Source organism: Arachis ipaensis, chromosome B9, assembly GCF_059453495.1.
Source record: "Arachis ipaensis isolate K30076 ecotype BB chromosome B9, ASM5945349v1, whole genome shotgun sequence".
In the NCBI taxonomy this organism is placed as follows: domain Eukaryota; kingdom Viridiplantae; phylum Streptophyta; class Magnoliopsida; order Fabales; family Fabaceae; genus Arachis; species Arachis ipaensis.
Genome location: NC_142444.1, coordinates 23,250,001 through 23,306,168, shown reverse-complemented (window position 1 = coordinate 23,306,168; position 56,168 = coordinate 23,250,001). Strand labels below are relative to the sequence as shown.

At 36.3% G+C, this 56,168-nt stretch overlaps 2 protein-coding genes and 1 pseudogene across 4 annotated transcripts; 1 reads left to right on the top strand and 2 right to left on the bottom strand.

The window, feature by feature from the left end:
* Positions 1-19,150: 19,150 nt before the first annotated feature.
* Positions 19,151-20,091, bottom strand: LOC148544023 (protein FAR1-RELATED SEQUENCE 5-like; annotated as a pseudogene).
* A 5,744-nt stretch (positions 20,092-25,835) lies between these two features.
* Positions 25,836-29,804, top strand: LOC107618802 (Calcium-dependent phosphotriesterase superfamily protein). The gene is made up of 2 exons (XM_016320965.3): positions 25,836-26,487; positions 28,998-29,804. The coding sequence occupies exons 1-2, from the start codon at positions 26,046-26,048 to the stop codon at positions 29,537-29,539; spliced, it is 984 nt and encodes a 327-aa protein (XP_016176451.1). The 5' UTR covers positions 25,836-26,045; the 3' UTR covers positions 29,540-29,804.
* A 4,900-nt stretch (positions 29,805-34,704) lies between these two features.
* SWN (SET domain-containing protein) lies at positions 34,705-48,114 on the bottom strand. 3 transcript variants are annotated; one of them, XM_088500622.1, is made up of 18 exons: positions 47,758-48,114; positions 47,199-47,303; positions 45,951-46,222; positions 45,611-45,772; positions 45,210-45,294; positions 44,933-45,088; positions 44,781-44,828; positions 44,351-44,422; positions 43,584-43,950; positions 43,331-43,493; positions 42,414-42,567; positions 41,016-41,236; positions 40,528-40,659; positions 36,563-36,650; positions 36,385-36,432; positions 36,173-36,301; positions 35,711-35,788; positions 34,705-35,564 (listed from the first exon to the last, which is right to left on the bottom strand). In XM_088500622.1, exons 1-18 carry the CDS (start codon positions 47,794-47,796, stop codon positions 35,373-35,375), a joined length of 2,511 nt encoding a protein of 836 aa, XP_088356748.1. In that variant the 5' UTR covers positions 47,797-48,114; the 3' UTR covers positions 34,705-35,372. The 3 variants fall into 3 exon arrangements, 2 of the variants coding, with proteins under 2 accessions (XP_088356748.1, XP_016174968.1); XR_015900190.1 differs by having other exon boundaries at positions 40,528-40,682; positions 43,331-43,950; XM_016319482.3 differs by having other exon boundaries at positions 43,331-43,950.
* Positions 48,115-56,168: the final 8,054 nt, after the last annotated feature.

Here is a 56,168-nt window from a genome sequence, read left to right as displayed (position 1 = left end):
TACTTAGTAGGATCAAAAGTGATTGTGTATACTGACCATGCTGCTCTTAAATATCTACTCACAAAGCAGGATTCAAAACCCAGGCTCATCAGATGGGTATTGCTTCTGCAAGAGTTTGATATAGAAATAAGAGACAGAAAAGGGACAGAGAACCAAGTGGCTGATCATCTGTCCCGGATAGAGCCAGTGGAAGGGACGTCCCTCCCCTTTCTTGAGATCTCTGAGACGTTTCCTGATGAGCATTTATTTGCCATTCAGGAAGCACCATGGTTTACCGATATTGCAAACTATAAAGCTGCAAGGTTCATACCCAAGGAGTACAACAGGATACAAAAGAAGAAATTAATTACTGATGCAAAGTATTACTTGTGGGATGAACCCTATCTCTTTAAGAGATGTGCAGACGGAATAATCCGTAGGTGTGTGCCTAGAGAAGAGGCACAGAGGATCCTATGGCATTGCCATGGATCTCAATATGGAGGCCATTTCGGAGGTGAGCGAACAGCAACCAAGGTCCTCCAATGTGGCTTCTATTGGCCCACACTCTATAAAGATTCCCGAGAGTTTGTACGTAACTGTGACAGTTGCCAAAGAGCTGGTAATCTGCCTCATGGTTACGCCATGCCTCAACAAGAAATCTTGGAAATTGAGTTGTTTGACGTATGGGAAATTGACTTCATGGAACCTTTCCCACCATCATACTCAAACACTTATATTCTGGTGGCAGTTGACTATGTATCAAAATGGGTTGAGGCCATTGCCACACCCACCAATGATACTAAGACAGTGCTGAAGTTCCTCCAGAAACATATCTTTAGCAGATTTGGTGTCCCTAGAGTACTAATCAGTGATGGGGGCACTCACTTCTGCAATAAACAGCTTTACTCTGCCATGGTTCGGTATGGAATTCGCCACAAGGTGGCTACTCCATATCATCCACAAACTAATGGGCAAGCTGAAGTCTCTAACAGAGAATTAAAGAGAATCCTAGAACGGACAGTAAATACCCGTAGAAAGGATTGGGCACGGAGCTTGGATGATGCTCTGTGGGCTTACAGAACAGCATTCAAGACCCCTATAGGGACCTCTCCATACCAACTGGTGTATGGTAAGGCATGTCACCTGCCCGTGGAACTGGAACATAAGGCCTACTGGGCAACCAGATTCCTAAACTTTGATGCCAAATTAGCAGGAGAAAAAAGATTGCTCCAACTAAATGAGCTAGAGGAGTTCAGATTCACAGCTTTCGAAAATGCCAAGCTTTATAAAGAGAAATAAAAAAAGTGGCATGACAGAAAGCTGTCATCTAGAATCTTTGAACCAGGACAGAAGGTTCTGCTGTTCAACTCTAGACTCAGGCTATTCCCCGGGAAATTGAAATCCCGGTGGAGGGGACCATACGTGATTACAAGCGTATCACCATATGGTTATGTAGAGCTTCAAGATATTGACTCTGACAAGAAGTTCATTGTTAATGGACAGAGAATCAAGCACTATCTTGAAGGCAATGTTGAGCAAGAGTGCTCAAGGTTGAAGCTAGATTAAAAGCTCACCAAGGTCCAGCTAAGGACATTAAAGAAGCGCTTGTTGGGAGGCAACCCAATTTTTATTTATTTTCATGGTTTTTCAAGTTTTATTAGGTTCATGATCATGTGGAGTCACAAAATAAATATTAAAAATTGAAAACGGAATCAAAAACAGCAGAAGAAAAATCACACCCTGGAGGAAGCACCTGTCTGGCGTTCAACGCCAGAACAGAGCATGGTTCTGGCGCTGAACGCCCAAAATGGGCAACATCCTGGCGCTGAACGCCCAGAACAAGCATGGTTCTGGCGTCCAACGCCAGAAATGGCTAGTAAATGGGCGTTGAACGCCCAAAATGGGCACCAACCTGGCGCTGAACGCCCAGAGTTGTGTGCAAGGGCATTTTGCATGCCTAAATTGGTGCAGGGATGTAAATGCCTTGACACCTCAAGATCTGTGGACCTCACAGGATCATTTCAAGATCTGTGGACCCCCAGGATCCCCACCTTCCCTCCTCATAATCCTAGTTTTTTTTCCCACATCTTCTTCTTCATCTATTCCTTCTTCTTTTGCTCGAGGGCGAGCAACATTCTAAGTTTGGTGTGGTAAAACAATTATGTGAAGGATCTATAGCTCAGTGGTAGAACATGTGGCTGCAAATCAAGAGATCCCTGAGATACCTCAGGGGATGCATTTCCCTCCACATAATTATTGGAAGCAACTGAGGATAGAAATACCAAAAATCACTAGGAATCAAGCCACAAAGGCAAGGAAGAGACATAAAAGAGCTCAAGAACATCATTGGTGCCTCAAGAAGGAAATGCCATCATCACTAAGGTGGACTCGTTCCTTGTTCTTACTTTCTCTGTTTTTCATTTTTCTATGTTAAGTGCTTATCTATGTTTGTGTCTTCATTACATGATCATTAGTAGTAATTAGTGTCTATTTTGATTTTATCCCCAATTAAGTTATAGTCTATTTTTCTCATCATCAGCAAACATGAATAAAATAGTAGATCTTTTGAATAAGAGGCAATAAAATTTCGAGTTTTTAATAAGAAAAATTCTAATTAGTAACATGTGGTGGCAATGCTTTCTGTCTTCTGAATGAATGCTTGAACAGTGCATATGTCTTTTGAATTTGTTGTTTAAGACTGTTAAATATGTTGGCTCTTGAAAGAATGATGAACATGAGACATGTTATTGATAATCTGAAAAATCATAAAAATAATTCTTGAAGCAAGAAAAAGCAGCAAAGAACAAAGCTTGCAGAAAAAAAATATATATATATAATAAAATAGGCGAAAAAAAAATATAGAAAGAAAAAGAAAAAGCAAGCAGAAAAAGCCAAAAGCTCTTAAAACCAAGAGGCAAGAGCAAAAAGCCAATAACCCTTAAAACCAAAAGGCAAGGGCAAATAAAAAGGATCCCAAGGCTTTGAGCATCAGTGGATAGGAGGACTTAAAGGAATAAAATCCTGGTCTAAGCGGCTAAACCAAGTTGTCCCTAACCATGTGCTTGTGGCGTGTAGGTGTCAAGTGAGAACTTGAGACTGAGCGGTTAAAGTCAAGGTCCAAAGCAAAAAGAAGAGTGTGCTTAAGAACCCTGGACACCTCTAATTGGGGGGCTTTAGCAAAGCTGAGCCACAATCTGAAAAGTTTCACCCAATTATGTGTCTGTGGCATTTATGTATCCGGTGGTAATATTGGAAAACAAAGTGCTTAGGGCCACGGCCAAGACTCATAAAATAGCTGTGTTCAAGAATCATCACACTGAAATAGGAGAATCAATAACACTATCAGAATTCTAAGTTCCTATAGATGCCAATCACTCTGAGCTTCAATGGATAAAGTGAGATGCCAAAACAGTTCAGAAGCAAAAAGCTACTAGTCCCGCTCATCTAATTAGAATCTGAACTTCACTCAAAAACTCTGAGATATTATTGCTTCTCAACTTATTAGTCTTCTATTTTAATTGTCTAGTTGCTTGAGGACAAGCAACAGTTTAAGTTTGCTGTTGTGATGAGCGGATATTTTATACGCTTTTTGGGGTTAATTTCATATAGTTTTGAGTATGTTCTAGTTAGTTTTTAGTCTATTTTCATTAGTTTTTAGGAAAAATTCATATTTCTGGACTTTACTATGAGTTGTATGTTTTTCTGTAATTTTAGGTATTTTTCTGGCTGAAATTGAAGGAGCTGAGCAAAAATCTGATTCAGGCTGAAAAAGGACTGCTGATGCTGTTGGATTCTGACCTCCCGGCACTCAAAGTGGATTTTCTGGAGCTACAGAACTCGAAATGGTATGCTTCCAATTGCGTTGGAAAGTAGACATCCAGGGCTTTCCAGCAATATATAATAGTCTATACTTTGCACAAGGATAGATGACATAAACTGGCGTTCAACGCCAGTTCTCTGCCCAATTCTGGCGTCCAGCGCCAGAAAAGGATCAAAAGCTGGAGTTGAACGCCCAAACTGGCACAAAAACTGGCGTTCAACTCCACAAATGGCCTCTGCACGTGAATTTCTTAAATCTCAGCCCCAGCACACACCAAGTGGGCCCCAGAAGTGGATCTCTGCATCATCCATCATAGTTTACTCATTTTTTGTAAACCTAGGCTACTAGTTTAGTATTTAAACAACTTTTAGAGACTTATTTTGTACCTGATGACATTTTAGATTTGAACTTTGTACTCTTTGACGGCATGAGTCTCTAAACTCCATTGTTGGGGGTGAGGAGCTCTGCTGTGTCTCGATGAATTAATGCAAGTATTTCTGTTTTCTATTCAAACACGCTTGTTCCTATCTAAGATGTTCATTCGCGCTTAACTGTGATGAAGGTGATGATCCGTGACACTCATCACCATTCTCAACCCATGAACGTGTGCCTGAAAACCACCTCCGTTCTATATCAGATTGAATGAGTATCTCTTAGATCTCTTAATCAGAATCTTCGTGGTATAAGCTAGAATTGATGGCGGCATTCATGAGAATCCGGAAAGTCTAAACCTTGTCTGTGGTATTCCGAGTAGGATTCAAGGATTGAATGACTGTGACGAGCTTCAAACTCCTGAAGGCTGGGCGTTAGTGACAAACGCAAAGGAATCAAGGGATTCTATTCCAACCGGATTGAGAACCAACCGGTGATTAGCCGTGCTGTGACAGAGCGTGTGAGCGTAGTTTTCACTGGAAGGATGGAAGGTAGCCATTGACAACGGTGATCCACCAACACACAGCTTGCCATAGGAGGACGTGCGTGCGTGAACAAGAAGACAGAGGAAAGCAGAGATTTAGAAGACAAAGTATCTCCAAAACTCCAACATATTCTCCATTACTGCACAACAAGTAACCTTTAATCCATGCTCTCTTGTTTAATTGCAATTCAACTGATAAACATAATTGACTTCCTGACTAAGATTTACAAGATAACCATAGATTGCTTCAAACCAACAATCTCCGTGGGATTCGACCCTTACTCACGTGAGGTATTACTTGGACGACCCAGTGCACTTGCTGGTCAGTGGTACGAGTTGTGAAAAGTGTGATTCACAATTTGTGCACCACTCCTTCCAGTCCTGGTCAGGGTTGTCCGTCTTGGCATGCATCGAGGTCAGCAAGAAAGATGCCTACCGCATCTTAGGACCTTATGCGGAGGGCCAAGCTGGTGTTGTCGCATTCTACCACGATATTTTGGTCCCCTTGTATTGTTCTGATGGTGCTGTTGTTGGCCTGGAAGTTCATGATTAGGAACTTGGTGAAGATGACGGCAGATAGATCGTTGATCTTCTTTCTTCCAAGGATGATCTTGTAGGCAGTGGAATCTTTGAAGACCATGAATCGGAGGGTATGATTTTCCTCTGGCTTCTGACTCCGATGGTTAGCGGTAACACTATGGAACCGTCCGATTTGAGGAAATTGTCCCCGATTTCGGTTACCCCGTTGCGGTAGCCTTGTAGGTTTTCATTTCGGAGACCTAACTTATTGAAAGCTCCTCTGAAGAGGATGTTGGAATCAGCTCCGGTGTTGACCAATATTCTTTTCACTAGTCTGGCCCCGACCCTTGCCGAGATAACGAAGGGGGCGTCTTCCATCGAGGTGCCGTGTTGGCAGTCCTCGAGGGAGAACGTGATTGCTGCCGAAAAGGAAGAGTTTGGTGCTTGATTCTTTATGGCTAGGACTTCATGATTTTTTTTTTAGTGCTGATTTTGACTTTTTTGACACGTCTTTTTCTGTGATTACATTTACTATTATGGTGGGGTCAGTCTCTGGAATTTCTCGGGTTGGCTGTCGTATTGTCCTGGGGTTGTGTCCTTCACGTTCTGGTGATCTTTCTCTATCAGCTTTCTCGGGATCCCGGATGATTTTGGCGAACTCGGAGAGTTTGTCGTCTCAGATGGCTTGTTTGAGAGCGTCCTTTAGATCGAAGCAATCTTGGGTCTTATGTCCGTATCTTCGGTGGTAGTCACAGTATAGCCTCTTGTTTCCGCATGTCCGTTCCTTCAGTTGTCACGCCTTCGAGAGGATGCCTCGTTCTGCTATATGGTGATAGATTTTCCTAATTGAGGCTGGCAGAGGTATGTAGTTTGTGAATTTTTCCACCCTAGGTGGCCAGTTCGGGGCAGTGGATTTGAAGTGTTCTTTTGGGGTATCTTTTGGTGGTGGGTTCTAGAGGTACCGTGTTGCCATGCTGCCATTTATTGGCGACCATGACTTGGCTGACCACTTCGTCGTTTATGTATTCTCTTACGACATTTTGAATTTTGTACATGGTCCAAACTGTCTTGGTGGTGAGGTGCTTGCTGAAGTCTTCGTTTATGAGGCCATTGGTAAGATAAAGACTGGCTACTGAGTCTGTGAGTCCATCGACCGTTAGGCACTCATCGTTGAACCTGTCGAGGTATTTCCTCGTGGATTCGTCTTGTCTTTGAGTGATTTCGAGTAGACTGATTGGATGTTTTGCTTTGGTGATCCTAGTGGTGAACTGTGCCAGAAACTTCCTGGACATATCGTCGAAACTGGCTATGGAGCTGTTGGGGAGGGTGTTAAACCATTTGATTGCGGGGCCGGCTAGGATCACCGGAAAGGCCCTACATCGAGCTGCAACGGCGGCTCCCTCTAAGTTCATCTTAGCTTTAAAGGCCATGCGTATTTCTTATCAGTGGGCTTGTCGAAGCCCTTTGGGAGTTTGGATTTCAGGATTTTTTCCGTGAATGGGGTGGCTCCCATTATCACATGCTCGCTTCGTGTTTGCTTAGCATCCTCACGGTGTGTTCGTCTTTGTTGTGTCGGCATTTCGGATCCCTGCAAACGCTGCGGTTGCATCGCTTTCTGTGTCATTGTTTGGGTGATTTGTCGTTCCTGGTCTCACGATGCGATCGAATCTTGGAGGTTGCTTGACTTGTGTGTTCCAGGTGGTATCACTCTTTGGACGTGACTCGGCCTTCGAGATTTTGTACTCTGAGACAAAGCTCTTGGCTAATCTGGATGGCTTTCTCTCCTAGATCGTTGAGTGCTCGAGCTTTATCAGGCTGTCAATCGTCCTCCTTTGGTTGTCACTGGTCAGGGGTTGGATGCTGGTGGACGGTGTTGGTTATCCTTCCGTGAGTGGGTGGAATACTATCTCGAAGTTCGGGTGTTAGGCTTTGAGGGTTTGAGTCGTGGTGGTGGCTGGAGGATTACTCCTCGAGATTTTTCGTCATGCCTCCACGATTTGGCAGGTCCGCACAGACGGCGCCAAATGTACTAAATGTCTCTGGTACGGGTAATAGAATGGATCGGGGACTTACAAATCGAGGTGATTGCCAGGTTGTCTGACAGGAGCAGTATGGGTAGTACTTGCAAAGACACTCTGACGCCCAAGTCAGAATGGATCTAAGAAGTATAGGTGAGTGGAATGAGTAGCGTATCTGAGGAGCCTCTGGCTCCCCTTTGTATAACTTGAGGTAGTTATCTTATCTTATCTTATCGATTAAGATAAGAGGAATATTTGATTTTGGGATTTAGCTGTGGTGGTAAAAGTATAAAGTAGTCTTTAAAGAATACTTTAAAATGATTCCAAATGTGTGGTTATAGTGCAATCGTACAAGTTAGTTTATGAAATTATATTCTCACCCAAAATTTATAATAATTACAAAGAGGTCTGAATTATTAATGAAAGATGTTTTATTTGGATTCAATTAGGGAAGGGTTAGGTTTCTGAGCTTTTTGCAACTTGAGCCTTTAATGGACATCCGTATAAAGAACTAACATTTTTAGCTCTATATATAAAACTAATATTGGACACTAGTAAAAAAAATTGTTACATTAATAGTTTATGAATCAAAATTCACAAAACAGTGTAAACAAGAAAAAAAACTCACAAGCAAAGTGTCTACTATAATAATAATAATAATAATAATAATAATAATAATAATAATAATAATAATAATAATAATAATAACTTATAATTCTTTATTATATACATTATTTCAACAAAGCATTAATTTCAGCCAAAACATATAACAATTATTGAAGGGACATGTTTTAGGATTCGTTATGTTTATTTGTATTATAGATAAATTTAAATGTAATTTTAAAAAGATTAATATATTATTTTTTTTAATTTTGAAAGGATTAAAATTAGATTGTGAATAATATATGTGTAGTTTATTTGTCCTCAATTACAATATTAATCTAACGGTGATATTATACAATAAAGGCATTTCGGTAACTAAGTTTAATTAAATTGGTCTAATAACTTAGCTGCGTTTGGTTTTGAAAACAGGATAAGACAAGACATTGAGAATAAGACACAAAAGATAGAGACACAAAAATTAGTGTTCATGTATTTTATTTGGTGATAAACTAGAACAAATTATAAAAATTTAAATTATTCTCATTTTCTTATTAAAAAAGATTTGGAAAGAAAAATATAATAATAGAAAATATAATTATGAAAAATTAACAAGAATAATAAAAAAAATAAAAAATAAGTTGTCTCTTGTTAGTGTCTATGTGTCCTCTTGTCAGGATGGACATAAAATACACTAATTTAGTGTCTTTAGACACAATGTCTCTATCCATATCTCATTTGCCAAATACGATTTTGTGTCTTTGTGTCCCTATTTCAGTGTCATGTTCCTGTAGACAAACAAAACCTTAAAATTTGATTAAAAAAAATTAGTTGAAGAAGAAAAAAGAGAAAAACAAGAGGCATAAGAAGAAAAAGAAACTTGATTAGAGTTTATTACAAAAATAATTTGTTCACCTGGTATTTCTTATAAAGTCAAAAATAGGTTTAATTAAAAATTTAAATACTAGACTATATTTACTTAATTAATAGAATTGTATGAATAATAATTAGATCAATTAAATAATAATATTATTCATGATATATGTAGTTACTAAAATTTGTGTGCTCATCTACTTGTAACTTATCAATATATATAAACTACACTGTTTGTAAATAATGGTTTCAAATTTGATATTTACTTTTGTTAATAATTTTGTCAAAATATTTCAATTAATTATATATTTTCTTGTGCTAATAAAATAAAGCAAAGCAAATACCAATTTTCTTTTTTTTTTTTGTAAACATAAAAATAATTTAATTTTAACTCACTGTCAGTATAAAAACAGTTTTACACATACATTCAGATATATAACGTCATATCAACAAAAATAACTTAATTTTACTTTGACTACATGAATGGTCTTTTAAAACAAACAACAAATATGATTAGACTACTGTATAAAATATTTTGCATTATCAATACATCAAAAATAAACTCTATAAAAAGATAAAGGCATAAATAATTATTTTTTACTTAAATTCATGTTTATCACAGACAATTCCAGATTTTATTTTCTTTTACTAATTTTAAGGTTTTGAAATTTAAATCCATCTACTCTATTACCATCATTAAAAGTAGTCCCCACGCTTTTGTACACCTAAAAATTACTTGCCGTAATTTTATTTTCACCTCCTATTACACTATAGTAATTTTTGAAAAGCTGTCGATTGTGTTCAAGATTGGGGAAATTATTTAAAAGTTGTCGACTGTGTTTAAGATGAAGGAACAAAAGGATTGACGGCATTTCAATTGCATGCAAGGGGTAAGTTGCATAAACTACTTCTTGCAAGGACTAATTTGTTGTCTTCATTGTTCTTTCTCGCCGTTTTCTAATTCTTTCATTATATAATTAAGTAGAATTAGAAGTGGTACTTACTGTGTCTGCTGTGGTATGAGTGGCAATTGTAATTGAGTTGAAAAAAGTTGTGTAAGATGTTATTAGTGATGAAGTTAAACTTAAATCATTATCATGAACAGTAAATTAACGATTATTATGAACATCCACTGAATTTAGTCAATTTGATTTAAATTATTCGTCATATTAGCGAGCGATACACGGCTTCTAGTGACATATAAATTGGGGGGAATAATGCATCTTCTTTAGAAATGACAGGTTCAATCAAAACTTGAAGAATGCGTGAATATGAGCGAGATAACTATGGTATTTCTTATTCGAATTACTCTCCCACCATGTTAAAAATTGGATAGCAGGAGCTTATAATGCCCAAATGCATTGCTTGACGACACAAATATTTAAGTGTATAATAAGAGTTTAGTGCCTGAAGCCCTTTTTGTTCCTCTAACGTGAGTCCAAATTTTCTGAAAAGAAACGATTTTTCTTTATTGTAATCAATGATTTAAAATTATAATATGAAAAAATATAAACGAACACAATAAAAATTAAAGATTTCAAATTATAAATTATTTCAACAAAAAATAGTTGATAGTCTATAAAAAAGGATTTAAACAATGTATTAGAATTTTTTGGTTCAAAAAATTTATTTATTTCACCACATTACCCATTTGATTACTTTGTTCAAGGGTTCATAACTGTATTTGTCATTAACAATTACATCTTAACTTTTTATCCCATTAAGTATAATAAATTATAATAACTTTATGTAGATGTCAAATAGAAGGATTCGATGCTAAGATATTAGTTAATCTTTGAGTGTTGTGGGTGATTAGTGACACCATCATGTCTCACTCACATAGGTCAAGGAGGGTGTTGGTAGGTTAGGAGAAGAGAAGATATTGAAAGATGACTCATTCACGTAGGTCAAGTAGGGTGTTGGCAGGTTAGGAGAATAGAAGATGTGAAGGTCATACTGAGATTCTTCCATTCTTACCAAGGATGCAAGATGGTTTAACAGTTAGATTTCCTGCTACAGATTAGAGAGGAGATTAAGGTAGCTATTAGGGTTCATCTTTTCCCATAACGCTACCTTATGACATGGCTTAAAAAATTTCACTCATTACCTCTATTCACTCACCTCCCAAGACTACCTTTCACTACCCGTTTCAGTAGGATTATACCTTACCATTCACACCATTCAAAAAGTGCTTCTGTTGCTTTACTATTTACTACCCAAGACTTGGTTCTCTCCTATCATGGATGCTGATAAGCCAGTGAAGGCTGTGGGAGAACACCAAGATGGATCACCTCCTCCTGCAGTACATCGCTTCTTGCTACTCATTCTCATTTATTTTACACTGTAATGTTGTAGTCATATGATATTAATGTGTGAATCTGTGTTGTTTTCTCAGGATAGTGATGTTTGTGCTGCGTTGAAGGTCCTGAATGAAACCATGGAGGGTCTTACCAAGAATCTGTTCAAGGTTCTTCAGGTAAATCTGTTTGACAAGCCTTGAGTTACATAACCATATTTTGCTTCCGATGTTGGTAGAACTAACTTACCGTAATGATAATATGTTCCTCATAAAAGACTTGGGCACCGAGCAGGTCGGAGCTACTGCCGATGACCTAAAAAGAGCCCTCAGTTTGGTTGACCAATCGCTGAAAATATTCAGATAGAAGGATCGACAACCGAGCAACTCTCACAATTTCGCTTCTGATGTCATCGTTGTTGATGATGATGCTGTTGTCGGTGGCAAGAACATTGCCATTCTGGTTGTAAGACATGAGAAGGAGGTCTATATCCCCGAAAAACTAGCTAACCAATCTGTGGGTGACACCATACTCCCTATGGAACCCTTGCTGCACTCCAGGCTCCTTGGCAACTGGAACGAGGACACCATTATCTTGGGCTATATTATTCATCAAGATCAGACTCGCATGTTCAACACTCCAGCACCGAGGTTCCTCTTCAGGTGCCATAGCATCTGCCCTGGTACAATCCACCTACATCGCTATGCAAATGAGGGGTAAAGTGATGGTAATTATGTTTACCGCATTCTCCATGAACATGTTTTAAACTCATCCCTCGTTCTTAATGTAGAGGTTCCTTTTATTTTCAACTTATCAAGGGTGGGCTTGATGAGAATGCTGGATGTCATGCACCTTCCTTGCTTGGAACACCAAAACCTTCGAAGATTGCAAAGATTGCTCAACGCTCTCTACAAGATATGAAGGGGAGTGGTAAGATGCGCAAGCCAACACGAGAACCACCACTAAAGTTGAGTTGCGCTGCTGTGGGGGTTACATTTTCGCTGATAAGAAGCATTGATTATGGACTATTAGGTGTTTATCTTCCTCCATTATCTGAACCTTAACAGCCCATTCCATGTGTTAACAGTTCATCCGTTCGAACTTCAAGATTACGAGGGCAATTCGGTATAGCCTTGAGGAGGCTCAGGCAACAGCCTATTTATTTGGTGCTTCATTGAGTTCAAATGAGATTCTGATGCCAGGGCATCTTGACTAGTTTCACAAGCCATTTTGAGTAGGTTTTAGGTTAGTTTCATGCATTTTCTTAAGCAATAAGCAAGTATTCAGATGAGTTATGCATTCATGTCTTATTCAATCAAACATTGTGAATTCTAAACATTTTCATGAGAATAGTGCAAGGATTAATGGATGCAATGAATGAGGCATTATCTTGTGATTAGAGTAAGGCTTTGATGCAAATTGTTTGGTTAATTTCAAGCAAGAAGAAGCAGGAGAAGAGCCACGTTAGTGGCCAAGTTAGTGCCACTAACATGGCTAGTAACATGGGCAATTCAAGAGGAGAGGACCGTTAGTGGCAACGTTAATGCCACTAACATAATCGAAGAGTGTGCTCGTTGGTGTCACTAACGTCTTCGAGCCAAGAAATTACACATGACGTTACTCACACTAACGGCCTAACTAACGTGATCACTACCTCAACTAAACTCTTCCAACAAGTTGAGAAAAGCCCAATGAGTTTGTTAACTGCTTCAACTAAGGCCAAGGGCCCACATCCAGATACTTGAAGACTAAATTGAGGATCAGAGAAGTAGTATATATAGGAGTAGTTTTGAACTAAGAGGGGGATTGGAACCTGGAAGGGATCCAGGATTGTAAACACTCATCATTTACTCTTCTCTGTAATTAGTTAGTTTTTAATGCACTTTACATCTTCTTTTCCATTTCCAAAGCTATGATCAACTAAACCCACTTCATTGGGTTAGGGAGCTCTATTGTAATTCAATGGATCAATTGTAGTTCTTATTGTTCCTCTTCTACTTATTCTCTTTGATTTGCTTGAAAGCTTTCGATCTTCATCCAATTGTGCAATTGTCTCGGAAGAGAAACTATTCATACTTGGAATCCCTCAGAACCTTGGAAGAGGAATGAGAGGTTCATGCTAGAAATGCTTTCTCATGTTGGACTAGGTTGGGGGTTGGACAAATATAGTGACATATAATCCTCCCGATGCTTTGATCTAGAAAAACATGTAGTATAATCAGTGATCGTACTTTATCTCTTCCCATGAGCAATTAGATCAAGGAATTGGGCAGATTGAATTGCCAAGAAATTGGGATTCAATCACCTAAGATTGCCAAGAGATCAATGAGTTGCATGGATTGAGGAAGAGATGAGAATGAACTTGATCCAGAGAATCCAACATCTCCTGAACCCAATGAGCTTCCCTATTCTTATCTTCCCATTCTCTATATTCTGTTTACTTTAATGTCATCACCCCCATTCCCATTTAATTTCCTGCAATTTACTTTCTACATTTTACATTCAGCTACTTACCTTTCCGTCATTCACATTTCTTACTATTTACTTTTCTCACCATTTAAATTTCTGTAATATCAACTCAAATCTGTTTGGTTCAACTAGACCATTCCTTTGATTAAAGTTGCTCAACCAATTAATCCCTGTGGGATTCGATCTCACTCTACTGTGAGTTTTTACTTGACGACAAATTCAGTATACTTGCCGAAGGGAGTTTGTAGAGATGAAAATTTCCGCGCATCAGATTCTTTTCAACAGAGGATCTCATACTATGGACCGTGAAGCATTCTCCTGCCTTTTGCCAGGGAATGATCCATCAGACTTTGTCATGGAACTCATGTCTTATAAAACTGCTTGGACACAAGCTCTACTTCATGAATGCACCATTTGGTCCCTCCCAATCATTTTCTTGGTCAATGATTATTCAGTTCAAAACCCAACTAACATTCACATTTTGGACACAAATGATTAAACTTTGTTTTACTCCATCCTTATAGAATTTCATACTAGACCCGGAAATCGACATAGAGCATGTTATCACATATTATGCTGATGATTACTTCCCCAAACCAACTGCTCTAAAATATGTAAGTACACCTCATATGGATTTCATTGATTTTTATGTTTGCATCATGCTGATACGTTTTCACATGATTGTCATGTCTATTTTTCAAATTTATGTTAAAAAATGAAAGATGTGCTGAAACCCTCAAAAGAAAGCCACTACTATCTTATGACAATGGACATCCCAAACGGAACGATATGGCTGTTTGACAGTTTTCCAACACTTAAAACCCATATAGGGAGGGTTCATGTTGCTTCGGATGTGGTTAGTATGACCCCATATATTCTTGCATTGTTAATATGTTGGTTGGATTGTTAATATGTTGACTTATATTCTTGCATGCATGCAAATTTGTTGTGAATGTCATTTTTAATTTTTTTGTGCTGTGGAGTTACTTAGGTAATTAAATTAAATGAGCTAAATGCGATTTAGTTTGGCCTTTTTTTTATGTGATAGTTTTCTTCTAAATATTATGGGCATATTTGGAACGCTTAATGCATTATTTTTGGAAACAAGAATTGGTGTTGCTGTTGGCGAACATTCTGTTTTTGGACCATCCTTCTTGCAACACTTATGTCTTCGAGCCACTGTTTCTTTCATTTTCTGTATTATGGCTCCACTAATTAATTGGATTGTTAATATATTGAATTATATTCTTACATGCATGCAAATTTGTTGTGAATGTCTTGTTTTATTTTTTTTATGCTGTGGAGTTATTTAGGTAATTAAATGAGCTGAATGCGATTTAGTTTGGCCTTTTTTCGGATGCGATAGTTTTCTTCTGAATATTATTGGCATGTTTGGATTGCTTAATGCATTATTTTTGGGAACAAGAATTTGTGTTGCTGTTGGTGAACATTCTGTGTTTTGGGACGATCCTTCTTATAGCACTTATGTCTTCGGGCCACTGTTTCTTTTATTTTCTATATTATCATGTTTTCAATTATTTGGGCTATAGCTAGCTTTACTTGACTCATGTAAATAACATTTTTTCCCTCTTGGCATTACCAAGTGTCTCTATTCTGCCATTATGAGCACATCAACATTTTTCATAGTCCTCTTCTATGCTTTATATGTAGGCAAGGGCACTAGATAAGGTCATGAAGGTCTTGTATCCTAACCTGAATGTTTTAGGCGGTAGACCACCTCTAGTTGAATGACACCCAAACTTTGTCCTTGGGGTTCCAAATATGAACAATTGGTAAGCTATTCTGAGAGTTGCTGACTTTTTGTTAATATTATCTTCATTGAATCATGATCGGCTCTATAATATGATTATCCATGCAACTATTATGACAAACTGTGGATGCTTCTTTGGCTCCAAATGGAGCAGTTGTTTACTCTAAACCCTATTGGACAATGAAAGGTTTTCTTTCCCTTAATTTTTTTGTCTTCGCATTATCTAAGCCTACTAGAGATGGCATAAGTAAATCTAACATTATCTTAATTTGTCACTCACTTTTTCAGAACAATATTGACTGTATAGCTGACAAGATAAGGATGGACACTGCACTTGCATTGGCTACGGAGCACTTCAATGAAATGCGAGATGAATTTTTTCAGTGGTCCTTAGTTGATTGGAATTTTTGAAAGACTGCAAGAGAAATCTTACCATCAGCACCTATGCTTGTTATATGCATGCCCTAGGAACCTACTTATGTCTTAGTATTATGAATGTTTAATATTTTGGTTACTGTCATATAATTAGTAGAAGAATTAATGTTATTAGTGCACTATATGCTAGCATCGTCCATGAACAATATTAGCGCCAAATTAGATGTCCATTTTTTTGTTACCCGAATATAGTTTCAACATCCATGATGGCCATCTAAATTAGCTGAACTATGTCAATGGATCATTAGCATGCAAGTGCACATGTAGTTTTTTTAATTTCTTCCATGTTAGCTATGCATGTCATTGTTGTTGTGAGAACTATTATCAACAACTACTGATGCTAAATATTAATATCTACATGTTATGCTAGTTTATGAGCACATTATGAGACATGCATGATATAATGGATCTAGTCTTATGGCTTATCTAATTATTCAATTCACACAACTGGTTCAAATTATATATTCAAGAATGCTAGAATAGTGGTTTATTATGTTGTCTTTTTCTCTCTATGTAGGGTGTGTGTGGGCATGAGCACTTCATAGAAACTAATGAATGCCTTGAAAATCTTTTAATTATATGAGTTGGACAAATTAGCTAATTAGAGTATGGGGTCTTGTTTGTGTGTTTTGTCTATGTTGCAATTTGTTTGCATACGTGTTTGTTTTTTGTTATCATATTCTGGTGAGTGGTGTTGTTCATTCATTTTGTGGTCTTTAATTCGGATAAATTAATGTACAACATTAATGACAAAAAGCTGCATAAGTAGATGGATGGATAAAACAGTAAACAAAAAAGAATCAACTTAGGGAGTTTATTTTTGTAAGCTGTTTGTGTGTATGTAAGGAGCATAAAGTTGTATTTTAGCTTTTCCTTTTAAAAAATGTTGAATTCTATTGATGTGAAAATTTCATAGTTGGAAGTTGATCGTAAGTTTAATATAATCTTAATTATCATTCGTTAATAATTTGATTAATTTCCCTCATCAGAAAAAAGAACAATCTTAAAAAGAGTTTTTTCCTTTTTCTTTTCTCCAAGAAATTGTGTAAGTTCTTTTTCTTTTTTGACAGCAGAAATTGTGTAAGTTCCAAGGCCTAGCAAAAGAAAATTCTACATAATCGTTGGGTATCCTTTATAATGAAATCTCAAACAAATAGGCCCACTTGACTACTTTATAGTTAAACTAAAAAAAAAAACTTCATTTGACCCAAACTCATTAACAAAAAAGTTCAACGTATATCATTAAAATGTCCAAAAAAATATTGGAAACCTTCTTTGTTATCAGAGCCAGGTTTCAATCCTGTTAAAATGACACACACAAATTACCATCAACATTAACAAAGTGAAGTTGTATAGTTCATTTTTCATAGAATAAACCCAAATAAATATTAAGATAGGTATCAAGTATATCAGCACATTAGCACATTACCAACAAAGTAAGCATGGACAATAACATCATAATGGGAATATCAAATACGTAATATTACACTTCTCTAGAGCTAGTCTCAGAATTCTCTTGTGGTGATCTAGGTACCATGGACAGTGATGCGTGAGCATCTTATACCCTTTTTCCTAGCATTTTCTAGTTGTTTTTAGTTATATTTGATTAGGTTTTACTACGTTTTAGTAAAAAATTCATCTTTGGATACTACTTTGAGTTTTTGTGTTATTTTTATGATTTTAGGTAAATTTTGGGCGAATTTGGCAGAGTCTTGTGCAAAGACGAAGAAAGGATAGCAGATGCTGTCAATTCTGACCTCGTTGCATTCCAACGAGCATAACTTGAGCTACACAGATCCAATTGAAACGATCTCAATGGCGTTAGAAAGCTAACTTTCAGAGCTTTCTAATGATATATGATAGTTTATACTTCTTTTCCAGAATCACTGCCAAATCTAACGCTAAACGTCCAAACCTGGCGTTTAGCGCCCAAAGAGGAGCAAGCCCAGCGTTGAACGCCCAAAACTGGCGTTCAACGCCAGCCAGGGAGTAAGGACCAACACACTCTGCCTCCCTATGGGCGTTCAATTCCCAGATTGGCGCTGAATGCCAGGCAGAACCGAAGCAATCACCAAAGTGGGTCCCAAAGTGGATTTTAGCACTCCTTGACTTATCTTATCTTATTCTTGTAACTTTTAAATTTCAATTAACATCTTTTAGGTTTAGATTTTATTATTTAAAGAGGAGATCACTTAGGTTTATAGGCATTCAGATCCAAGCAGATCTTCTTTACATTTATTTTGTTTTCTCTGTAAAGTATGAGTAACTAAACCTCTTGGTTAAAGGTTAGGAGCTCTGCTTATTTCTATGGATTAATATTATTACTCTTCTATTTTAATTAATGTTTGATTCCATTCTAAGGTGTTATTTTCATTCTTAATTTTATGAATCTGGGGTGGAACAACAGTATGACCCCTTATTCTACATGAGCACTTGTGATTTTCGACAGAGCTATCTCGCTTGGGCTACAGCTTGAAAACACTCCTCCCAAACTGAGGGTTACCTGCGGCTGATTGGGATATATGACATGAAATCTTGTTAGCTTTGGGTAATTAAGATTTCTGTGGTGCTAAACTAAATTTCTGAACTTTACCCTCTTATATGAAAGAATTGACTTTGTCTGTGGCATTTTAGTAAGATTTGGGGAGATTAACTCGCTAAGACATTAGGCTTTAATCACTCATGGTTTGCCATAGAATGAATCATTCATTGTTAAAATAGTTAGTAAGAAGTATTAATCCGGAAAGATAAACATCTCTGAGACCTTAACTGTTTTCTCATTATTGTTTTACACCAGTTCCTTACTGCTTTCTTTATTATTTTGCTTTATGCGAATTCAACAACAACAACTCTTTTTCTATTTACCTAACTAAGTCTTATAAGACAACTACTGCTTGCTCAATTCAACAATCCTCGTGGAATCGATCCTCACTCACCTGAGATATTACTTGGACGACCCGGTGCACTTGCTGGTAAAGTTGTGCGAGTTCTAATTTCGCGCACCAGACAGCCGTTTGACAGGGGGCTGCTTGTTTACTATAGTCCTCTGGCAGCAATCCTGTAAATGCACACCAAAATTGGGAAAACAAAAAACTCAACTTCAGTCCAATAATATGATGTTTTTCTCAATTCAAGACATCATACCAAGGTCAGGGAAAGACTTTCTAAGCAATTCAATGAATAAGCTAAAGAGAAGTTACAAAAGTACGGAAGTGACAGAGAATTCAGCCTTCTTTTGAACTGTCTGCTCTATCTAATACTGAACTAGATGCCGCAAAATCCCCAACTCTATCTGTACTCTTACACATATAACTAATAACCACACCCCAACCCACATTTTTTTTAACTAACACCACAACAAATACTAATTATCCAAAGCACGCAATGAAATTCAGAAAACAATGAAACAATAATACAACATAACTTAATACCTCTTCACACTCATTTAGAAGCTCAGACCATCGTATTCCATCTGTTGCGAAGCCTCAACTTCTTGTGATTCGTCCATGTTGTACGATGATCCCATGGCATGTAATTCATCTGTGGTGTCGTCACCATTCTGTCGACACATCTACGAGCATTATGGCCAGCTTTGTCACACTTTCTGCATCGTTGGACACGCCGATACCTCCCACGAGTAGTCACAACATGACGACCACACCCTTTATGCCTGGCTCTCGGAGGACCATGTATGGACGCATCATCGCCCCCGCCTTCGGCAGTGGTGGCCAACCTTTTCTGGATCTTTTCTCTTAACGCTTCTTGTTCATTAGCTATTTTGGTCTTCACCTCGAAGTAATCATCAAAGTAACTACAAGAAAGCTTGACTAGTTCTCTATAGTCATCGAGCATTGCCGTATGCATACTCATATAGGCTGCATCAGGAATCTCTCCACTAAAAACATGGTTATTTATCGGCGGTTGTTTTGCCTTCTTTGTCCAATGACCTAGTATAAGACTATCTGGAATAACAACTATGTTAAGTCTAACAAGCACACCAACTATGTGCATACAGGGGATTCCAAAGGATTTTATGCGCAAGCAAGAATATCTAAATTCATCATCCATCTCTCCCTAAGAAACGTTCCATGATCTACCTTGGCAATACATGGCCACCTCAAACAATGTACACGTGCTTGTCTTCTTCGAAGAAACTACTATGACATTGCTAGCTAGTAATAACACCTCCCGAAAATAAGACATAGACCTCTTGTGTATACTATTGCTACAAACCGCTCTAACTCCTCCAATCTTGTTTTCACAACCGGATCTCCATAAGCAGATTTGTAATCAGCAACCACTACTCTCCTACGCATGAATTCTAAATATTGTTGGAAATGCTCAATAAATTCCCTAAACTTGTAGCCGTTGTATATAAACTTCCCTATCTGCATATTCAGTGCCTCACACCTTGATGTTATCTTAAGCCCAGCAAAGAACTTACCCCTAATGTGGACATTCGACCACATATGTTTCTTCTCATACATATCATTGACCCATGAATTTTATTGCAATCCAAATTCTTCAAATGCATCATTCCAAAAATCTTCAAAGTCATCGACCTCCAAATCCCCCATTAAACAAAGACGAAACTTGGTCAAAAACTGTGGAATACCTACTCGATTGATCGTATTGCGTAGCAAGTGCTAGCTGCACAACCTATGATGCGCTTCTGGAAATACAACTTTATTTGCACTCTTCGTGGCTTGATCACCTGAAGAACTGAAGATTGATGGTTTAGAGGTTATAGTAAACTCTCGTTGCAAGTATAGTTACTAAATCAAGCAATCAACCTTTCTTACAAAAGTTTTGGTTGTCACAAGTAACAAACCCTTTTAAAATTGATAACCGAGTATTTAAACCTCGGGTTGTCTTCTCAAGGAATTACAGGGAAGTATGTTCTTATTATTGGTTATGAGTCTTGTAAATTGGGAGTTTTGAAAGTAATGAACCAGTATGTTAAATGATAAGAAAAATAAAATAATAATAATAAAATAAACTCTTGGCAAGGTATAAGAACTGGAAGTCCTATCTTAGTTATCTTTATCAATTGTAATGAGAATTGAATTTTTTTCTCCCACTTTGTTAACCTCTAACTATGAAGGTAAGTTAAGTGGATGAATTAATTTTTGATTCCTCAGGTCCTAGTCTTTCCTTGGGAAAGGCTAGAGTTATTGGAACTCGAATTAATTTTTGAAGAATTCTAATTTTCAATCAACAATGAGTTTGATAACTCATGAATTACCAATTACTTAACCAAGACCAAAAAGAAAAAAGTAAATTTACTCGAATAAAAATGTCTTCAGATTGGAAGCAACAGTAACATAAATAAAAGAAAGCAATCATAAACTGAAATACCTCAAATAACATTAATTAAGAGAATCATATATAACATGGAAGAGTTCATAAATTAATTTGAGAAAATAATTAAAAGGAACATTGAACCTGTGATGAAGAAGAAATAATCCTAAATCCTAAAACTAAATCCTAAGAGAGAGGAGAGAACCTCTCTCTCTAAAAACTACATCTAATCCTAAAATTATGAATATGAAAGCTTGTCCTCATGAATGGATGGATTCCCCCACTTTATAGCCTCTATCTGTATTTTCTGGGCCGCAAACTGGGTCGGAAACAGCCTAGAAATCGCTGGAGAAAAAAGCTGTCACGCTGATTTTCGTCACTGCGACGCGTCCGCATGAAGCACGCGTTCACGTCGCCTAGCGTTAGGGAAACTATGGCATATTATATATTAAATTGAAGCCCCGGACGTTGGCTTTTCAACGCAACTAGAACCGCATCGTTTGGACCTCTATGGCTAAAGTTATAGCCGTTTGAGTGCGAATAGGTCAGGCTGGACAACTTAACAATTTCTCCAACTTCTTGTATTCCTTCCACTTTTGCATGCTTCATTTCCATCCTCTGAGCCATTCCTGCCCTGTAATCTCTGAAATCACTTAACACACATATCAAGGCATCTAATGGTAATAAGAGAGGATTTAAACATAGGGAACTTAAGGCCAAAGAAGCATGTTTTCAATCAAAGCACATAATTAGGAAGGCAAATGTAAAACCATGCGAATAGTATGAATAAGTGGGTAAAGAGTTGATAAAAACCACTCAATTTAGCACAAGATAAACCATGAAATAGTGGTTTATCATCACCATCGGTAATAACGGACTTAGGAGCCTTTCCTTTCATGGCCTCTAGAAATGCCCGAAACAACCACATATAGCTTTCCTCCCCTTCCTTCGAGAGAACTGCGCATCCAAACACAACAGTACGCATATGGTGATCCACTCCAGAGAATACCACAAGAGGACATTTGTACTTATTCCTCCTATGCGTCACATCAAACCCCATAAGATCTCTGAAAACACTGAAACCATACTGACTTGTGCCATCACACCAAAATATATTATGCAGCCTCCCCTATTCATCCAACGAATAATTCCAAAACATACAGGGGTCACGACTCTTCAACATTTGTAAATACTTTAGTGCATTATCTGTGTCGCTGGCTCCAGCTCTTCTTTGCTTCTCAATTGCATTATAGATGTCTTTCACCTCAAAACCAACCATCATAAATCCACCACTTTGGTTTGTGAAAGCCTAAAATATTGTCGGAACTCGAAGGCCAGAGCTTCTCATTGTATTAATCTAGTGTAAATCCCCCATTTTTATTGTCCGGTGAGACTGCATCATTCCCCTAAACCTTGCCTCTAACATGTCATGGTTATGTTCATCGGAGAAGAACTCCATGTACCATCGCCTGTTCCTCAAGTCAACATGGACTTTTATTAGTGCATTACACCCGCATTGCGTTACTGGTCTAGGATCCATCTTCTATCAGTTTTATAACATGCTTTACATCTTTTTCACCTTATCGCGAGCACACAAAAATTTGCCATATAATGTCTCCCTCAGATCCTGCCTTCTTGCAGTGCCCTACCTCCATCAAGAACGATGACATCTCTTTGATCGTTGACTGACTAGTACCAATCGGAACGGATTCCGTCTCTGCAACAAAGGTCTCATTTGTTATCGGGTCCTCTTCCACCTGAAACAATCCATTACTATAATAATACATAATTGATGCCAAGAGGTTGTCCTAAAAAATACTCTTTCTTCAATTTCCATCAAATTTACAATAATATGCTTACTTCTGGAATGACATTCTCCTGAAAATTAGATGAAACCTCCTCGGTCCCCTCTGTTGTTATTCGCCAAATCCCAAACCGCTAAGAACTATCTTCTTGGTTGTTCGATATTATCAAATTGGAAATGAAAAAACCCAAGGATAAGAAAACAAAGACAAGACAATATAAATTGATCTAAACAATCTTATGCCTTATCAATCCTATTTTTTTTTATAGAAGGAATGGAGAAGGCGTTGGAGCCATCATCACAAATCACAAGTGGTTATGTTACTTAACACTATCTACCAAACAAATATCACTTATCAACTATGAATAAAATAGGTATAAAGCTTTATTTTAATACAAATTCACAATTACAAATAAAATAATATATTACTATGGTTGGATATCATTAGTTCATTACTCAATAATGTGCTGCATTTAAATTAAGAGTTTTAGATATGTCTCATAATGAATTATTTACATGTTACTAGGCAAGTTTAATTTGTCCAGGGACATACAAAGTCAAAATCCTATTTTTTCATTCATTCTTTCTTTTCCTTTGATTTTCCTTCATTGCAAGTAAGGAGCATTGTTTGGATTCGAAATTCACTTATCAAAACTACTTAAGAAACTCATGATTTTGTCAAATGCCAAAAGCATACTCAGAAGCTTTAGCTAAAATACGGTAAACAAAAAGCCAATACAAATTTCAAACATTTGAAAGAAAATTTAAGAAAGTGAGACTTAAATTTCATTTCTCATCATAATCCATCATAACTTTTCTAACTATTATTTAAATTATTTCTACTTATAGCTAATTACTCTACTAATGATGCTACGACCAAATTATACATGTTTCATACCTAAACTTCAATAATTAAACTCAAACTTATAAAAGTTTATTTGTAGAATCATAAATTTGATCGATTTTCAATCTAAACTTGTATAGTTGAGAGTTTTTATAACTTCTGTATGAGATTACCTCAATTAAAAAAATTTTTGTGGGCACCAATGAAGGCAAGAAGTTTGTGCCATGAAGACTTCTTATGAACTAAATGTGTTGCCTCAACACTTTGTCCCGAGAGCCCAAGTGTAACGGTATAGTGCCTTGCATGCCTCCTACTTGAACCCCCATGTCTCCTTCACTATTTGAACACACTAACAAAGAAATAAAATTACAAACAGTTGTTGATCAAAATGCAAAAAGAAAAAAGCTGCCAACTTTGAGGGTATTCAACATCATAAAAAAAAAGAACGAAAACCGAATTTATAAAAATTAGCGAAAAATAAAAGATGTGTATTGATAAAATATGAGGATACTAATTGCTTGTGTTGGAGAGTAGCATGAACAATTTCTTTACCTCATCATCATTAAAAACTTGAAACATCCTTGAAATTTTTATATTTAAAACTTTGGCAAACAAAAATATAAAATTAAGTTAGGACAAAATTTTTTAAAAGGATATTTAACCAATTCTCTTTATGCAAATATTTCATATATTCTTAGAAAAATTTTCACTTATAACAGAAAGTACAATCCCTTTCTTCTTCCCCTTTTCATCATTAACTTACTTGCAATTTTTTCTTGTCAGCCCTCAACTCCTATTCTCCAATTTCATAAAATAAATCGAAAGATTCATAGGAGTTTATGAATTATTGTTCATGACCCAGAAATAATTATTTAACTCCTATTCTACACAATAGGCCTTTGTGGTGCTTCGGAGATGGTTGGACCTAGAGAGGGTGCTGGAGCAGATAGTGGGGTAGGTGCTGGAGTAGGATGTGGCCTCCTAATTGGTTGTTTAGGTCTTGGAGGCCTGAATGTTGATGGAGGTGTAACACGGCTTGACATGTTAGAGTATGTTTGGCAATTACGTTAGGAGGGGGAAAGCACGTTACAGTTTCTTGAAAATTTCAATTTTTGGTTTGACTAATTTTTCTCTCTATAAACACAGAAGTGATTTTGGTCACAAAACCACGTTTATAAGAAGCAACAATTTCTAACTTCTGCATTACACTAACGGACTTTTAGCCATTAGCATTTAATATTTATTTATTTTTTTTTACCAATTTTATCATTTATACATATTATTGTATTATTTATATAATTCTTATTATTTCTTTCTATACGAGCTCTTTTTTTATTATTTATTATTTATATTTTTATTAATTTTTTATTTGACATTATATATTTTTATAATGATAATTTTTGTGCATTATATGTATTATTATCTTTTTATAATATATTTTATTGATCTTATTAGATAAAATAAATTGAACAAAAAAATTAACCATAAATAATAATAATAGTAAAAAATTATAGCATACTAAAAAAGAGTACTAAAAATATACTATATAAAAACATATAAAAAAGTATTAAAAAAATTAAACATGTATAAAAAAATATTATAATTTAATATCATGTCTTTTATAGTAATTATTTATCTAAAAGTAATTTTAACTAATATTATCCAAACAATATTTATTTTATCAAAATCAATTTTAGTATAGAATTACCAAACATAAATTATGTTGATACAAACTTACTTTTGTCCAAAATCAATTCTATAAAATCACTTTTATTCAAATTCTAATTTGACAAACCACAATCCAAACACATTCTTAGTTGTCTGCTCTTAATACAATACAAAATAACAAAATCATTAAACTTTTTTATTCCCAACTAAACAGTTTATCTGACACATAGATTCCTGAATAAAAAATTTATTAAACAAAATGAGTCCCTACAAATTAAAACGTTAAAGATTAACAGAATAATTAATTTTAGTTAAAAACTAAATTTTTATTTTAAAATGGAAAAGTTTAGGAGGCCAGTAAAGCAGCAATTTTGTTAAATTCTGACCAGTAACTAGTAAAAAAAGTGAGTCATTAGATAAAATTTCACACCATTAAAACCATTATTAATGACTACTTAATAACTACAAATCACAAAAGTTACTACCTCTAGCATTTCTCTTTTAAAATTCCTTAGGAACGAATTTGGATAAATGCTCTAATTTTTTTGTTTTGACCAAGAAGACCACTTCCAATAGCACCGTCCTTTCACCCAATTGCCACCAAACTCACTCCCTCTTTTCCAAACAACACAACCATCTCAGCAATCTCCCAAAACCATTTTCAATATTTCATCGGAACGAGAACACCCTCTCCTCACATCCACCACCACCAAACTCTTCCTCTGTTTCTCATGGCTCTCTCCTCTCTCTTCTCCCTAAAATCCCTCGCCGTCCTGGTGGTCCTGATGGCCATTCCCTTAGGCATCATCGTATCCCTCGAACGAGCCCAACCGTCAACCCACGTGTACAACTACCACGGCACTGGAGGGTGGCTGAGGGAGTGCGCCAAGTGGGACCCAACTAATCGTCGCTTCATCGTCTCATTCTTCGAAGGCGGTGTAGGCGAGGTTCGGGTGCCGGAAGAGGCGGAGAAGGAGGTTCTGTTGGAGGAGGTGACAACGGTGATGGAAGTGAATTTGGCCGGAAACTCGTCCCTTGGAATCTCGGTCGACACGCAGAGGAACCGGGTTCTCGTTGTTCACGCCGATGTGTTTGGAAACCGGTATAGTGCACTTTCCGCATATGATTTGTCCACGTGGCAGAGGCTCTTTCTTACGCAACTCAGCGGTCCAAGTAAGCTCTTCTTTTCTCTGTTCAACTGCTTCGTGTATTCGACATTCGCACTACCTTCCGTATCGTAATAGCATACGTAGTTCATTTAAAATGTTTCTGTCCTTTCTTTTTATGAAAAAAAAAAAGTATTTATTTAATTATCATATTTAAAATTTAGTTCTCGAAAGAAATATACAGGTGTGATTTTTATTATTGCAAAATTAAACGAGTGGTTTATTTAATAATCCTTGTGGGAAAAAATTATTTTGAATTCAAAAGAAACAAAAATGGTGAAAGTAATTTTAAATAAAGTGAACTACGCTATTAAAAATTTCTTATTTTATTTTATTTTTTACTTCTTTAGAATTGTAACGTTGCATAAAGCTGAACTATTCATTGTTTAATATGCTCTTTTAGCAACATGGGATCTCAATGTGCACTTGTGTTGCTATTATCTTTATGTCTTTATTACAATCTTTTCAATCTCAAAAATATATTTAATTATTTACACGTTTGGCACGCTTCTGTAGCCGGCAAATTATTCTCAAGTAGATGCTTTTTATTCTGTTTTGTTTTTCTCAGTTAAAAATAAGGTGCTTAATAAAAGTATTTGCCTTGACTTATTAAAATATGTTAAAAATTAATATTTAATTTTAAAATTATAAAAGTAAAATTATTAATATTTAAATTTTATCATAAAAAATAAGTTAGACAAAGATTAGACACCAAATTATAAACATCATAGAATTTATCTAAAAATAATATCGAAAAGATTTCTCCTTACAATTATTTTACTAGGAAAATATGCATATTTCAAAAAATATTTCAAAAATAATTCATGAACTACAAAAATTGACCATTATATATTAATAAGTGGTTTATATAAATAATCAAACTTTTTATAAATACAAAAAATTAATTACAAATATATATTTATAAATTTATTTATATTTTGATAATTGTTACATAGATTATTTTTTTATCAATAATAGGCTTACCATAGTAATTATTTTTTAGTCAAAGTACATAAAAGAGTACATAGTATATAAAGTATAATAATTCAACAAATATTTTCAAGGGAATTTTTCATTCTCTTCAACAATAAGAAGAACTTACTTTTTTAAAAAAAAAAGCAAAAATAATTATAATAGTAAGCCTATTATTGATAAAAAAATAATTTAGGTAACAATAATAAATATAAAATGAGTTTAATTTTATTTCTTATAAATAGTAATGAATGTAAATCTAATTTGATTATATTATTTATAAAATTTAATTCTAAATATAAACATGGCACTATTATATATTTTTTTATTAGTGTCTAATTGTTTTGCGTCACATATTCATGTATAAAGTTTGAAAATAAAAAATTGTATAGCCAAGAACTTTAATTTTCGGGGGTTGTGAGTGCAATAATGTGTTTTCTTTAACATACAAGCATTTTCTCTTTGCTATTGCAAATAATTTACCTTTCTTTTGTTATTTTGGTTATAATTAAATGTATGTCATAGTAATAAATATATAATTAATTTGTTACGAGAGTAATTACTTTGGTCTCCTTTGGATTTAAAATTTTAAAACTTGAAAATAAAATATTTTATAATATTTTATTATATGAAAAAATATTGTAGGGAAAGAATTAGAAACCAACAAAGTAGAATTATTATTTTACATCAAATGTTTGTCAATTATTCTCTTAGTCAAAATTGACTAAATCAACAAATGTTAAGATAAAGTATACTTTTCCCATTTAGTTCACTAATTTGAGCTTGCGTTGCTTCTGGCCATGGTTTAATCCTTGGTAGAATGGTAGGTACGAAAATTGAACGAAAAGATTTCGCGAATTTGTATCAGATTTAAGACATGAAGAGTGTATAACGCTGTCTAAATCGTTCGACATTTATGCAAGTGTAATGTAGTAGTCTATTCCGTCGTCATATGGATGGTTGTTACAACTTATATCACCTCAATAAATCCATCATGGAATTTGAAAACATGTGCAAGCAAACATATTGAAAAGGAAAGGTCCTACCTCCGTCTTTCTCATTGCATGCCCTTTTTATATCTTTTGTTGGCTCCTACATAGAGTATATATTTCATATTGTGTTGGCTTCAACCTAGTTTTTTGTGGTAGTATTCCGATTGCAAAATTTTTAGATCAGAAATTCTAGGGAACTAGTTTCTTTTGGCCAACACTGCATATTTATATGATTACACCCACGATTGTCAAGCATTTTTCATAGAGATATTTGGTTTAATTCATTTTCAATGTGTATATTTTATATGAATGACTGATTTATGGTGTACATCTTGCGTGAATGTGGAGTAATACACATGGACTAGTATACTTTGCAAACACATAAGCCTTACTAATACCATCATCATATTCATCATCATATTTTATGCCAACATATCATCTGTACGATGCTAGTGTTGTGCTATTTTGTGGTACAATTATGCCTATATCCATTTTCTTTTTTGTCTTTTTAGCTTTTCATGTAATAATGACAGATTTCCAACATTGGATGTAGGTGACGAGAAATCTTTTGCCGATGATGTTGATGTTGATGCAGAAGGCAATGCATATGTCACTGATGCAAAAGCCGGCAAAATATGGAAGGTTGGGGTGGAAGGGAACCTCATAACGATTATAAGAAACCCTCTCTTCACCCCAAAAGAATGGTACAAGAAATTCGTGGCCCTAAACGGAATTGTTTACCACCCAGATGGGTTCCTGATTGTGATCCACACTTTCAGTGGCAACTTGTTCAAGGTTGATTTGACAAAAGGTGAGGAAGTGAAGGTGATTAAGGTAGCCGGAGGACCCCTATATTTCGGAGACGGTTTAGCGCTGTTGTCTCCTACTAAATTGGTAGTTGCTGGGAATCCTTCTGGAAGATTAGTTGAGAGCAAAGATGGGTGGGAAACTGCTGCTGTTGTGTCGAAATTCTCAGGGCCTATGCATCGCTTGGCAACTTCAGCTACTCTGAAGGATGGGAAGCCATATTTAAACCACATGATTGGAATTGGTTACCCCAAAAAGAAGTTTGCTATTGTAGAAGCAGTTTTTTAAGCGAATGCCTTTTTTTTTTTTTGGTTTTTCTGAATTTAAAAGAGTTAAGGGGGAATTTGTGCTTGCTGATGGGTTTGAATTTGTAGCATATCTTCTCCTTAATATCAACACCTATCCTTTGTATCTCAATTGGCCTGAGTAGGTTGCTATGTTATGGCGAGTGGATCACAAGGCCTTTCTTTTGGGTTTCTTTAGGTCATATTGCGTGGAAGGAATGTGGAACTGAAAATTTAAATTAAAAAATAAATGTGATTTGAGATTATCAATTACTTTAGACATATTAGCATATCAGAGGCCCTATATGCTATGTAATCCTGCTAGAGTCAAAATTAATTAAATTGATCTTGAGAGAAGACACCAAATTAAGTGCAGGTGTGTGGTTCGTTGTAATTCATAAATTTCCAACAGTGTGAGTTCTTAAAGTTGCCCTAATACGACACTAACAAGATGAGCCAAACTATTTGAATATGAAGGCTTCCTTTGTACTACTTCTATCTAGGGGTGTGCAAAAAAACTGGTTTCACTGAACTGAATTGAAACCATAGTTTTTATGAAAACCAGTTTATTAAAAACCAGTTTTTATGGTTCAGTTTAGTTTTAAACCAAATTAAAACTAATTTTATTTAAACTCTAAAATTAGTTTTTACATACTCTTTCTCTCTCTCCTTTCACTTTCTCTCTCCCCTTCCTCTCTCTCTCCACTTTCTCCCCCTCTCTCCCTTCTCTCTCTCTTTCTCCCCCCTCTCTCCCTTCTCTCTCTCTTTCCCCCTCCTTTCTATCTCTCTCCTCTTTGTCTCCCTCCTCTCTCTCTCCTCTCTCCTCTCTTTCTCTCTCTGTCTCTCTCTCTTTCCTCTTTTTTCCTCTCCTCTCTCTCTCCTCTTTGTCTCCCTCTTCTCTCTCTCCTCTCTCTCTCTCTCTCTCTCTCTCTTTCCTCTTTTTTCCTCTCCTCTCTCTCTCCTCTCCTTTCTTTCTCTCTCCCTCCCATCTCTCTTCGTCTCTCTCTCTCTCTCTCTCTCTCTCTCTCTCTTCCTGTCTCTCTTCCTCTCTCTCTCCTCTTTTTCCCCCCTCTCTCCCTTTTCTCTCTCTTTCCCCCCTCTCTCTCTCCTCTTTGTCTCCCTCCTCTCTCTCTCCATTCTCTCTCTCCCTTCTCTCTCTCCTTTCCATCTCTCTCTCTCCCTCTTCCTTCCCGTCTCTCTTCCTCTCTCTCCCTCTCCTCTCTCTCCCTTTCTCTTCCCCTTTCTTTCTCTCTCTCCTCTCCCTCCCCTCTCTCCCCCTCCCATCTCTCTTCGTCTCTCTCTCTCTCTCTCTCCCCTTTCCCTCCTCTCCCACTCTTTCCCAATTCCTTCCTCTCTCTCTCTCGTCCCTTCTCTCTTCTTCTTCTTCTTCTCTCTCTCTCTCTCCCTCCTTTTCCTCGCTCTCCCCTTTTTTCTCTCTCTCTCTCTCCTCTCCCTCCTCTCTCTCCCCCCCTCTTTCTTCCTCTCTCTCTCTCCTTCTCCTCTTTCTTACCCTCCTCTCTCTCTCTTTTTCCTCTCGCTCTCTCTCCATGTCTTTCCTTTTTCTCCCCTCTCCCTTGCTCTCCCTTCCTTCCCCCTTCTCTCTCTCTCTCTCTCTCTCTCCCATTTTGTTTCTCTCTCTCTCTCTCTTCCTCTTTTCTATCTCTCTCCCATTTTGTTTCTCTCTCTCCCTCTTTTTCCTCTCCCATTTTCTTTCTCTCTCTTCTCTCCTTCCTTTCTCTCTTCTTCTTTCTTTCTCTCTCTCTCTCCTTTTTTCCTTTTCTCTCTTTCTCTCTCCTATTTCTCTCTCCCTCTTCCCTTATTTCTCTCTCCTCTTCTCTTTCTTTCTTTGCCCTCCTCTCTCTCTTTCTCCTCTTTCTTTCCTTCCCTTCCTTTCTCTCTTTTCTCTTTCTCTCTCAACCTTCTCTCACTCTCTCTTTCTCCCTTCTCTCTTTCTATTTCTCTCTTCTCTCTCTCTTTCTCCCTTCTCTCTTTCTCTCTCTCTCTCTCTCTCTCTCTCTCTCTCTCTCTTCTCCCCCTCTTCTCTTTCTCCCTCAACTTTCTCTCTCTCTTATTTTGGAGAAAAGAGGGGGAGAGAGAGAAGAGGGATATAGAGTGAGAGAAGGTTGAGAGAGAAAGAGAAAAGAGAGAAAGGAAGGGAAGGAAAGAAAGAGGAGAAAGAGAGAGAGGAGGGCGAAGAAAGAGAGAGAAGAGGAGAGAGAAATAGGAGAGAGAAAGAGAGAAAAGGAAAAAAAGGAGAGAGAGAGAGAGAGAAAGAGGAAGAGAGAAGGGAGGGAGAGAGAGAAAGGAGGGAGAGGAGAAAGAGAAAGAAAATGGGAAAGGGAAAAGAGGGAGAGAGAGAGAGAGAAACAAAATGGGAGAGAGAAAAGAGGAAGAGAGAGAGAGAAACAAAATGGGAGAGAGAGAGAGAGAGAGAGAGAGAGAGAGAGAGAGAAGGGGGAAGGGAGGGAGAGCAAGGGAGAGGGGAGAAAAAGGAAAGACATGGAGAGAGAGCGAGAGAAAAAAGAGAGAGAGAAAGGAGGGTAAGAAAGAGGAGAAGGAGAGAGAGAGAGAGAGAAGAAGAAAGAGGGGGAGAGAGAGAGAGAGAAAAAAGGGGAGAGCGAGGAAAAGGAGAGAGAGAGAGAGAGAGAGAGAGAAGAAGAAGAAGAAGAAGAAGAAAGAAGGGACGAGAGAGAGAGAGAGAGAGAGAGAGAGAAAGACGAAGAGAGATGGGAGGGAGAGAGAGGGGAGGGAGAGGAGAGATAGAGAAAGATAGGGGAATAGAGAGGGAGAGAGAGGAGAGGGAGAAAGAGGAGGAGAGAGAGAGGAAGAGAGACGGGAAGGAAGAGGGAGAGAGAGAGATGGAAAGGAGAGAGAGAAGGGAGATAGAGAGATAGGAAGAGAGACGGAGAGAGATAGAGAGAGAGAGAGAGAGAGAGAATGGAGGGAGACAAAGAGGAGAGAGAGAGGGGGGAAAGAGAGAGAAGGGAGAGAGGGAGAAAAAGAGGAGAGAGAGAGAGGAAGAGAGACGGGAAGGGAGAGGGAGAGAGAGAGGCAAAGAAGAGAGAGAGAGACGAAGAGAGATGGGAGGGAAAGAGAGAGGAGAGAGAGGAGGGAGACAAAGAGGAGAGAGATAGAGAGGAGGGAGAGAAGAGAGAGAGGAGAGGAAAAAAGAGGAAAGAGAGAGAGAGAGAGAGGATGGAGAGAAAGGAGAGAGGAGAGAGACAAAGAGGAGAGAGATAGAGAGGAAGGGGAAAGAGAGAGAGAAAGGAGAGAGGGGGGAGAAAGAGGAGAGAGAAGGGAAAGAGGGGGGAGAAAGTGGAGAGAGAGAGGAATGGGAGAGAAAAAGTGAAAGGAGAGAGAAAAGTATGTAAAAACTAATTTTAGAGTTTAAATAAAACCAGTTTTAATTTGGTTTAAAACTAAACTGAACCATAAAAACTGATTTTTAATAAACTGGTTTTCATAAAAATTATGGTTTCAGTTCAGTTTTTTATTTAAAAAAACTGGTTTATTTAAAACAGTTTCAGTTCAGTTTCAATTCAGTTCAGTGAAACCAATTTTTTTGCACACCCCTACTTATCGGAGCTCCTTGACACCATATATGTTGGAAGCTCTTGTATGCACTCAAGATTGGGTAATAGATGACCCATTTGGACTAATTGAAAATTTTGAAGAGATTGAAAAAGCTGAACAAGGTAATATATATTTTTTTCTTATTGCTTGTTTGTTACTAATTGTTAGTTTTCTATAATTAATGAGATATTTTTTTATGTAGGGAGAAATTCTTCAACAAATATTGGCACGCTTGTTTCTCTTGAAGATGATTAGAATATTGTAATGGGCCAATATTGTGTTAGTCTGTTAGATTTGAATTAGTTTATTTTAACTTCATTTAGGTTAGTATCATATTATATCATATTTTGAATATTGTCATTGAACAAAAAGTAAGACCATGCTTTAGTTTATTAGTATGTGAATATTTTATGATTCTTTCAACTTTTGATTTAGAGAGAGAGAGGGGAGAGAGAAAGTAAAAGGGAGAGAGAGAGAGAAAGCGGAAGGGAGAGAGAGAGAAAGGGGAGAGAGAGAGAGAGGGAGAGAGAGAGGGGGGATAGAGAGAGGAAGGGGGAGAGAGCGAGAGAGAGAGAAAGGAAGGGGAGAGAGAGAGGGAGAGAGAGAGAGAGGGGGGGTAGGAAAGAGAGAGGAGAGAGAGAGGAGAGAGAGAGAGGAGAAGGGAGAGAGAATGGGAAAATGGGGAGAGAGAGAAGGGAGAGAGAGTGGGTGGAGAGAGAGAGAGAGAGGGGGGAAGGGGGAGAGAGAGGGGGGAGGGTAGGAGAGAGAGAGGGGAAGGGAGAGAAAAGGGGAGAGAGAGGAAGGAGAGAGAGAAAGGGAAGAGAGGGAGAGAGAGTGGGAAAGGGGGGAGAGAGAGAGAGAGAGGAAGGGGGAGAAAGAGGAGGAGAGAGAGAGGGGAAGGGGAGAGAGAGGGGGTAGGAGAGAGAGAGGAGAGAGAGAGAAAGAGGAGGGTAGGAGAGAGAGAGGGGAAAGGAGAGAAAAGGGGAGAGAGAGAGAGAGAGAGAGAGAGAGAGGAAAGGAAGAGAGGGAGAGAGAGGGTGTGAAAACTAGTTTTAGGCATAAACCAGTTTAAACTGATTTTTTTAATTAAAACCAGTTTTATTTTTATGAACTGGTTTAAACTGGTGCACTGTATTATAAACTGGTTTAAAACCAGTTTCTTATATGACAAAGCAGTTTGGTTCAGTTTCTAAACCATTTAAAATGGTTTAGTGCAGTTTCAGTTCAGTTTATGAAAAAACTGAACCATGCACACCCCTACTTCTATCCAAGAACAAAACTATTAGCAAAATTCTTATGGTTCATATATATATGACATCATTTCACAGCTCAATAAAAGAATATTCTCAAATAGCATGCGTACATGAATTCCACATGTTAGATTAGTTGACAGTCATATGATATATTTAAACACAAATACATGATGACTGATTTTCCATATGCATGTAGTATTTTTGTATTCGTTTGTATATCAATAAAATCTAAAAGGTGTTTATAACGGTGAAGATATATATAACACAACCCCTCCCGAAACACAAATTAGTACTTTATTTCTACTGTCTTAGCAATCAAACGTCTTAATTCAAGCTTATACAGTTATAGCAACATATACATTTTATTCATAAAAAAAAATGCCAGATCAAGGTATTTTACATGGGAAAATAAATAAACCTCGGATTCAAATTTCTATACTTAGTCCCTACTCAAATAGCTTATTGGCCATATCCTTTATTGTTTAACTGTATCATATATTTCATGCGAATACCTTAGTCATACTAGCATACGCATACCTATTATTATTTTGATTCCTTATGGCAACGTTTCCTCCATGCGCATAGGACGTCACACATGATTGGAGTAAGCCAACAAAATAGTCACTAAGGTTGCCAACCAACTTTAAATCCTCCCCTAAATTAAAAAATCTCAAGAGGTCCTTGATACTGTCAATACTAAGAACCAATTTGATCAGCTTTTCCCGAGCTAAAAAGCTGGAAGCATTTGTAACTATGGTGTGTTTGGTTGGAGGTAAAAAGGGAGTGGAAGTTTTCATAAATGAATCAATGTATAAGAATACAGAGATCAAGCATGAAATTTTCCACTCCAATTTTTACCCCAACCAAACAGACCCTTAGGGATAGATTTAAAGTTGGATGATGCCAACTTCAAGACTAATTTAATGGCTTACTCCACAAGTTTGTCTCAGGGGAGAATATACTGGTAGAAGCTAAAAGTATGTACATTGTGAACCTTACGCCATGCCATATTCAATGTGACTGGTGTTTCTTTGCTCTGCCTTGAGTAACTGCTGATTCGTCTCTCTTGGATGCCTCAGGTTTACGTGCCCATGGTGGTGCTTGATCTGGACCATAGCGGTAATCATAGAACAACTCCTCACTAGCATCAATATGTTCCTTGGCAAATATGCCTACTCGGTGGTCTCCAGCAACCAACATCACCTACGCAGCCAGAACAAGTGGCCAACAATTGGACAATTTAAAGATCAATTTCAAAATACTGATACTTAAAGGTCAAGGTTTCTTTCATTGAAGAAAAAAATGGTTAAGCTTTGGAACTCCCCAAAAACACGAGTTTCTGGCCTCACCTTAGCATAGCAGTTGGGATTTGAGGAGTGGTTCGCAAATTTCAACTTATCTCCTTTGCGATAAGCATCAAGAACATACTGTAAAGAGATAGATATTACACGTAGAGTCATAAGTAATCATAGGAAACCTCGGTAAACTATAGCTTTCCATGAAAGAAGCATAAAGGAAAAGTAGATTGATTATAGCATAGCTAAAAAATATACATCAACTAAGAATTCCTATTGGCTGAGGTCTACTGTGTCACAGACTGTCTCTACTAAAAATTTCAGCCAGAAAATCAGTGGTTTACTATCATAACATGTTACAAAAAAAAAAAAAAAAAATATATATATATATAGTGCAGTTGAAAGGTAAAAGGAATATGATCGATCACTCCTTAAAAATTACAAGGAACCTCAAATCAACAGGAGCCAGAAAAAACCACAAATTTAGATAAAATGTGGGTGACACGAGCCACATGCCTGATCATTTAAGTCGAATAGGAAAGAGGAGTTTGCACGATCATATATTTTCCCACGTTTATCTGCTTCTCGGTGGGAGATCAGTTCCCCTGTGTACTCTCCTAGATAATCATTTTTGTTAACTGGGTTCTGAAATGTTATCACCAATGAGTAACAGGAACAAACTAAAATTAACAGAAAACAAACAAGTCCCATGAATCTCAAGTCTCAACCTTCAAGAAGGCTCCCCATCCTGCAATATCAGACTTTGCCAAGAGAATCTGAGAGGCATAAGCATAAGAACAATACACTTGAGGCAGACATAATTGCATCACCCAATCATGATTTTTATTCATAAAAATAAGAATGGAATGCAGAAAATATTAAACAAACAAGCTCATGGTTGCTAACCCTCTGTTGCTGCCTCAAGAGAAGCCTCATATTTCCACATTGACCATCTCCACGACGAGGGGGCTCCCCTAATGAACCATCCCCACAACTGAATGAAGAATGTAATATTTATAAGTAATCATTGGAAAATGTTCAGAGGGAGGCAAGACATCAGTCCAAACTCCAAACAACATATCCGAGGAAAAGGTTAAGAAAGTTTTAACAGAAGTACCAAAGTAATTGCTGTGGTTTCAATTGACATTAAGGTTATGGTGAAGTTGAAAAAAATCAACTGACAGTCTGTCTTAGTAACACAATTATCTGTCCAGCAATTACCTATTTTTTTGGTTTAAGAACTGCCTTACATTTTCTTGAAGGATAAACGATTTACCAGTTTAATTACTCTAGAAGGCTATATAGTTTTAATCAATTCTCAATTTGATCTCCTACAATTTAAAAGTTTCTAATCAAGTCCCTATATTTATTTATTTTCTTTTTAAAAGAAATTCAACCAAGTTCTTACTACCATAAACTGATACCAAAAAACCATACTACATGGAATAATCAATGAATATTCTTTAAACAACCACCGGCATAGCCCATACCATGACCAGAAACACAATAGAACAATTCCATCATTAATAAAATGAAAAAAAGAGTATTATTAAAGAAGAAATCAAAAATTAAAGACACCCCTTCTTCATGAGAGAGAGAGAGAGAGAGAGATGTGGGTTAAAATAGGTGCATTGTTATGCCACCAGATCATGTGCATATGATGGAGTCAAGAATATTCCATCTGTTTAAGCAGTGATTTAATGTGAAAAGCTTGAGGTTATTGAACTCCTTAGCTCATATATTTATATACACTAAATCATTACAATACCTACTAAAGATAAAACACAATTATTCATAATTGATTCTAATCTAACCTAATTGATACCTAACAGCTAATTGACTGAATTATCTGAATATAATATCAACATCCCCCCTAAAGCTGGAGCATATATATTATATGCACCAAACATGTTAGAAATGTAATTACTACGAGGACCTTTGAGAGACTTTGTGAGAATATCAGCCAATTGTTTTGAATTAACAAATTCAGTGATAATTTCTTTAGATATAACCTTCTGCCTTATGAAATGACAATCCACCTCTATGTGTTTAGTTCTTTCATGAAATACTGGATTGGAGGCAATGTGGAGTGCTGCTTGATTATCACAATATAACTTCATTTGGTTAACTGTCCCGAACTTCAACTCTGAAAGGAACTGCTAGACCCATATTAACTCACAACTCACAAGCCACTAATGCCATGGCGCAATACTCAGCTTCTGCACTTGATCGGGCAACACCACTTTGTTTTTGACTTTTTCAGGATATAAGGTTTCCACTAAGAAAGACACAATACCCAGAAGTAGATCCTAATAGGAGAACCTGCCCAATCGGCATCACAATAGCCAATGACTTGGGTATTTCTTTTGTCTTTGTATAGTAATCCTTGGCCTGGAGCTTTCTTGATATATTTTACAATTCACATTACAACATCCTGATGATCAGTGCAAGAAGATTGCATAAACTGACTCACTACACTAACAGAGTATGAAATATCTGGTCTAGTAATAATGAGATAGTTCAGTTTTCCTACAAGTCTTCGATATCTCTCAGGATCAGAAAAATGTTCCCCTTGGTTAGGTAGTAATTTGATATCAGGATCCATTGGACTGTCAACAGGTTTGCAATTCAACAAACCTGTTTCTTCCAATATATCAAGGGCATATTTCCACGATATAGCAACATCACCTTTAGATTGAGCCAACTCAATACCAAGGGAGTACTTGAGTTTAAATCCTTAGTTTGAAAGTGATGAAACAGCAGTTTTTTCAACTTTGTTATCCCCTCATAATTATTGCTAGTGATGACTATATCATCAACATAAACAACCAGATAGATGCACTGTCCATGTGAGTTGTGTTGATAGAACACTGAGTGGTCAGATTCGCTTCTTTTTCATGCCAAAGCTTTGAACAACAGAGCTGAATTTGCTAAACCAAGCTCGTGGAAATTGTTTTAACCCATAAAGGTAGCGTTTCAACTTGCAAACCAATCTTGACTCCCCATGAGCGATAAATCCAGGTGGCTGCTCTATGTATACTTCCTCGTGAAGGTCTCCGTGAAGAAAAGCATTCTTGATATCTAATTGATACAATGGCCAATGATGGATTGCTTCAATACAAAGAAATGTGTGGACAGAAGCAATCTTTGCTACCGGAGAAAAAGTTTCTTGATAATCTCCATATGTTTGACTGTAACCCTTGGCAACCAAATGAGCCTTGAGACGATCAACTGAACCATCAAGTCCAACCTTAACAACATACACACATAGGGACCCAAACACTGAATTTCCAGGGGGAAGACAAACCAATTCCCATGTAACACTATACTCGAGCATTCATTTCATCAATCATAGCTTGTCTCCATTCTGGATGAGAAAGTGCCTCATTGACACACTTAAGAGTAGGTATAGAAGATAATGTGGAAATAGCAGCATAGTATGGTGGGGACAATCGATGAAAGCTCAAGAAATTATAAATTGGATGAGGATTTCTAGTGGTACAATTACCTTTCCGAAGAGCAATCGGAAGCTCATCAACAGATACAGTTTGATACGAAGTAGGGGGAACCAAAGGAGTAGAACATGTATCACCATCCTCTACCATCTCAGACTATGAATGATTTGGCCAAGGGTGACGGTGATAGACAATTAATGGTTGTTGTGGTGGAGTAGAAGCAATGGTTTGAGAAGAGAGATGAAAAATTAAAGGGGCTGAACAGGGGGCAGACGTGAAATTGGGCTGAGAAGGGTTGAACAGGGGCAGTGAAATGGATGGTTTAAAGAAAATAATGATGGAGAAACTTCTGACTACCACCGGTGCCAAAATCGGAACCAGGAATCACCAACGAGTTGAACGGCATTGATAGTGCTGAAAGCAGAGCTCCGGAAGGTGGCGCGTGGGCTTCACGCTTCGGCGGACTGATTGGACAAAAGCGGCATGTGGAAGCGCATGAGCAGCTCGCCGGAGGTGGGTTTCTGTGAGGTGACTGATCGGAACCTTCTGAGGTTGACTGTTGGCTTGATTTTCCCAGATAAGAGTGGCAAACTGATAGAACACCACACTGGTGGCTGAAAAACCAGAAAAGGGCTGGAAAACAGAAAAGAACCCTATGCTCCGATACCATGTTTAGACAGTGATTTATTGTGAAAAGCTTGAGGTTACTGAACTCCTCAGCTCATATATTATATACACTAATTAATCATTACAATACCTGCTAAAGATAAAACACAATTATTCATAATTGATTCTACTCTAACCTAATCTAACTTAATTGACACCTAACAGCTAATTGACTGAATTATTTGAATATGATATCAACACCATCTATTGCGATATATATATATATTTTTTTAATGGTGGATGGAAATTGGAAATGAGGGGGACGGGTGCTGCCTAGTATACAAGCATACTGCATTAACGCAAGATCCGAGAAATGGATTGGACCCCAGATAATGTGCATATGATGGAGTCAAGAATATTCGAACAATTGCAATATTTTTCTGTAATTTGGAAGGAAATGAGTGGGGTGAGGGGCTGCCCGGTGCACAAACATCATGCGTTAATGCAAGGTCTGAGGGAAGGGCCACACCTAATACTTCTCCAAACCAGAACTAAACATAATGATTGAATTATTGTATGGTGTCTTCTGAAATCAGCCTAGATATACAGATATGACGCAAAGGAGCCTAAAATTTTACACTTTGTCATGAAATACCTAAAAGGGAAAATAAGAGTCAGTGTGGCAGAATTGTTTGCATATAGATGTTACAGATTATCACTTTTTGAATGAACTATGAGAAATCAGACACATTAATTCCTTCCTAGGGAGGCATAAAATCAAGTTCACAGAAGAGATATTTCACACATTACCTAACCCAGCAATTTCGACAGACATCTGGGTCACATTCACGTCCAGCAGCAAAGCATGGGCATTGGCGACTTCTGCACTGACTCTTGGCACAATGGCATCCTCTAAACCGATTTTTGCAGCTCTTTGAACAACTGAAGGTAGAAGAGCTAATTTACTACATTTAAATCATAGCTTGTTAACAATTCCATTTTTCATGTTGTACAGTAGTAGTTCACAAATTAAGTTGAAAATGCATTTTAGGAGCCTTTCCAATCATGGAAAAGAAAAGTTTTGAAGAGAATAGCTTCATGTTTACAGTTATACTTATATATCTCTGTGTACTGTTTATTACTTTATGTGTTCAAAGCCTTGGCTAACCAGGTAACCATATTTAACCACCGTCATCAGATTCCATCAATGGCCAACAAAAACATGAACTACCCTGCAATTTTTTCTCCTATTTTGTTACTGAATAAGTTACTTAATTAAATGAAAAAAATGGACATACCCACAGTATTTTTCACAGCAATTTCCAACATTAGCACAAGGGCATTGCTTTCCACACATTGACTGACATCCACATGGTGTATACTGCTTGCAAGATTGATTTTTCCCATCAGCAATTCTTTTCCATATTGATGGATGGCCAGCAGACTTCCAGGAATATTTGAACTTCCTTGTTTTGCCCCTTTTCCTCAGCAGCCGGGACCTTGACGCAATATCTTGGTCCTAACATTAAAACACGCATTAAAAGCAATCGTGGCATCAAATGGTTGTGTACTGGTGAATGTTAGCACTGGTATCATTAAAATACTAGAATTTAATAATAGGAATTTGTATTGAATAGGGAAATCACTAACAATGTGCTAGTTACCCTAGAAATTGGGGAAAATAGAGGTCTGTACTGGTGAATGTTAGCACTGGTATCATTAAAATACTAGAATTGAATAATAAGAATTTGTATTGAATAGGGAAATCACCAACAATGTGCTAGTTAACCTAGAAATTGGGGAAAATAGAAGTGTAACTGTGTATATACATGGGTAGTGGAACAGTAAGTGCTCCACAATACCTCCAAGAGACAACTCTCAAAATGATCAATCACACCTAATTATTAATTAATCCCTTCTAAATTTTATAGTAACTAACTCCTCCAATTAACTAATGAGTCCTAAAAGCGCACAAAAAAAAAAAAAAAGTAGGGTAGTGAAAAAGGGGTTGGTAGAAGTTGCTAGAGCAAAACTTTCTATAAAAAATTCAAGTTTGTAAAGCTGAACCTTCAGATAATACTTTATTACTTTTAAAAATATGAACTTATCCACACATAAGGAAACAAAACATGAGTAACAAGAATCTTTCTAAGGCTAAATTATAAGAAAGAAGAGTATAATATACATCAGCTCACAAAAGTAACTCAATCCCTTTATATGTAAAAACCTGCGGATGTTATTAGGATGCTAAATATAAAATGCCTTCAAACCTCTGATAATCAAATACTGTAACTATTTATTTCGTTTTTCTTTTTCCTTTGATAAAAATACAGTAATCATTCATATTTCTAAAAGTTCAATGTCAAATGAGATTATTGAGGCCAATGAGTTATAGCTCAAATGGCATAGTCTCCCCATACTCATTTAGAGGTCGCGGGTTCGAGTCTCCCTATCTTTGGTAAAAAAAATGAGATTATTGAGATACGCATATCCTACATCCACACAAATTGGGCTATATAAACATTTTTACACTAGTAAACTAAGTAACAACATTTTGTTACAATACAATAACCAAACCTCATCCCAAAAGGTGAGGTGTACTATATATGGAATGTTGCCTTTTTGATATTCACCATGCCTTAAAAAAGAAAAAGAACGTAAGGTAAAGATGTGGACAATAAACCAGGATTTCTCACCATGCATTGTGCATCAGTTTTTCCCTTGCAATCAGTGGTCGAATTTGAGGTAACGCTTGATATATGGGGCATTGACACTGCACCGGCTTGCATGTAATTAGCTATTTCCATGCAAGTCTTCAAGCCAGAAAGTAAATTTCTTGCTATGAGACAACTACATAGGATGATTTGCACATTAGATTAGCACAAAAAAAATTTAGACCTCCACAAATAGTGGGACATTTATGACTAGATGATGCATTCAGCTTTGGTTTTATTTACTACTGAACCATAACTAGGGAAGTTAACTGCACAAAGAATTCAAACCATGAATTTTAGGAATTCCACATTGCTTTGTTGAGAGAACATATAGATGATATATGTCAAACATATCACAAGTTCAATAGACAACTATGGAAAAGCTTTTGATTTAAGTACAGTACTGGTATTATTGGGAAGCATTAGTCAAATCAATTATACCGTTATTTAGTTAGGGAAGCGATGAAAGTTACTAGATGACAAATACAGTTTCCTTAAGTCTGTTCCCCTACTCCCCTCAGAAGCCCCCATCCCTCTGGTTGATATATATCATAGTTACTTTCCCCCACCCTTACCATTTTCCTTTCTCAAGTGAACTGCACAATAATTGCTTTTTGAGAATATAGTTGAAACATGATTGATTGCTTGTAGAAAAAAAAGGCAAACAATTTAATATACTCCATAAAAATTCACAGGAAAGTTCAACAAAAACTTCTTCAAAGTTGGTTTCTCTTTTTCCCCATAACTACGCATGTTGTCAAGGAAAAAAAATGCAATTGAAACTAACACATAAGTAAATGAAACATTAGACAGAAAGTCGACAGATACTTCAAACTAAATTTCGGACATCCTAGAATTCCAGAACACATTAATATGAGGTGAAATACAGATATCCATACCTGTTTCTGCCAAACATTTCTATTCCCTTCAAGTATAGTTCTTTCTCAAGAGGTTTCCAATCTGAGAAACTACGAATCCCATCAACTTGTTCTTCCATTGGATTCAAAACCTTGAACTCTGTCTCAATTGTAGCATCTTTTGGTCCATCCCCAACACTTTTGTCTTGCTTACCATGGAAAGTGCTAGAAAAAGTTACTGATTTATTTGAAGCATGTTCAATAGATTTGTCCAAATTTGCACTGGTGCCTTTACCTTCATCACATGCATCCAAGCTGTGGCTCTTTCTATGATCAATAATTGTAATATCCTCATCATTGGCAATTCTTTTCTGCTTTTTTGAAGAATTCTGAGAATCATCAGGAGGCAATGTTGAGACACATACTGCTGTGTCTAAATGATTAGTGTTCTTCCGTTTACCCACACTTTCTGAGACAGGAATATTTATATTCAGATCTTCATGACAATCAACTTCAGTCGAAAACGACATAGTAAGCTGATCATCTGATTCCTTGGTATTGGAGGATGCCAATATCGAATTTCCTTCTTCCATAATTGTGGATTTCTTATCCTGAAAAGATCTGATCATGGAATTCTCTGACAAACTTTTTATAACCTTCGACTGCAGGCAAATGAAATGGCAACGAGTCTTAGACAATTCCCTCATCAAACATATATGATACTTTGATTCGTTGCACTCAGAATTGGGTGCTTGGTTTTTTAACTCTAGACACACAGATATAGAGACACTCATTCATCACGTATGAAGCAGAAAGCATGTGTTATTAAGCCTGGATACATCAGATGAATATTTTGACTATGATAATATTGTAATTAAAAAACAGCAACATAGTAATGCCTAAGTGAATGAATAGTTGAAGGCATCACATCTAGAATACTATTGGAGGGAAAACCATTCTTCATTTGACCCTTTTTCATCTCTTTTGAAGTTAAAATCATGTAACAGCACTACTTGCCTATCTGCCTCTAACTATGAAACGTATGTCGAAGATGAAGAATACCTGAAGGTAACACTGTTCACTGCATGGAATTCTATCACCTTCAGGCCCAGACCAAACTGTCAGCTTCTCACACTGTCAAGGAAACCGTCAAATTTACTAAGTAGCGGAAATTGCTGCAAATTTAGTTTTGAAACAGTAAATCCTTAACATGGTCCTTCAAAGATATACTTGACATCAAGTTAATCGTCAAAATATTTTAGGACTTTGTTGATCTGACAATCAAATAGATATCAATTCAGTCCTTAATAATATTTTTTTTTTTCTTTTTTTCATCTTTTTTTTTAGATTTTGAGATGATCCTTAAGTTATCGTTATTCTGTTCAATGAAGCGTCAAACTGATGTAACAATACTACTTTGATGTCTTGTATATATTTTAAGGATCAGATTGAGCATCTACTCTCTAAATGAACATATGAACAGATTCCTCACAGGGTATATTAAAGGCTGAGAACAACCGTGCAATTGACAGTCAAAAACCTGCTCTAGGGAAGGAGAAAAGAACACATTCACAAGATGTTAATTATCACATCAGATACTTCAATCAAGCTTAAAATGTTTTAAAATAACAATTTTGTATGTACCAGGCACCGGCGGCAGAAGAGGTTATCAAAAGAATCTAATGCAGCATTCAGGGTTTTCTCTCGATGAATGCCAACAGAAGATTCAAGCTCTCCTGTATCTTCTGAATGCTGGACAACATTTCTTAGGTTATCTTCCTTCATGATTTTGTACCGTTCCTGCATATGTTTCACAAAAGCCATTTCCCCAAGAATTAAAATGGCTTCTCGTGTATACCTCATTTACAATTCAATTTTAACAATCAAGCATAATAGCCTTGCTCATAAATTACTCTGTTACCTGAATTTCTAAACTGGTGCCCCCAACAAACTGGCTCACAATAGCCAATACATCTTCATTTATGCCATGTTCCTCAAATGCCATCCTAGTAAATTCAAAAGTCAACATACGAAAACTTTAAGAATACTTTCAAGAAAGGAGTACTTTGAAAATTTGATAAAGATGGAAAATTATGGGTGATGAATTCAAATATGGCACTACAAATCCTGCACAATCACAATACTTTGAGTTCCAACAAAGCATTGATGCTACTTTTAATTACATATGTTACTAAGGATTCATATAGGCAAGCTAAAATTTTTACTGTCAAGATCAATCATCAATTGCTTCTTTCCATGAATCTTTCTTCGAAAACTGATGGAATTTTTACAAACAACTCCATCATATCCATTTTAACCTACCATAGAAGTCGGTCTTCAGCCTCAGAAAATTCATGTTTTTCTTCCTCTGGTTCTGTTAACTCTTCCTCACTGTCACTACATATCAGTGCTTCACTTCCATGTTGGTCATAGTAGATACGCCTTCTTCCTACAACTGATTGATCTTCAGCCATTTTCTGATTTCTGTTACATGTGAAAGATTTGGAAATACAGAAGATATGTTAAACAGATGGAACAATCAATCAATTTTGAAATTTAAGTTTGTATGTCTAAATGGAATACAATTCATGAAACCCATAGTTTCCCCTAATGGCAAAAATTTCATATATGTAAAACCTAACTAGAACTTAAAACTTCAAACCTGCCCAAAAATATCCAAGATGTATATGGTGGTAATCCTTCAACATATGGGATCTTAATAGTTGTGGCAGGTAATATGTCTTGATTGCCATGGTCTTTATCTCCTGAACCATGAGAGAAAGCATTGAATTTACACAAAGGATGGTCGATTCTGGAAGAAAGCAAGGGACTTGCATTTGTTTCATCCCTCTCTGAAGATTCTCTACTTGATATTGCTGACATGATGACTGAAGTATGACATTTTAGCATCTTCTCATTCTTCTTAAGTTTTTCCTACATAAACATAAATAAGGGTAATTGCAAGCTGACCAGCAAGGTACAAAAAATAGAAAGGCATCGCCACATTGCAATTTTCTATTAGATACATTCAACACATTTTTTTTCCTAAAGTAGTCTTATCCTGAGAAGGCAGTAGAATAAACTAATTTGTTTGCAACTGATACAAAAGGTTAGAATTTGTAGTTGAATCCACAGCTTAGTGGTTAAGACTCTTGCATCCAAGCCTGGGGCCTCCTGTTTCCCTCTCCCCTTATTATCTTTGGTAAATTAAAAAAAAAATGTTACAATTTGAGCTATTAATTTTGATTGTGATTATTCACCTTAGCACAGGCAGTATCCAATTTTTCTAGGACAAGTGAAGAACTAAACTAACTACTCTACAAAATCTAGTGTGCTCAATATAGTTAGTGCCTTTAAGGTTTAATTCTGTTTTGCTCCATAACCAGTGAAAGAACAAAGGGAAATGGATCCTCTCAATTTTTTCGCAATAGAGAATGTAACGTGTGATATCTAACCCTTCAATATTTTCTCTCTCATATTTTTTCTTGGTCTCACTTATGGAATGTATAGTGAGAAAAAAAATTTGAGAGGATCCAGTCCAAGAACAAGGTTGTATGTCTTGGATGCATGACAGCACAATGAATAAGATTCAGTAAGATAACTAACTAAATGCAATAATTCCTGAGGTTACAATTGGGAGGCGAGGAATGGAATAAAAGGGAGGTTGTAGCCATTAGCCAAAAGGTGCTTCTCCCCGATGATCCATTCTCTAGAATGACTTCCATCCTAAGCATGTATATTTTTTAACTCTACAATTGATTCAATAATAAAGAAATTAATGATCCAAAATTTGAGGATATACTAATTAGTCTATGTTCCTGTTTTTCTCCCAATTGTTTGATAGCTACCAATATGTTTTGGGCCAGCAAACACATCTACAAAATGGACACAAACACAATTGCCGACTTACTTTAACAAAGACAATTCTCTCTGCCTGGATTTGCTTTCTCAACTGATTTATCTTCATCAACAAGGATCCACCAACACCATCATTTGCAGACTCCCCATGTTGTTTCTGTCATTATATCACAAATCATAATAATCATGTTCAGATATTACTTCAGGAATCAAAGCCCCTTCACGCATTTAAGAAAAAAATAGTGTCCTCAAACAAAAGAATGTGGTAAATTCCAATTCTCACACGAATTAGCAGATAAACTTGTACCATTTTATTAACAGTGAATCAAAATTCACGATCAAAGTGATCCTAAGCCCTATTCCTGAACTCTAGTGATTCTGGTATTCACAGTACAGAGAGAAAAAAAAAAACAGAGGAACAGAGTGGTTCTATCAGTAACAGTGAGTTCTCTTTGACTAAGCGATTAAATTCAAAATTCTCTGCAATAATCAAAATCAATTTAATTGAAGCACGTGATCAGGTAGCACTGATACTTAAATTGTTTGATTCAAAGAAAGAAACAGAACAGGGATAGCTATGAGTTTGGGGAGGGGGTAAAAGAGGAACTAACTCGAAGCTTAGAAGCAGAGTCACTGGTTTTGGAGACCATGGATGATGATGAGGTTGACGATGCGATCAGTGATGAGAGAGAGAGAAGTGCGTGTGTTGGTGCGTTGCGTTGAGTCTTTAGTGTTTGGAAGAAGAGAAGAAGGAGAAGAGAAGAGAAAGAAACGCTTTTGACACGTTTTGGTGTTATAGGGAAGTGATTAGTGAGTGTGAGTGACGTCGAGGTCTACAGGCTACAGCTACAGAGGAAACAGAAGAACGTAATTTCTGGCTGCCGTTTCATGTATCGCCATTTACTGTCTCTGCCTTTCTATCAAGTATCTACACTCATTATTTCCTTCCACGGCATTTTACGTTACTTTCGCGCACCTTTGGCTGTGGGAACTTTTAACTAATCTTTTTGGTCGATGAAGCTATGGGGACTGGGACTGAATTAATGTTTACATTGATACAAGTCAATTTGATTTCTAAAAAAGAATTAATTCGAGTCCATTAGTCATTTAATTTTTTAGCAACGTGTCTTAACATGATAACGTCAACAAAAAAGCTAATGAGAAGAGTAATTTATCCAAGTTAATATCTTTTAAAAATAATTAATTATCTTTTATCATAAAAAAATTCAAGCATTGACCATATTGAGTTATTGACCACGAAAGATTTAAATAAACTTGTTAATTATTAAAAATTTCATTCATTTGATCATTCTAACTAAACTTTAATTTTTGAAAGATGTCTTTAGTGGAGTATCTTACATGACAATATGATTTGTAACATAAAAATAACTCAACTAATTTGATTAAATAAAATAAAAATTAATTATTTTTTGTTAGTACGAATTTTGATTTGTTGCAAATTTACTCATAAAAATTGAGTTAAAAAAATCTCGAACGAAACCGGTTGATTACGCCTGATCAAAGTTTAACGGAATAAAGATTCAACTATAAAAAAATAGAACTTTAATTATGAGATGAGTCGAGTCGAGAAGAACCGGAGTCAAAAGTTCATACTTGCACGTGATTTGATCCAGAAGTGCTATGTAGAATGTAAGACTTAAAGACTAAGGTAAAAGTAAAGACGTGAGATGTCCACCTTGAGGAATAAGGTCTTTCACAATCAAGACAAGATCATGAATTGTGAAAGTATGAGAAAAAAGAATTTAGATTGTGCCAAAAGAAATATTTTGAAACTATATGTATGTCTGATGAAGCTTTATATTATTTTAAAATATTTGATTTTACTCGAAAATGTATTTTTGAATCATTGAAGTGTTTGTTGGTATTCACTTATTTTAAAATTGTGAAATATATTTGAAATGTCTTAAGATTGAGAAAATATGATTGAAAAGGATTTTGATGAAAAAGTATTATTTGATTTGATTAGATATCTCATATGTTTGAAAGACCGAAAAATTTGTTATATTTGAAATTATATATTTTGAATCAGTTTGGGAGGCTCGTATTAGAAAATCGTACTTAACGACGGTTTTGATGTTAACTTAGATGCATCTGACTCAGACCCCAACTAGTAGGGATGTTGCTAGCCTAACATGTGACCACACGTTAGATCTGTTATTCTGTTAGGACACATAAGAGAAAAGGGCTACGCATAAAGATGGAGCCACCCAAGTGTTGACTTTTGATTTGATTTCTATATGAAAACTCCCTTATTGATTCACTTATTCATATAAATTATTATTTTCTAAATAAAATTATTTTTATGATAATGTTTATATGGTCTCATGTGGATTATAGTTGTATTGTCTAGTCACTGAGTTATAAAACTCATTTCGTTTTTCTAAAAATATTTTTCAGGAACAAATATGCGAGCCTTTCTATTCAAGAGTAATGACCTACGATGGGTACCTATTCCTTGTTGTGTTCATAGACGTCATATGCTCCATATGTCACAGGCAAGATCCAATCATTCTTAATTATTTTAACTTTTGTTAAAAATGTATAACTATTTATTTTAGAACTTGTAAATTATTCAAAATATTTGTAACTTTCATTATCTTTGAGTCTGTTAGGCTTGCTAGGGGACTATTTTTCTAAGCGCCGGTCATGACTCATTTTGATCGTGACAGGCTTGGAGTGATGGTGGCTGGAGGTTGGATAATGTTGAATTTGAAAGTGAAATTTTAGGTAGAAGATTTAGCAAGAGAAGTGTGAAGGTGGAAGATGAGATGTGAGGGAGGGATTGATCTGGTTGATTCCTGAAGAGTTGGTTATAAGGGAATTCATACTCATTGAAGAGGACATTCCTTGAAATGATTTTTTTTTTCACTTGGCAGGAGACATTTGTAACCTCTGTGGTTGGAGGCACAACCTATAAAAATTGATTTTTGGAATCTATGATCAAACTTGTGTGCATTATAAGGTTTGAGAAGTGGGTAACATGTGCATCCAAAGGGTTTTAGGATAGTGTAGTCTGATTTTGTGTTGGTGAGGGCTTCAAGAGGTGTTTTGTTGTTGAGAGTTTGGGTAGATAGTCTATTGATGAGGTAAGTAGCAGTGAGAGTTGATTCATCCCAAAAATTTAAGGGGAGATTAGCTTGAGCTAGCAATGTGAGTGAGGTTTCTGTGATATGCCTGTGTTTTCTTTTCACAAGACATTCTACTGATGGATATAGGTTGGATAAGGTAGTTGATGAATTTTACTGATACAACAAGCATTGCATAATGAGGAATCATAGCTACCTTTATTCATTGAGTTATCAAATCTTGAAGCATTACATTTGTTCATCACTAGAGTTATTACCTTATCAAATGGATGTCCTAATTTTCTATACCATAATTGACTTGTACCACTGACCCTTTTACAAGTGACATGGGCTTTTGCATTTGAAATAGGACTCATTAAGGTATTTACAAACATTTAAGAGTTAGAATTATGAATGGAAATTAGACTTGTGACAGCTTTATTTGCTGTTGAATTAAAATTCACAACATCATTGTGTAGAGTTACATTTGCACCATCTTTGTTTACACTTGAAGAGTCATATGTGTTTGTTGTGTTTGAGCAAGGTGCAGCAGCAGTGCTTATGACACAATTGATGGAAAATCTCTAACTAAGGGTATAAGGGAAAAATTGGTAAATTTGGTTAGGTAAAAGGGTGCAACAGCTCTCTCTCTTTATTATTCAGTACTGAATTTGCATTTGCAGTGGCTTGCACATGCTTATTTTCATATTCAATATATGTATTTTTGGAGTTTTCAACAATATTTGCATTGAAACAAGTAGGATTAACAGGTACAGACTTTGTTTTTGGGCCAATTTTGATCCCTTCAAACTTGTAAAGCCTTTTTTAAGCAATCCTTGAAGGAGAATCTTCTTAAAAATTTGACATTTGACATTACAAAAGTAAGGCTAGAAATAAAAAAACACCACAGTCGTCTTAGGCAAATTTGGCTACACTCACTAAATTTTTGGATATATTAGGTACTTGTATTATGTTTTGCAATTTAAAAAGTCTGCTAGACAAAGATGCATGCATGAATGAACTTTCAATGTGTTCAATATCCATACTTTGGCCATTACCTCCAAACACTTTTTCAATGACATCATAATCAGATCTTGTGATGAAATTTCTTTTGTCAAACGTGATGTGATGAGATGCACTCGAATCAAGGTACCAAGCTGTGTCTGGGAGAGCTGAGGGCAATGCAAGGAATGCTTGAAGATTGGGTGGTGTGGGAGGCTAAGTCTTCACTTCTTGGAATCATTGTTGAGAGTTTTGAAAGCTTGTATGATGAGTGGATATTTTATACGCTTTTTGGCATCATTTTCATATTGTTTTAGTTATGTTTTGTTTAAGTTTCATTATATTTTCATAGGTTTTAGTGCAAAATTAACATTTTTGAATTCTACTTTGAGTTGTTGTGTTTTCTGATAATTTCAGGTAATTTTTGGCTGAAATTGAGGAGATTTGACAAAGTCCGATTCAAAGGCAAGGAAAGCGTAGCAAATGTTGTCAGATTCTGACCTTCATGCACTCAAACGAGCATTTCTGGAGTTACAGAGGTCCAAATGACGCGCTCGCAATGGTGTTGAAAAGCTAACTTCCAGAGCTTTCCAGTAATATATAATGGTTTATACTTTTCTTCAAAATAACCTGCCCATATTGGGTGTTGAACGCCCAAGAACTACCCCCTTTCTGGCGTTCAATGCCCCAAAGGGACTCAAGCCAGCGTTGAACACCCAATCACCCCTTTAAGGCGTTCAACACCCACCTAGAAGCATAAAGCAGTGTGAATCAACCCCCTAATGGGCGCTCAACGCCCGTTCCTCAAGTTGGACGCCAAGCTCAGCCCAAGTACTCAACCAAAGTGGGCCCAAGAGTGGACTTTCGCACCTTTAGTCTAGTTTATCATACTTTTGTACTTCTTAGTTATTAGGTTATTATATATAGAACAAAGATCACCACTGTGAGGGGATCTTTGCCCTTTTGCACGTTTTACTATTACTTTCTGTAAGCTTTGAGCAACTAAACCTACTAAGTTAGGGTTAGGAGCTCTGCTGATTCTCATGGATTAATAATATTACTGTTTCTATCTCAATACATGTTTGATTCCATTCTCTTGTACATTTTCGGTCTTCATATCATGAATTGAGGATGAACCGTGATATTCATCCTTGTTCTACATGGGTTCCGTGTGAGTCCTGACCTGGATAGCATTGAACCACAGCTAGAGAGTGTACTGCGGATTCCAAGAGCGTACTTGGGTGACTTTGGATATGTGACATAAAATTCCGTTGACCGTGGGTTACTGAGGTCTCTATGGCATTAAGGCTAGAGTCAGAGAAGCAGCATTCCCTGATCTGGAAGATCCGACCTTGTCTGTGGCATTTTGAGTAGGATCGCGAAGGGGAGTGGATTGCTTAGGTCTTCACCTTCAACCATAGTGGGAAGCCATGAGTTAACTTGATGAGAGGACATGAGTTGCTTGGATATGGTGGACTGCTATGGTTTAGAAGAGATTAACTTGATGAGAGGACATGAGTTAATCACTTACGGCTGCCATTGAATGAATCATTCGTTATTGAAGTAGACAGTAAGAAAAGTTAATACAGAAAGAATACGTATCTCCGAAGCCTTAACTGAATTTCTATCACTGTTTTCACACCAACCTTGTATTTTGTTCTTTACTATTTTATTTATGTTTTCAAAAAAACAACCATCTTTTCTAATCGTCTGACTAAGATCTACAAGATAGCCATTGCTTGCTCAATCCGACAATCTCCGTGGGATTCGACCCTCACTCACCTGAGGCATTACTTGGACGACCCGGTGCACTTGCCGGTTCATCTATGCGAAACTTGCGGAGTTCAATTTCGCGCACCAAGTTTTTGGTGCCGTTGCGGGGGATTGTTCGAGTTTGACAAACTACCGGACTATCTTGCTGCTTAGATTAGGTGCTTTTTACGGTTTAGTTACTCGTTTAATTATGTCTTTTGTTTTATTCTTCAAAAATTTTTCAAAACATTTTCTTTTCTTTAGTAATCTTTGTCTTTTATTTGAGTGTTGTGTCAGTTTTTGAGTTTGGTGTCCCTTCTGTTTTCATCTTTTTCTTTAAATTTTCGAAATTGATCTTATTTTCTTTTCTTGATATTCGAATTGTTTTTGGTAATTTTTCTTATTTGATTTTTGAAAATTTTTTAAGTTTGGTGTCTTTTAGTTATTTTTCCTTTAATTTTTGAAAATTAGTGTCATTTGATCTTAAAATTTTAAGTTTAGTGTTTCTTAGTTGTTCATCTTTTCCTTAAAATTCGAAAATCCAAAAAAATATCTCTTTTATCTTTCTTTAATTTTTCAAAAATCTTTACTATCTTTTCTTATCTTGATTTAAAAATTTTAAGTTTGGTGTTTTCTTATTAGTAAGTTTAAATTTTGAATTTCAAATCTTATCTTTTCAAATATTTTTCAAATCTTTATCTTATCTTTCTTTAAATTTCACAAATCCTATCTTATCTTATTTTAGGTTCAAATTTTAAAATTCAATTTCAAAATTCAATTTTAAAAAATTCAAATTTCAAAATCAAATCTTTTTCAAAACTCAATTTTCAAAATCTAAATTCAAATCTTTTTCAATTCTTTATCATATCTTTTTACTTTAAATCTTTTCTATCTTATCTTCTTTAAAAATTTTAAATTTCAAATTCTTATCTTTTTAAATCTTTACTATCCTTTAAATTTGATTTTCAAAATCTTTAAATTTTAAATCTTATATTTCTAAATCCTTTTTTTTAAATCTTTATGTTATCTTTCTTTTTGAATTTAAAACTTACTTATCTTATCTTCTTTTTAAATTTTAAAACTTTTAAATTTTAATTCTCTACTTTCTTTTAAAATTGAATTTCAAAATCAAATCTTTTATTTTCAATTCTTGTTGGTTAGATAGTTACTTGTTTGACCTTATTCTCTTTCTATTTCCTTTCTCTTTCTTCTTTTTCAAAACCTCCTAACTACTTTCTCTTTCTTCTTTTTCAAAAATTTCATCTCTCTTTCCCTCTCTATTTTTGAAAATATCTCCTCTTTTCTCTCTATTGATTTTCGAAAACTATTCTTATTAAAGGACATCTTCTTTTCTTTTCCTCTTGACCTATCTCTCTAACAAAGGACCTTTATACTCTGACATAGAGAATCCTTTCTTCTTCTCTTCTTGCATTCTTTCTTTTTGTTTATGAGCAGGAACAGGGATAAAGAACCTCTCTTTGATCCTAATCTTGAGCCTGAGAGGACTCTAAGGAGGCGTCTACAACAAGCTAGAACACAACACTCAAGAAGAAACCTCACCGAGCTTTTCGAACAAGAAGCTGAGAATACTGACATGGGAGCCAATCCCAATAATAGAGGAGACGCAAGGAAGGTCCAAGGTGACTTTACTGCACCCATTTCTGACTTCTATGGACGGAGCATCTCTATACCTGCCATTGGTGCAAATATTTTTCAGCTGAAGCCTCAACTGGTCACTCTAGTTCAACAGAACTGCCAGTTTCATGGACATCCACAGAAAGATCCCAACAGATTCATCTCTGATTTCTTGTAGATTTGTGATACTGTCAAGACTACTGGAGTGGATCCAGAGATTTACAAGCTTATGCTTTTTCCTTTTGCTGTAAAGGACAGAGCTAGGTTATGGCTGGATTCTCAGCCTAAGGAAAGCTGATAAACCCATATTTTATGATATATTTTGTGCTTAATTTGAGTGATTTATTCAATCCTTCACCCACTTATTCATATTAATTGCATGGTTTTACTTTCCCTTCCTTATTATGTGATGTATGTGAAAAACATGTTTCCTATGCTTTAATATTAATTATTTTAATTACCTTTATTTCCATTCGATGCCGTGATTAGTGTGTTGAGTAGTTTCAGATCTTCTAAGGTAGGAATGACTTAAAGGATGGAAAGGAAACATACAAAAATGGAAGGAAAGCACAAAACGGAGCTCCTGAAGAAATTGGCATCCACGCGATCGCATGGACGAAGCGATCGCGTGCCAAGCGCGAATCAGCAGCGACGCGGCCGCATGACTGACGCGACCGCGCGCCTTAAGCAGAACGCACATGACGCGGTCGCATAACTGATGCGACCGCGTGGCAAGAAAAGCTCCGAATGACGCGACCGCGTGACCCACGCACCAGAATTGCAGAAAACGCTCATAGCGAATTCTGAAGCCCTTTTTGGCCCAAATCCAAGTCCAGAAGGCATAGACCAGAGGTTATAAAGTGGGGAAACGCATCCATTCAGGAAAAGCTTGCCAATTTTCACTTTCCATGATTTAGATTTAGTTTGAGAGAGGTTCTCTCCTCTCTCTCTTAGGATTAGGATTAGGATTTAGGACTTCTCTTAGTTTGTAAGAGTGACTCTCGATCCAGGTTTAATATTTACTTTAATGCTTTTATTCGTACTTATAAATGTTGCCAACTTGACTTATGAACCCTTTCCATGTTATGATTTGAATTAATGATTATTTGAGGTATTTCAGTTATTGATTGCTTTCTCCTTAATTTGTGTTACCATTGCTTTCCATCTAAGGATATTTTATTCCAATAATTTTACTTTCTCCCTTTTGGTCTTGGTTAAGAAATCAGTAACTCAACATTATTAAACTCAGCATAATTGATAATCGTTATCTTGCTAATTGAACTGAACTTCAATAATCCCAACTTTTTCTTAGGAAATAAATAGGATTCGAAGGTCAAACTAATTAGTCCCTTGACTTTCCTTTACTTTAGTGAAGGTTAACTAAGTGAAATTTAGATTCAACTTTCATTGTTGTTGAGAGAGATAATTAAGTTGGACTTCCAATTTCTCTTACCTTGCCAAAAGTTGCTTTACAGTATTTATTTATTTTAATTGCCATTTACTTTATTTGTCATTCAAATCACTTGCTTCTCACCTTCTAAACCCCG

Excerpts from the sequence above, each read along its gene's own strand:
- SWN (XM_016319482.3), bottom strand. The coding sequence starts at position 47,796 with ATGGTCTCCAAAACCAGTGACTCTGCTTCTAAGCTTCGA. Across the intron at positions 45,295-45,610 it reads GCTGAAGACCGACTTCTATG|GATGGCATTTGAGGAACATG; the intron begins GTAGGTTAAAAT and ends TGAATTTACTAG. Across the intron at positions 45,089-45,209 it reads GCACCAGTTTAGAAATTCAG|GAACGGTACAAAATCATGAA; the intron begins GTAACAGAGTAA and ends AAACATATGCAG.
- LOC107618802 (XM_016320965.3), top strand. The coding sequence starts at position 26,046 with ATGGCTCTCTCCTCTCTCTTCTCCCTAAAATCCCTCGCCGTCCTGGTG. Across the intron at positions 26,488-28,997 it reads TACGCAACTCAGCGGTCCAA|GTGACGAGAAATCTTTTGCC; the intron begins GTAAGCTCTTCT and ends CATTGGATGTAG.